We start from the raw sequence: 60,948 nt of genomic DNA, 5'->3' as shown, positions 1-60,948 counted from the left end.
GATAATCCTCAGTCCACTGTCCTACTAACCAGTGGGACAGCACTGTTAAGAATAAAAAATACTTCAGATATCGAAGCATTGCAAGTGTGGCATCCCCCCCTGTTTATTCTCTCTGACCCAATACATTCTCACTGTTACCTGCTCCAGCATGGAAGCACAAACTGGAGATGGCAAGCTTGTCCACTCACATTCAGTCTCTCAGCTGCAATATGTAATGGCCAACAAACAATAATTGGAATGGTAATCTTTAAGGAGACATAGGACCACCTTGGAAAAATTAACATAAATTTTTACCTACCTTTGAAATGATATAGAGCTGGAGTCACAGGCTCGGTAACGAGCCTCTTCCAGTAACACGACTGCAAGACACTAAGAAACAGGCAAATGTTGCTCACACAACCTCCATATATGAATGAGCACATAGTATCAACTGCCTACTTGCTTAGCTTTCAACACACGACAGGGATTATATGAATACATATGACTTAAGGTACATTTAGTGGTACCCATACCTGAATGCAAACCAACTTAAACAGAATACTGTAAGTTAAGGTGCAGGCTATGGTTGTGCAAAACTGGAGATACTTGGATTAGGCTACCCTATTTTACAGAATGCAGTGTAAACATATGAACTCGAGAACACTACCAATAATTCTATAATATCTTTAAATGTGTGAAACTGCAGATTTACCTGTTGTTACCGATGATAAGTTGACTATAAATAGCTAGTTTATTTCCGCGTCCGACTCTGACTCAACCCAGGAAAATAAATGTAAACACTCCATGCGCTTCCCGATTATATTTTGTTTGAGACCGAAGGAAGTCTGATATAATTAATTCGATATATTAAAAATAATGGGACATATGTTCACAGATTTGTTTATAAACGGTGTTCTAAATTACAGGTATTATATACTTTTGAATATTACATTAATTTACATGCATGACCACTAGCAACTATGCAGACGACAAAGTACAGCATATCAGTGACGAGAAAATCGGCAATCTCTCTGTGAACATGTGTGTACACTTGTCAGCAGGTATCTATATCACTATGTTCATCTGTAGTTCTTGCAAATAGCATAATATCTTCTTGATATGTGTGTGCGTCGTGGATACGTGTACATCCATTTATTCAGACTTGCATTGATTGGCTTGCCGTAAGTCACGGCTTTAAAATTATTAATATTAAGCCACGTAAATTAAGAACTGACGTTTGGATGTAGGAGGAAACCGTAATTCAAAAGCAGGATGTTGTAAAAAGTGAATTTTAAAATGCAGATGTGCTTTCACTTCAGATTTTCTATGAGTCACTATTTGGATGTCATTTGAGAATTGTATGTTTATACAAGACGTATCGGTGTACTTGCATTAAAGTCCATATTTCAGAAAGAAGTGTGAAAGGACATGCTCGACTTGGAGCAAGCCATGATTAGTTTTTGCTGTGTTATTGTATATATGACAAGCTTAGCTATGGAGAAAGTTTGAGCAAAATCAGTAAAGAGGTACCGGTACCAATGGCAAGGGTATGGTACGGTACATAAAAAAGTACCAGAAGTCATGTGCCCTTAAATATTTGCCAAAAATAGTCGTTCATCCGTCCATATTCAGTGTTGAAACTAAAGAGGCTGAGAAAAAAGGGTGAGATAATGATTAATTATCCCTGGTTTATGTTGCTGATGTAGCTGGGGGCTGTAGAAACTTTTTTTTCCCATCTTAGCACTCTCCACTATTTGGTGTTATTAATGTGAGACGTTACATATGGGTGATACTGTCCACTGTTTGGTACTACTAATGTGAAGTTAGCAACATGTTAACCAACAATGTCACAGGAATAGGTTTGGCTACCTTACAAGAGCTCTATGTCATTGGATTCATGTTGGGTACCAACCTTAACAAATACAGAGGAGTTTATGTGAATAACATGGAGGAGGAGTGAAGTTAGCAGGGGAGTGAAAGATAAAAATGGTAGATTACTAGTGGAGAAGGGAGAAAAAGTGAGCAGATGGAGAGAACACTTTAAGGAATTGTTGAACGTGGAGGATGGAAGTAATGCGAGTATAAGTGGCTGGGGAATGGCTGGGAGAAGGAGGGAGGTGAGAAGACAGGAAGAAATCAGTAGGATAGAAGTTGTGGAAGCAATGAAGAAAGTTAAATCAGGGAAAGCCCCAGGAATTGATGGAGTGTGTGGTGAAATGCTGAAGCATGGGGGAGAGATAGTAGTAGAATGGATGTGGAAGATGTGCAGATTGGCCTGGGAGGAAGGTAGAGTCCCGGAGGATTGGAAGTCAGGTATAATTATTCCCTTGTACAAAGGAAAAGGGGAAAAAGAAGTGTGTGGTAATCATAGGGGCATTTGTCTTCTTAGTATAATAGGAAAAGTGTATGGTAGGATACTTATAGACAGAGTTAGAGAAAGAACAGAGGAATTAGTTGGAGAAGAACAGGGAGGCTTTAGGAAGGGAAGAGGTTGTGTAGATCAGATATTCATTCTCAGATCTTTAGTGGAAAAGTTTCTAGAGAAGGGAAAGAAGTTGTATGTGGCTTTCATGGATTTGGAGAAAGCATATGACAGGGTGGATAGACTAGGATTGTGGAAAGTGTTAAGAATATATGGAGTAGATGGGAAGTTGTTGAATGCTGTGAAGAGTATGTACGATGGTGCGAAGGCTGCAGTGCGTGTGGATGGTGAACTAAGTGAATTTTTCTCTTTGAAAGTTGGGTTGAAACAGGGATGTGTCATGTCTCCATGGTTGTTCAATCTGTACATGGATGGGGTAATAAAAGAGGTACAAGGTAGGGTAGTGGATGTTGGAGTGGCCCTGGTGAGAGAGGATAGTGTTTGGAAACTCCCTGTGCTGTTGTTTGCAGATGATACTGTGTTGTTGAGTGAAGACGAAGGGGAGCTGCAAGGCTTGGTGGATGAGTTTGGGAGAGTATGTAAGAAACGGAATCTAAAGGTGAATGTAGGGAAGAGTAAAGTGATGGTCTTTGAGAGAGGTGAAGTCAGTGAATGTACAGCGAGGTTGGATGGTGAGGAATTGGAAAATGTGAGTACGTTTAAGTACTTGGGTAGTGTGATGAGTAAGGATGGAGGTTTGGAGGGTGAAGTGTTTGAAAGGGTACAGCAGGGAAGAAAGATTGCTGGTTCTTTGAAAGCAGTGATAAGAAACAGGGAAGTGAGCATGGAAGTGAAAAAGTTACTACATGACAGTATTGTGATACCAACTCTAATGTACGGAAGTGAAGCTTGGACGTTGTTGGAAGGACACAAGTCAAGAGTGAGAGCAGTGGAAATGAGTTATTTAAGAGGAGCCTGTGGAGTCACATGGAGAGACAGGCTGACGAATGAGGATATAAAGGAGCGTTGTGGTGTTGATGTGGATGTGATAGGAAGCGTTATGAGGAACATACTGAGGTGGTTTGGCCATGTGGAGAGGATGGAGGGTGAAAGACTGACGAAGAGAGTGTATGTGAGTGAGGTGGAGGGGGAAAGAGGGAGGGGGAGGCCGAGGATGAGATGGAGGGATGGGGTGGAGAGGTATATGAGAGAGGGGGGTGTGAGTTGGGAGCAGGGGAGTGAAATGGCGGGGGACAGGGCGACTTGGAGGCGATTTGTTTGTGGCCACCCCAAACGGGACTGAGGCGTCTGGCAATAGATAGATAGATAGGAGATGGGGAAGGGGAGACCAAGTAAGAGGTGGAGCATCTTTTTTTTTAATTCAAGGAAGAAGATGCCAGAGGCTAGGAACCCACAAGATTTTTCCCTCAAAAAAAAAAAAAAAAAAAAAAAAAAAAAAAAACAGAGCCAAATTCAAGATTCATTCATTTCAAAATGCCTGGACACATTACATTTAAAAGATGGGAGGTCTTAGGCAAAGAAGCAAGGAAATACAAAGACAGTTCCAGAGGCATATGATTAAGGTGGTGTGAGTTGTTTGGAGGGCAACATAATGGCAGGAGACAGGGTAACATGGAATCAATTTGTTCATGGCCATCTCCTCCAGGATTAAGACAGATGATGTTACAGTACTGTACAGTATATGCATTACAGTATACCTCAGCTTCATATGCTGGCATCCATAGCCAGGTGCCTTAATCTCAGAGGGAGTGGCCTTAAATAAATCACCTTCATATCAGCCTGTCCTCTGCCATCAGGTTGCCCTCCCTCCAACTCACACATCCCCTTATATAATTCTCCAACTTTTCCCACCACCTTGTCCTCACCTTCCCATTTTCTCTCTCCCCCTCTGCCTAATACACTCGTAATCAGTCTCTCATGTTCTATTCTTCACGTAGGTAAACCATCTCAGGACAGTACGGTACTCTTAACAGTTTCCAGCACATCCATATCACCAACAAACTGATCCTTAACTTCCTTGTTAGTCGTTGTCTGCACGTAACTCCTCATGCTTCTGTCTACATTGGAGCTATTAATGACAGAAAGTTTTGGAAAAACTTTTCTTTTATCAAACTATGATGAGATTCTTGAGTAATAGAAAATGTGAAACCCATCTTACCAAAAATCAAATATAATCCAATGATGCCTTGCATTCTCTTCAGAAATGCCCATAGATTGGTCAGGGTACAATAAAGCAGATGTTATCTATGGATTGGGAATTAAAGCAAGAGCCAGAGCATGCTAATTACATTCTGGCAGTTGCTGAAAACTGTTGAGAAGACAGCTACTTAAGATATTTGAGAATCTAGCGTGGGCTTTGACTCTTTACTTGTTGCTGAGTTTCCTGCCTATAAGCAATAAATGTGTGGTGAGGTACTGCATGAAACTTGTAGCCACATTTCACTCTTATGGTAGTACAGTAGTTAGCTACCTCCCATGGTTATAGTAACCATCAGTCTGTCTGAGAAGAGTGTGTAGACTTATATGGAGAGAGAGATAGTTGTGGAACTTTCTGAACATTTTGATATTGATTTGGATATTTTAGAAAGGGTTATGAGTACCGGTACCCAGAGACTACTGAACCATGAGGAATGCTCCAGTTGCATACCAGGCTTTGCAGACTTTTCTGCAACTTATTATAAGTGGAGGTACGGTACAGTAACTTCCCTGACTCTGGCTAGGAACCTCATTCAGTTAGGTACTGTAGGTAGCATATCAGTCTGCCATTTCTCCAGGCATGGGTTTAATCTAACTTAGGGGGCAGACAGACATTTAAGATGATTTAGTAGCTTATGTGTTCTGTCATGTGATTTCACATGTTCACACTGTTGAGGTTCCCACAGTGACATATATAGACTTTAACACTCAGAAACACAGCCACTACAGTACTGGTACAAAATCCTCTTGTACTTCTCACTCCACGCACCAAAAGGATGTCACATCTATATCCATGCATGAAGTACTGGGTAGGGACAGGTCACTTCTTCAGTGACACTGTAGCATACCCTATCTGTACAGATCAGTTGCCCATCATGACCTGTAAACATGGCTTGAATGTGCATTGTATAGTGCAGTTGGCAGTTAGTGTCAGACATGAGTAAACTTGCTGTTACAGTAGCCTATACAGAAAAGTCTATAAACATATATAGAAGAGTCTTCTGACCCTGCAAATGTCTGATGGATGGATTGAAGAACATTCCTTTTCTTGAATTCCTTCAGTCAAAGGATGTCTTTCCTAGGCTGGAAAAAATTATGAGTTGCAGATCATATTTGGCGTAAACCACAATGATGTTCTTACCCCTAAGGAGTTAATTGAGATTTTTATAATCACTTCAGCCAGAAGACATCAGTCTCAGACGAAATAAATCATTTACCATTAACTAAAATTAAGTAGTTAGGATATTCATGTATTGTAGAGGTATAGGTGCTGACAGTGACCCCAAGGAACAAAGAAATTTATACCATACCTGTGCTGTAGTGTTGTTCAGTATGGTAAAGTACTGATACCCTGTACTACAATGCTACGCTTCCTAGATTCTGTGATTTGTTGGTATTGCAGTGTTGTAGTGATTTAGGAGGTGACTGCGTGGCCGCTGCCTCTACCCCATGAATCAGTCCCTCACACCCCTCAGCTGCCCTCCTAGCCATGGCTGCCTATCGTAGGAGGCTTGAGGTAGGTAGTTTTCTCAGTTACTCTTTTTCCTTGCCAGTAATGCATTTTGCTGTTGACATTATGCCAATATGTGTAAGTTTTTGAAACCAAGCTGTAACCACTGTCATTTAGTAAATTGTTATCTGAGGTTACAGTTTTTGGTAATTTTTAAAAGTTAATCTCCTAATTCAGGGTGCCTCAATGGAAAGAGTGTAAAGTCAGTAATGTAATTTTTGCTGTGCTAAAATCTGTTCTTTTATTATCTATAACTCAGGATATAAACTGGCACCATCTAAAGAAGAAAGTACTGGTAAGCTTTTTTGCAGTTCACTGTTACAGGATGGGGGGATGTGGAGCCTATTATGGTGCCCCTGTTTACTGGATGGAGAGACACAAATGAAGTATCCATCCAGGAACCAAACCTTCACTCTCTTCCCCATGCCTCACTGTGGCGAGACACTAGCTACTATAAGGGAACATCAGTTCACCACATGGGATGGTGCTACAGAGGTGATTGATGGGTCTGCTCAACCAGACAGACTGGGGTTACAATTACTACGATGTTACAGGATGATGAAAGACTTGGAACTAAATGTCTGATATTAAAAAAAGATGAAGCAATGGATGGTACAGGACTCTAAAGTAACAGGAGATAACTAGAAACCAAATTCCAGGTAGTTTTATAAGATCATCCATAATCTATTGCAAACTACCTCAGTTGTGAGGAACCAACCAAGCTCATGCTTCCCAGTCAGTGATTATTAAATAGAGTACATGTACTGTAATTCTTTTTTTGTTCATGGAAACAGAAAGCTGTGTAATCACAAAAGATGACTAAGTGTAGGAAAGTGGAGATGCATAGAATCTCAGGTGGATGGAATAGCCATTTGGTTTTATAATATGGTACTGTATTTTTGTCTGAGTACTGAAACAGAAAGTCACTACCGTACATCATCATAGGTGACTGTAATTTATAGGAAGGTAGAGATGCTAAGAATCTCAATTGAATTGGATGGCTTCATTTCATTATGTATGACAGAAATGGAATTTTTTCGTAACAGTAAAAATATTGTTTATTTAATGTCTAAAAATCTTGTGTATATATATATATATATATATATATATATATGTATTATATATGGAGCCTTTGTGGTACAGTGGTAAAGTATGCGTTTTCGTACACTGAAGAACGAAGGTTCGCGCCCCGCCAGGGTAATAAACTTTGGGAGTGTTCTTCAGGCCACGTACTGCATTGGCAGACACAAGGGGTGCTGTGGTTGAACCAGTGTTGCATACTATAAAGAATGCTTGCGTCCAGTCGGCTTGCGTGGGCTGATTACACTTGGTTCACAGACTACACACACATCCAAAGCCACTCCAACACTACAGTTACACTTACAAACACTTCTCACCCTACATACAATCTCTGCTAGACACCCTAAGCCACTTAGTAGAGATGCATTGGCTGTATCATCCCCACTTCGGTTGGGATAGGCCGGTCCTGCAATGGACACTCAAATGGCTGATGAGATGAGATATATATATATATATATATATATATATATACAGTATATAGATGTATGTCTATATATATCTATATGCAGTGTAATTTCGAATTTCGATGGGCATAGGTACCTAAAAATCACCATAAAGTTCAAATCATCGAAATTTAAACTGAACTTCTTTTGGGAAAAATTAGTTTGGGTCCGGGGCCTCCAAACCTAACTGCATAAAATCATGATTTTTTGGCCACACCTTCTGTAAACTTTATGAACTATAATTATGGTTAAGTAACTGTAGTTCTGCATTGTATTGCCATACTGTTAGCAAGTGTATATCACCTTGTCAGCAAGTGTATACTTGGTGTATTTCTGCCTTTCCTATATTGCCATTTTCCCTTTGGCTGCGTCCATGTTTTGACGAATTATCTGACGGTGAATTGTCTTGGAACCATATCTTTGTATGCTTCACATATGAATGAATGATGTTGATTTTCATTCTCTTCTTGACACATGTCACATACTAGGGTAGGCTCACTTTTTCTTATAATTTTCCTTCGCTTCTAGCATTTTGGTTCGCATCAGAAATATTATCTTTGCTTGTTTTGGTTGGAGTCTGGCCCTGAGAGCATCGAAAAACATGAATTTGCATCAAAAAGTGAGGTAGGTGGACCACTCCAAAACGTATCGAATTCTAAACTGTTGATATTCGAAACTCCGCTGTACATACAGTATATATATATATATATATATATATATATATATATATATATATACACCGGTACTGTATATACATATACCAGTGGTAAAATGTGCGTTCTTGTACACTGAAGAATGAGGGTTCATGCCCTGCCAGGGTGATAAACTTTGAGAGCGTTCTTCAGGCCACATACCGTACTGCATTGGCGGACACAAGGGGTGCTGTGGTTGAACCAGTGTCGCATACTATAAAGTATGCTTGCACCCAGTTGGCATGCACAGGCTGATTACACTTGGTTCACAGACTACACACACATCCAAAGCCACTCCAACACTACAATTACACTCACAAGCACTTTTAACCCGACATACAATCTCTACTAGACAGCCTAAGCCACTTGGTAGAGATACATTGGCTGTATCGTCCCCACTTCGGGCGGGATAGGCTGGTCCTGCAGTGGACACTCAAACGGCTGATGAGATAATCGTTTCGTTTCGTTTCGTTTTTAAAGGCTCCAACATGCTTGCATGTGTCGGCCTTGGTCACCTAATGGCGGCTCTCCATGCTGCACAATCCATTGCAGCCTCCCTGTTCAATCCCTTAACCCTAAGGTCACACTTAATGACCTCGTCCCATGTCTTTCTCGGTCTACCCCTCATAACCCCACCCCCAATATTAACACTTCTTACCTTCCTCACCCAATTATCATCCCCCATCCTCTCCACATGTCCAAACCATCTCAATCTACCTCTCCTCATCACAACACCAATACACTCCAGTCCCATCCTACCTCTCAACTCTTCCATTGTAAACCCAGCCCCTCCAGGCCTTGGACGCAGGGACGCACTGCACATCCACCTAATCATTGTCATTTCTGTACGTCTGAGCTGGCGAATGTCTTCCTCCTTATATATATATATATATATATATATATATATACTGTATATATATATGTATGTATGTATATATATATATATATATATATATATATATACTGTATATATATATGTATGTATGTATGTATGTATAAACTGTACGTACAGTATACATATACCTGTATATACAACAGAAAGCCCTTTACAACACTGGGTGGTAACCATATAACCAAATTATGGCGCTTGGTGGTTTAGTGGGTAATTAAGGCACTCCAGTCAGATTGAGCCTGTGTAAGATTACATCCAAAGGGTGGCTGGGGTTTATTACTCACATCATGTCACTCAGGGATGAGTGAGACTTGTCACTCTTATCTTAAATGCCTAGCCCTGGGCTCCTATGCTTCTCATGGAGCAACACAGGATTAGATGATGAATGAATGAATATATGCATGTGGGATTTTGTCCCTTTTTGTCTTTGAGGTACAGTACATGTATATGTCTAAAACTTAAAAGTAGGTTTCGGTAGTGGTAGGTGGTGGTGACTATCATCCACTCACTTGATGTAGTGCTGCCTACTTCTTCCTTAGTCATTATCATTATTTTTCTGTGCCTGCCCTCCTCTCTTCCTATATCTCCCATCTTTCCTGTCAGTTCTTATTGCTTTTCTTTCCTTTACAGGTGGCTTTACATTGAGTGACAAGCCAGTTGGTTTCCTGTAAGCCAAGAAACCATTTACAACACTGAGTGGTAACCATATAACCAAACCATACTTGCTACCTACATGTCAACAAGTGGGTTGGTGGAGGATTAGTGTCCCTCCCTGTAAAACAAATAACTCAAAGTCAAATGGCCACCTCTTACAGGATTATGGAGTCTGGCAATAGATAAATAGATAGGTTTTGGTAGCTACTTAAGCTATATGGCCATGTGTAATGATTGGTGTAATTCTCATTGTATTTTTCATAGTATATATACAGGTGTTGCGAGAGCCTGCATGCAATTCAGTACTGTATATTTTTTGGTGCAGGTGCTGGTAGTACTGCTGCTGACACTTGTGCCTCGCCCAGGCCCCCTGCTGCCCCGCCCACCATGCATTCGAGAGAAGGCATCACTTGTCAGGAAGCTTGTCAACAAGGTCCTTACACTTCTTCTGAACTACTTAATAAGTTAAAGTTTTATAACACAAAGCCTTGCAAAATTTTTTTCTAGTAAAAACCATATTTTCATGTACCATTGTAGATTTCATATCACAGTTACTAAAAGCAGTAGACAAGGACTGAAACTATATAAAATTGTGTATTGGAGCTAATATGGGAGGTTCTGATTTACTCACATAGGTTTAATGGAAGACTGACTCACTGAATAATGGCCATGTTTGTAATTCATGCCATCCTCTAATGATGTGTGTGTATGTGGATACCAGCGATGGGTGCCAGTTTTGGAGCGTTATGGGGTCTCACTACCACTGGAGTGTCCACTACATGCTGCACGAGATGTTTTTGCACAGCAAGAAGCAGCCAAGATACATGCACCACCACAGTGGACATGTGGCTTGTGTGGCAAATCATTTTACCATGAAGCTCATCTGGACAGACATCTTGACAACCGCCATGAGAACTACCTCAATACTGTAAGATGGATAACAGTGTATTTTTCGATACTGTACACATTGTGGTACATTATGCAGCTAATGTTTGTGAACTTTAATTTTTGGAAATCTGTACAGTGATCCCATGGTTATTTATAATGCACTTGGTTTTAGCAGTTTCTGTTGTTACTGCAAGAAGAAAATATGCTCTCTTGCAATAATAGTGCATTATTTGGCTAAAAATAATGTTGTCATATGCATCAGCTGGTTTCTCCTGATGATGATTATTCAGTGTCTGTGGTTTCTGATGGCTTTCAGGGATTCAAAGATGAGACCCTACTCGAGGAGTTGATCCCTGGTGGCTGAGACCACTAACTCTTCACCCCCTATCCTTGGAATACCTTAACTCAAACCCATCTCAAGTTTCTGTATGATACAATTTTCTTTCTTATTGTGCCCTTTTCATCACTTTCCACAAACCTAACCATACCTGTGTGTGTTTCTGGTATTTGCCATAACTGTGCATTTATTTAGTGGGTCTAAATTGTCATAAAAGGGAAAATTTGGGCTTGCACTTAGTGTTCCTGGTACCAGTCAGGATTAATCACGTAGGTCTTCTGTATCCATTATTGCATAATTCCAGTATCATGTGCCGTGTTAGGTACTAATTATGTACAATAATCAAGGGATCAGTGTATTGTGTGCCTGTGGAGTTTATTCCATCCATCCATCCATCATCCAATCCTACATTGCCTCATGAGGAGTGTAGGAGCCTGGGGCTAGGCAGGTTGGTCTTGACATTTAAGATGAGAGTGACCAGCCTCACTCATCCCTGAATGACATTATGTGAGCAAGAAACCCCAACCACCCCTTGGATATAAATCTTCATTGGCTCAGTCCGAATGGAGTTAATTTATTAATGGGAAATAATTTCCCACAGAATTCCCCTGCTGGCACTATTTGTGAGAATCATAAAAGTGAATGTTCATGCATGTTGTCATGCCCACATTAGTCATTGTACTGTATTTCCTGTACACCTGTTCATAACCAGTATTACAGTAGCTGTCTGTTATTAAGCATGGCTGATAAATTCTTACATCTGAATTGACACAAGTAGTTAGGTGGTGATAAGAATACCTCAGCAAAGTGTCGGTCTTATTTCAGCTTTTTGAAGAACAGAGACAAGTACCGAGGCAAGTAGGGTAGCTATTTTTTTTTTAATTTTCGTTTTTATTTTTTTTATTTTAGGGAGAGGATGCTGTGTGCCTGGCTGACTTCTGTGATGTGATGCGGTGTGAAGTGCTGCTGGAACGCATGCGAGACTTTGATGATACTCCACCTTCACCAACTGCACTCGACCTCTGGCACCAGCCCCTACTCCTTACCTCACCTGCCCTTCATCATGCGCAGTCACACTCTGGTATGGTTGCTGTTGTATGATTGCTTCACATTACAAAATTTAATAAGATTATACTCAATACAAACACCAGAGTTTACACCAGAGATTGCTCACCTCTTAAAACAGCCTGACCTACTCAAACACACTCCCCTTCCCGGACACACAAGAAATGATCATAAGGTTCCAGCAGTTAAATATTGAAATTGACAGCAAAATTAGCCCAAAGGAAACAAAAGAGTAAACTTTTGTAGAACACTCAGTCACTCCATACACCCCTCTCAGCACCTGCAAGGCACTTAATCCTTGCTGAGCTGCAAATCTCATAAGTGGCACAGTAAAGATCTGTATAGGCCAAGGTTCAAGCCTCATAGGAGGTACACCTTACATTGGCTATTAAACAGTGGCCCAAGGGAGGTAAACTAGCTACCTTACAAAGAGTTAGCCAGGCAGGGTTTAATGGTATCACTAGATTACAGACAAGCTCTCCAACACCGACGCTGGCAAAGGCTAGTGGTATCACTAAATTATAAGCAAGTACTCCAAGACTGATGCTGCCATAACCTCCAACACCCAACTTATTCCATCATACAGAGAACAAGCTGACATACTCATACTTCACTGCTCAAAAAGTCACCTTACACTAACATGCACCGAGTCTGAAAAACAGTCTTGTCTGCATAGGCAGTCCTTTTTACCTGACCACAACCCCCTTCACACACATAGAACAAAACAGACCCTGCCATGCACTCATGCCTCCCCCACCCACACCAGCAGCCTAGGTATAATCAGTTGTATATGATAATTATGTAGTGTGGTATTTTAACTAATAACAGTAATAATAAATATTATAACAATAATAACAGTAAATAGGTTGCAGTGAAATTGCCCCATCAGGTAAGGTAATTTTGCCACGAGACACTTTAAAAAAAAAAGTCTGTGGCATAGGCCTTTTTTTTTTTTTTTTTTTTTTTTTTTTTTGAATACGATTATAGGTACAGTATCTGTACCAGAAGGGCTCAATGTATAGGTAAAGCAATAAAAATGTCAGTATTCTATATGTGGCAGTTAATATTTAGCAAAACCACCATTCAAGGTAAAATTACCCTGTTTTGGCCTATTAAAACAATTGAAAAATGGTTTAAGGAATTTGGGGAAAAAAAGATTCCTAGAAAAGTTAATACCCCAAGATTTCCATAAGAAATCCATGATTTCTTCCCTGTAACTCCAATCCACCTTTAGGTGGGAAAAAAGGGTGGGATGATGATGATGATGATGATGATGATGATGATGATTAGCCCTAAACAAGATACAGTTTTTGAGACTAGTACTGTATTATTCAGTTGTAGAGTTGAGAGCAAGGATGGAGTGTATTTGTGCTGTGATGAATAGGGGTAGATTGAGATGGTTTGAGCACATGAAGAGGATGGAGGATGACTGCTGGGTGTGTAAAGTGAGAAGTGTGAACATTGAGAGTAGGGATGTGAGAGACAGACTTAAAAAGCCCTGGGATGAGGTCATAGAATGTGACGTCAGGGACAAGGGACTGAATAGGAAGGTTCCCAGAGATCGAGCCATGTGGAGTCACCATTAGGTGACCAAGGCTGACGCGTGCAAGCATGTTGGAGCCTTTATAAACAATGCAGACAATAATGTAATATCATTATGATAAAGTATTTTTGGGGCATAGTCTTTATTCAACCAAGCAGCTGCATTCATGACCGTATAAAATTATTTTATGCTCATGTGCATTTACATTGAGTACTCATCTCGTCATAGTCATAGGCCCCTACACTGCTGTACTGATAGAACAATTATGGTAAAGTTTAGATGGGAGATGCAGTAAATAGCAATAGATAACAGTTTTGTTGCTGAAATGGCATTAGATCGTAAGTACTTGATTGTACTATAGATTCTGTTTTTCAGATCAAGCAGTGGAGCGAGCATTACCTCGGAGCCTGATGCGGTCATCTCATCCGTCCCAACCATGGTACCAGTGGACCCGCCAGCCACGCCTGCGCCATTCTAGTGCACCCCATTCCACCCCTCCTGCTCCTCCAACACCCATCTCATCTGCTGATTTGTCTGGGCATTCAGATGAAGGGGAAGGGAGAGGGGAGATGAATGACCAAGGGGGTACAGGAAACTGTGATGAAGAAGGCAACTGTTTACCAGTGCCTGAGGACCCTAACAGTAAGTAACATGATAAAGATCCTTACACACACAGGTTTTATTACAGACATAGTATCCATCCATCCATCATCCAATCCTACATTGCCCCAAGAGGAGCGTAGGAGCCCGGGGCTGGGCAGTTGGTCTCAACATTTAAGATGAGAGTGACCAGCCTCACTCATCCCTGAGTGGCATTACATGAGCAATCAACCCCAACCACCCCTTGGATATAAACCTTCACCAGCTCAATCCGACGAGTGCAATAATTACCCACTAAACCACCAGGTGCCAAAATTTGGTTATATGGTTACCACCCAGCATAGTAAATGGTTTCCTGGTGTACAGTATCATAAAAGAAATACAGATCATTACAGTGGATGTTGGAGTGTCCCTAGTGATAAAACAGAGTGTGGAAGTTGCCTGTACTATCGTCAAAAGTGAAATGGCTGTAAATTAATTGTCAGAAAGGAGCATGTGAATTTCATAAAAAAACAGAAAAACAAGGAAGTTTGGGAACATTGCCACATCTGCTTTCAAATTTCATTTAGCTTTTAAACAAACTTCCCTACTCATTCACCGAACCTTGTAACTCCCATGTGTCTTGTCTTAATATGAGAATATCATCAGCAAACAGTAATACATTAATTATAGACCATTTCTGTCCCTCACCTTTCTCACTAGGAACACTTCTACATCCACTGCCTTGTCTTATATTTGTTTTGTACAACCATGGAAACAATGTATTGTAGCTATTCTATCAAAATAAATGCAGGGCATGTGACATGATAATTTACACCTATGTACATGCTGATGTGGATGTATTAGAAAGCATTAAGAGAACTAATTTGAGATGGTTTGATCATGTGGCAAGGATGGTGAATGGGAGACTGACCAAAAGAGTGTGGCCTATGTGAGTGAGGTGGAGGTGAGGAAAGGAAAAGGGGAGTGGGAAGCTGAGGATGAAGTGGAAGGATGGGGCAGGGGGAAAGACTGACCAATAGAGTGTATGTGTGAGGTGGAGGTGAGGAGAGGGAAAGGGGAGGGGGAGGCTGAGACTGAGGTGGAAGGATGGGGTTGGGAGTTATATGAGAAAGCTGGGTTTTAGTTGGAGAGATGACAGCTTGATGATAGAGGACAGGGTGACATAGAGGCAATTCATTTGTGGCTACCTGCTACAGGTTTTAAAGCATCTGGCTTTAATACTGTAGATAGATATACTTGATGCAGGAGCGATTACTGTCACTTTGTTGACTTGATTTATTTATATATTTTTATTTTATTTTTTTATTTTTTTTCCTAGGCTATGAGGTCACACGCTAGAATTTGATTGTGAAGGGGAACATGAGATAGTTAAGAATTGGGACCACTGCTATATCTCTTAAGTAATTTTCTTTTTTTGAATAAGGATTATAGAGTTCATCACTTCTTTCTTGGATACAGTGACCATCTCAAGATGTACCCATAGTGCTACCATGGTTATGTGTCATGGTGGTTATCACCACTTTCTTTAGATGCCAGGTAGCTGACTGTTAGAGGGAAGAGTTGAAGTACCAGTAATGTTAAAGGTTGCCACTCGTATTTCGGTAACATTCTTGGTATGTGGTGACAGATGAGAGTGATCATGTGACGGGAGGGCCTCGAGAATTGCCTCTTCATCCACTACACTCTTGGCATGACACCTGTAATGAGGAGCACCTTGCTGAACTGAGAGTTAAGTGTCAGGTATGTGCTAAGCTGCTACAGTACTTAGCGACCGTACTTCCTTACTGTACTTCATAGTTCACTATACTGAATCTTCCTTATTTTCGGTATTAGCAACTAAAACAATTGTGAATTAGAATGCTTTAAAAATTAAGGGAACCATGATGCAGTCAGTTGATTCTTTAACTTTGCATTGACTTATATATCAGTGTTTATTAATTTTTTTTATAATGATTATGAATTATATATAAAAGGGTGGTATTTAAGATAAAATGAAGGATATGCCCTGAATATACTATTACTGGATATATCATAGAGGGATATTCAATGGCATACTGAACTTGTTTTTTTCAGCAACTGATTCAACAGTGTATTGGAGGTCTCCTGCTTAACCTTACACTGGAACAGTTCAAGGAGGTTGAGGGTAAGGCATCATAGACCTGCAAAGTTGCACACAAATATCCTTGTTATTGATACATTTAGGATATACATTTTTTCAGACATTTTCGGTCATAGCCCTACTGCAGGATAATATATTCCTGTAGCATAATATAGAAGCAAGTTTAACAGTGGAACTATGCACTAGTATGTTGCAGGTTTTTCATTAACAAGAGGTGGTGTCCAAGCACCTAAGGGAGTAGAGATGTGTGTAAAGTCTTTGCAGTGGTGTGGAGCTGCCCAAGGAATTGAATGTTGTTAAATACTTTTTGTTTTCCTCCCATAACACCAAGTATCATGTGGCAAAAATGCTATTGTCAGTGCCAATACACAGATCTAATGAGATACCACTAACATAACTTCATTTACATCACAATCCAACTTTATGTATTGCACACTGTCATTGACACCTCTGAGTACATATACATCCCACACCAAACAAGCTGCTCTCCCTTCTTCCCACACATCACCTGTTGTTCACCCACATTCAACCACTGCCTGGCAGATGGAACCAGAATTCTCTTCATATCACTTGCCCTTCTTTATCACCATTTGAATGCACTCCAAACCAGAATGGTCACACACCACATACACAATCTACACAAGAAGGCAAATGGGACAAAATGCACCAGAGAAACAACAATACAGTGTGTGAAAAACACACCCATAACCAGGCTTGACAAACATATTAAATTTAACACCCTCATAAGGTAGAAAAGCACCACATTCCACAAAACAATACACAACAGCCCAAATTTTACACAAGAGACAGCTTACCTTATCAAACACTGTGACTTTCTTACACACAACTCCCCTCCCCCCACACACACAAAACATTATCACAAGGCTTCAGTTTAAACAACAAAAGGGTCAAAAATTATCTCAAGGAAAACAAAATTGGAAGGCCATTGTGGCAACACTCATCTACTCTGCAGACCCATCTCACCTACATAAAACAATCGTATCACTAAATCACATCCAAGACACACTGCCATCACTTCCAACACCCAGTAGTACATCCCGTCTTACAAAGAGCAATCAGACACACTCATGCAACATTATGCAGATAAAAGTCACAGTATGCCAGTATGCTCTGAATCAGGAAAACAATCTCCTCTGCCTAGGCAGTCCCTTCCACTTGACCATAACATAATCTCTTTTGCTCCAGAACAGACATGTAAGATTATCTGTGTCAAGGAAACGAAGAACTCTACAAACTCAGAGTCAGATGTCATCAGCAACCTACACCTGCAACATGAAAGGCCATATGGCATCCAGGCCCTCACAAACAGCAGCAACCACTCATATGCACATTGTGGCCATGTAGCCTAGAACAGTCATCAATATTCTTAAGCTAGACAAGCTCCTAAGACACCCTTCTTTGTATAGACCCATAACACTACAGGTGTTTAGCATGCCATCCAGGAAAACTTACTGCCTAATTCTTAACAGTCACACATCATGTTCCCCTTGCCTCCTCAACATGGCTTTAGAGCACTACGCTCCACAAACGCCCTACTAACCAACCTCACACCACTTATCAGACAGCATCAGCTTTGTGCAATGAACACTTCTTACAGCAATAGAAGTAGAGCCTTTGATTCTATACCCAGAAAAACTGACCACCAGTATTTACGAAACAAATGTGGAGAACAAAACAAAATGCTGGCTTGCCAGCTACTTACCTGGTAGACAAGCTCATGTTACACAATCATTGCAAATCATGGTAAACACAAAACTTCTCTAACAGAGTTCTATGGGGCTTTGTTCTTTCACCCACAGTTTTCACTCCAGTACATGCATGATTCCTTCACTCTAACTGCCCACAAACATTGCATCGTACGAGCAGTCACAACAATAAATTTTTCACTCTCTCCTTCCTCCTCTTGGATTAAACTTAGGAAGTGACATTGCACTGGTTATAATAGCAGTCGAATCCCGGCTGGGACAGGGAACAGTTTGAGGATTTGAATTTCATTAAGGCATACATTTGAACGACCAGAAGACCTGCTGACATCGTAAAAATACCTCCCACTAATAACAATATGCCAGTCCTGTATGAGGCAGCCCTAGGATGTATTCAGTATGGATGGGGGGTGTTAATGCCAAGGTGGTAATATGTGGAAGGTACATAGTATATGGGAGGACTGCTGGGCCTTAGGAATGGACTGTGAAGTCTATGTTCAGAGTTGGAAAAAAAAAAAAAAAAAAAAATCAGGTCATCTTGATTCATGTTCTCAGTGTGATAAAAGAACTGTGCTCTATCTCTTAGCATATCATTTAAGTGTGGCAGATTAAGGCTAATGATGATTATAATGAAGTACCATTTAACATGCAGTCTGTAGTCATCAGAGCTAAAAAGAACTAATAACTACAATACTCCAAGTCTAAGCTTTGCAGAATAAAAGTCTTAGATCTGCATATCATGATTCCTCCTTATGCAGGAGCACTGAGTCGGGCAGTATGCTGGTATCTCACATGTGAGCGGTACTGGGAGGCTGGCACAATGGAACCTCCCGAATTCCCATGGGGCCTTCTTACTGCACTTGTTCTTCTCCTTACACTTGGCGTCTCGTTAGCCTACTACATCGTCTGGGTTCTCTGCGAGTAAGTACATTTTCACCCTTTTCTGGGTTTTCATGTGCAATTTTATGCATTTGTTTGATTATGTTTGTATATAGTTAAAGCACTGTGCACTAAGCAGTTTATCATATTATGCTTCACAACTCTCTTATGTTTACACTGGATTTCCACCTTTACTTTTGATATTTAAGGTCTCAGCAGAACTAGAAAAGGATGGGTGAGAAATCCAACGCCCTCAAGCCATCATTCATGTTTAATACTGGTGTAAAGGAGATTGAAGGCCATTATTTTTTTGATCCAGTTCATCACTGGTGTAAGGGAGATCAGAGGTTAATCCATCCATCCATCATCCAATTCTATGCTGCCCCGTAAGAGCCTGGGGCTAGACAAATTGATCCTGGCATTTAAGATGAGAGTGACCAGCCTCACTCATCCCTGAGTGGCATTGTGTGAGCAATAAACCGCAACCATCCCTTGGATATAAACTTACATAGGCTAAGTCCGATTGGGGCACCTTAATTACCCACTAAACCACCAATGCCATAATTTGGTTATAAGGTTACTAATTTTTGTTATCCAGTTCATAGCCATTGTTTATTAAGAAGGGGCACCATTTTAATTCCTCAACGCCTCTTTCCTCCACATTCTTTTATGAACCACAGGTTTAATTGTGTAGCTATGAAGAGCTATTGTAGAACAGTTGCAAGAAATAATAAAAGGAGGAGGAGAAGAGGGATGTGGAGGAAGAGGAAGTGAAGAAGGTTTAGGAGGAAGAGGAAGTAAGAGCTGAGAAGCAGAGCCAGAGGAAACGGAAGGGAAATGGAGGAAAAATTGCAGAGGGTTTCTAATTTACATCTTTGCAAGAAAGTTAAAGCTGTGAAAGTTTTAGACTTGTATAGTTCTGTCATTAGACTATATGTATATATATATATATATATATATATATATATATATATATATACCAGTATATAATACTGTATATATATGTAGAGAGAGAGAGAGAGAGAGAGATCATCATCATCATCATCATCATCATCATCATCATCATCATCGTCCTCCAAACCTTTTTTCCCATCCTGGGGCAAGGTGAGGAGTAGCAACATCCAAACAGCCTGAGTTTTCCCAATTCAATGGGACATGCTTCTATTCACTCATCATTCAAGCCCACAGAATCATGGCTCCATCAGATAGGCCAAAAAGAATTTCACCACATTCTGTAGCTTCACACATACCTATCTGACAGAGTCAATCCAAACGTTGTCACGTTAAAAGGGGAGCCAAATCCCTGGTTATGCACTTCTCCGCACAAAGTTCATCCAGCCAGCTCAGTCTGTTGTCAGTCCCCTAACCTCACCAACTTCCATACCTCTCTTCCTCACACACTCAATCACCATATCCCTCCACCTTCTTCTTGGCCTACCTTGCCTCCTCCCACCTTCAATTCGCTCAGATATACCTTTTTCACCACTATATTGTCATCCATTCTCTCCACATCACCAAACCATCTGTACACACTCTTTGATTCTGGTGTCCACAGACTTCCTTACTCTTTCATGAATCACATTATGCCATATCCTATCCTCTCTCTGTACTCCACATACATTCCTCAGCAGTCTCAGCTCCACTACTCTCCCTCTTGACTTTTCATTTTCATGCCACACCATAGTCTCACATCCGCATGTTAAAGTTGGCACTAACACTCCCTGTAAGCCTCACACAACTGCAACACTCAAGCCTTTGTGTCATATCAGGGCCCTCATAGCACCAGCTACTTTCCTTCCTTTTGTCACTCTACTTTCAAATTCCTTTGCACCTGTTCCTCTCTTTTCTCTCACTGTACCCAGGCATTTGAACTCTCTTACCAATTCCAGTCTCTCCTCATTCTCTCTGACATCACACTGGGAGTCACCTTCTCAGTAACCATCAATTTACTCCTTTCTACTTTTACTCTCAAGGCACAATTCTCACAGACATCTACAAAACTATGCACTAGTCTGCGAACCTCTTGTCCGTTATTTGCAAGTAGCACTACATCATCAGCATACAACAAATTTGAGATATTCAATCCATCACCATTCATTACCAGTGCTATCCCTCTCTCCATTACTCATGTTTTTACTTCTCTTATCAACCCATCCATATATATATATATATATATATATATATATATATTGAATAATCATGGGGACATCACACAACCTTTTTGCATGCCCACATTGATTGTGAACCAAATACTTAGATGCCCATATACCCTTTTATATGCTTTACTACATTTTCGTTTTCACTTTTGAAGGCTCCAACATGCTTGCATGCATCGGTCTTGGTCAGTCTTGGTCACCTAATGGCAGCTCTCCATGTTGCTCGATCTCTGGCAGCTTCCCTATTTAGTCCCTTAATCCTGAGATTACACTCAGTGACTTCGTCCCGTTTTTTTTCGGTCTACCTCTCACTACTCTACCCCCAATATTAACACTTCTTACTCTTTGCACGCAGTTTTTGTCTCCCATCCTTTTCACTTGCCCAAACCATCTCAATCCACATCTTATCACAACACCAATACACTCCAGTACCATCCTACTTCTCAACTCTTCCATCATAAACCTAGCCCGCCAAGGCTTGCACTCAAGGATGCACAGCACATCCTCCCATCATTGCCATTTCTGTATGTTTGAGCCTGCGATTATCCTCTTCCTTTACTGCCCAGGTCTCTTTACCATTCAGCATTACACTCCTAACACATGCCACATACAAAGATCCCATAGCACAGAGGGAGAGCCCTTTCCATGTCAGGAGAGGCAACAGCTCCCTGAATTTCTTCCAACCACTTCTCACTCTAGTGACAGACCTAGCTCCTGCCCCACCTCCAGCACATAACATGTCTCCCAAATAACAAAACTCTTCCACACACTGAAGATACTCACCACCAAGTTCAATCCTTTCACACAAAGCAATATCCACATGCTCTCTCTGACACACTGCACACATGAAATCAGCATTATCTTGCAGTCTACCTCTAATACCACTGTATCTCTTATGCACCCACTTTTCACAAACACTGCACAAGATGGAGTTACTTCCCATGCCCTTGTGACAAATCGCACATGGCCTCTCTCCCTCTTCTTTGACAGTACCGTTCCCAGCTCTAGATACGATCACTTTTGTTTTATCTGCATTTACTCTTAAGCCCTTGTGCCCCATACCATCTCTCCACTTCCTCAATCTTTCCTTCACCTCACTTTTATTCTCTGCAACCAACACCTCACTTTTATTTTCTGCAACCAACACCAAATCATCAGCATACATCTCCCACGGGGGTCCATTTCTGAACTCATGTGAAAGGGTTTCAAGTACCGTGATGAACAACAAGAGGCAGAAGACTGACCCCGGTTGCACACCAACATTCATGGGAAAATCATCACTTAAATCTCCATTCACCCCTGCTTGGGTGTGAGCACCCACATACATGGCTATAATGACCCTAACCAGCCACTCCTCGATCGCAAGCTTTCTCATTGCCCACCTCACCACCTCTCCAGGGACTCTGTCAAAGGCCATTTCCAAATCAACAAAAACAAAGTACAGTTCTTGTTTCTTTCCTATATATTTTTTGAAAAGCTGTCAAATAATGAATATGGCATCAGTGGTACCCTTGCCTGACATAAACCCAAACTGCATCTCATCAGTATTCACTCTTTCTCTAATCATACCTTCAAGAACTTTCTTCATTGCCTTCATTATCAGATCAAAAAGTTTTATGCCTCCTTAATTTCCTCTTTCCAGGGCATCACCCTTCCCCTTGTATACATTTACAATTACACTCTTCAACCAGTAATCTGAGACAACACACTCATATATAATTGTATTTATCAGGTCAGTGACTAACCTCACTCCTCCTGAGGCTTTCAGCATTTCAGCAGTCATCCCAGACACACCTGCTGCCTTCCCCACCTGCATCCTGCCTATTGCCCTGCTCCCAGTAATAGCGTCAATTAAATGCTAAGGGCCAAACACTGGATCTACTGGCTCTAAACCTTCCCTGTCCCAGTCAAACTCCTCATTCAACAACCGGCTGCATTGCTTTCTCCATATGTCTTTAATATCCCCACTGTTCACAACAACCCTTCCTTCATCATTCTTCACTCACTGCTCACCTATGATATCCCTATTGCCCCTCTTCTTCTGATCTGGCACCTTGAAAATCATATTCCTTCCTTCCACATGATTTAGGTTATCAAGTAAAAGTCTCTGTGACTCAGACTTCATCCTGTAAACCTCTTTTCCAGCCCTATGCTTGGCAGCCAAGTAGTCCTCTTTGTTACCACTCTTTTTCCATTCCTGGAAAAGCCTTTTTTATCCTTAGTGCAGCTTCTACACTCTTGTCCCACCACCGAGCCACTCTGTGTTATGGTCGGCCTTTTGTCCATCCACATACTGAATCAGTAACTTTCAAGAGGTTGGTCATGAGGGCTCTGTACTGTTCATTAACACTTCCCTCCAGGTCTCCCTGTTTCTCTCTGTTCACCCACCACTCCTCATCTCACTACCATTATAAAAACTCATGACAGTACCTAGCAGCTTACCATCTACACTGTACATATGCAAAACCTTCCACAATCCTTCTTTGTCTGCTTTGTCATATGCTTTTTTCCAGATCCATGAATACCATTAACACTTTATAGTCCTTCTCACATGCCTTCTCTACCATTGCAAATATTTGATTCACACATACTCTGCCACTCCTAAAGTCATCCTGTTTGTCACTCACTAGGACTTCTGATCTCTCTCTCGAACTTTCTCTATAATAATTCTTCCATATACCTTCCCTACCATACTCAGTAGACTTATGCCACAATAATTTTTGCACACATTTACTCACCTTTATTTTTGTACATGGGTATAATGACAGCCTTTTTCCACTCTGCTGGCAGTTTCACTCATCCCTGCCATCTTACATCTCTCCAACAAGCATTTCATTCTGCTTTCTCCACGACACTTAATCATCTCTGCATACACCTCATCAGCTCCAGCTGCATTCCCATTTTTCAGCTGCTTCACAGCTTTCTTCACCTCTGCGAGTGTCACGTTTCCTGGCAACGCGTTCTTTCTCTGTACTTCCCCAAAGCCAATCATTTTAACAGTTGCTTTGCTCTCTCCATTCCCAATCATCAGACTTTCAAAATATTCTTTCCATTTGGTCCTTACTTCATCCCCATGGGTTAATAATCTACCATTTGCATCCTTCACTTTTTCATGTTGCTTATATATATATATATATATATATATATATATATATATATACCAGTGTATATATTGTATATATACATAAGTATATATTTATATATATATATATATATATATATATATATATATATACCAGTAAATATACTGTATATATATATATATATATATATATATATTCATCCATCCATCCATCATCGAATCCTGTGTCGCCCCATAAGGAGTGTAGGAACCCAGGTCTAGGCAAGTTGGTCCTGACATTTAAAATGGGAGTGACCAGCCTCACTCATCCCTGAGTGGCATTACGTGAGCAATATACCCCAACCACCTCTTGGATATAAACTTACGTAGACTCAATCCGATTGGAGCACTTTAATTACCCACGAAATCACCAGGTGCCATAATTTGGTTGTATGGTTACTACCCAGCATACTAAATGGTTGCCTGGTGTACAGGAAACCATTTGGCTTGTCACTCAGTGTGGAGCCACCCATAGGCAGAAGGAAGAAGAAAGAATGAAGGAAAGAAAGACAGAAGAGGGAGTGTAAAGCCACCCAGAGGCAGAAAAAAGAGGAAAGTATATATATATATATCGTTTTCATTTTTAAAGGCTCCAACATGCTTGCATGTGTCGGCCTTGGTCACCTAATGGCGGCTCTCCATGCTGCACGATCCATTGCAGCCTCCCTGTTCAGTCCCTTAACCCTAAGGTCACACTTAATGACCTCGTCCCATGTCTTTCTCGGTCTACCCCTCATAACCCCACCCCCAATATTAACACTTCTCACCTTCCTCACCCAACTATCATCCCCCATCCTCTCCACATGTCCAAACCACCTCAATCTACCTCTCCTCATCACAACACCAATACACTCCAGTCCCATCCTACCTCTCAACTCTTCCATTGTAAACCCAGCCCCTCCAGGCCTTGGACGCAGGGACGCACTGCACATCCACCTAATCATTGTCATTTCTGTACGTCTGAGCCGGCGAATGTCTTCCTCCTTCACTGCCCAGGTCTCACTGCCATACAGCATTACACTCCTAACACACGCTGCATACAAAGACCCCTTAGCACATAGGGAGAGCCCCCTCAATGTCAGGAGAGGCAAGAGCTCCCTGAACTTCTTCCAACCACTTCTCACCCTAGCCACAGAGCTAGCTCCAGCCCCACCTCCAGCACACAACATGTCTCCTAAATAACAAAACTCTTCCACACACTCAAGAGATTCACCAGCAAGCTCAATTCTTTCACGTCTGACGATCTCCACCTGCTCACCCCGGCACGCCGTACACATAAAATCAGCATTATCTCGCAGTCTACCTCTGATACCACTACATCTCTTATGCACCCATTTATAACACACACCGCACAAGATGGAATTACTTCCCACGCCCTTGTGGCAAACTGCACATGGCCACTCTCCCTCGTCTTTGACAGTACCGCCACCAACCCTAGATATCATCACTTTTGTTTTATCTGCATTTACCCTTAAACCCTTTTGCCCCATACCATCTCTCCACTTCCTAAACCTTTCCTCCGCCTCCCTTTCATTCTCTGCAATCAACACCAAATCATCAGCATACAACAACTCCCACGGGAGTCCGTTTCTAAAGTCACGTGAAAGGGCTTCAAGTACCATGATAAACAACATGGGACTCAAGACTGACCCCTGATGCACACCAACATTCACGGAAAACTCATCACTCAAATCTCCATTCACTCTCACCTGGGTGTGAGCACCCACATACATGGCCATAACCACCCTAACCAGCCACTCCTCCAAGCCAAGCTTTCTCATTGCGCACTTCACCACCTGTCTAGGGACTCTGTCAAAGGCCTTTTCCAAATCAACAAAAACAAAATAAAGATCCCTTCTCCTACCAATATATTTTTCCTGAAGCTGTCGAACAATGAATATGGCATCAGTGGTCCCCCTACCTGGCATAAACCCAAACTGCATCTCATCAATATTCACTCTTTCTCTAATCATACCTTCTAAAACTCTCTCCATTACCTTCATTATCTGATCTAAAAGCTTTATACCTCTGTAATTCCCTCTTTCCAGGGCATCACCCTTCCCTTTATACACATTTACAATTACACTCTTCAGCCAATCATCTGGGACAACACACTCATAAATAATCCTATTTATCAGGTCAGTGACTAAACTCACCCCTATATCGCCTGAGGCCTTCAACATTTCGGCAGTCAACCCAGACACACCTGCTGCCTTCCCCACCCTCATCCTGCCTATTGCCTCACTCACAGTAGCAGTATCAATCAAAGGCCAAGGGCCAGACACTGGATCTGCTGGCTCCAAACCTTCCCTGTCCCAGTCAAACTCCTCATTCAACAACCGGTTATAATGCTCTCTCCATGCATCTTTAATATCCTCACTGTTCACCACTACCCTTCCTTCATCATTCTTCACACACTGCTCACCTATGATATCCCGATTATCCCTCTTCACCTGACCTGCCACCCTAAATATATTTTTCCTTTCCCCATGATTTAGGTTATCAAGTAATTGTCTCTGTGACTCAGACTTTGCCCTGTATACCTCTCTCCTAGCCCTACGCTTGGCAGCCAAATATTCCTCTTTGCTACCACCCTTCTTCCATTCCCGGAAAAGCCTTCTTTTCTCCTTAATTGCAGCTTCTACACCCTCATCCCACCACCAAGTTACTTTATGTCTTGGTGGTCCTCTTGTCCAGCCGCATGTTACATCAGTAACTCTCAAGAAATTGTTCTTGAGGGCTCTGTACTGTTCATTAACGCCTCTGTCTACAGCTCCCTGTTCAACCACCACTCTCCTCAACTCGCTATAGAAGGCATCCCTTACTACTTGGTTTTTCAGCTTCCATATTTTCCTCCTAGGTACATAAGTCCTCTTTTTCATCATTTGTTCTTTAAGCACCATATCACAAATCAATTGTTTGTGCTGCTGCACACACTCCTCACTTCCTATAACTTTAACATCCCTCACTAACCTCCTATCGGCCCTCCTAACCAGAAAATAATCTATCTGACTGCTATTTCCCCCAGACTCATACGTAATTAACCTACTGTCTCCTTTCCTAAAATATGTGTTGCACACAATCATGTCCGTTGCCTCCCCAAACTCGAGTATCCTTTCCCCTTCTGCATTCCTTAGACCATATGCACATCCCCCATGCACTCCTTCATAACCTTGGGCTGCTTCACCTACATGACCATTTAAGTCCCCTCCCAAAATCACTATCTCATCATCCCGCATACCACCCACTACACGTATTAAATCATCCCAAAATCTATCTTTCTCTGATTCATCCAATCCTGCCTGTGGAGCATATGCTGATATAATCACAGCTATCTTTCTTCCCAACAGAATTTTCACAACCAATATCCTATCGCTTACTCTCAAAACATTCATAACATATTCCACCCATTTCTCCGCAACCATCACACCAACACCTCCATATCCGTCTGTCCTCCCCTGCCAAAACAACTTATAGCAACAGTCCTTCCCAACAATCTTTCTGGCTGATCCACCCCTGTACCAGACTTCCTGCAAACACGCCACGTCCACCCACCTCCTACTGAATGCCTTAACGACTTCCCCTGCTCTTCCCCTCAAACTTCCCACATTCCATGAACCCACCCTCATCCCCATGGGTGATTTACTGTCCTCAGGCTTGCTTTGAAACCTTTTTTGTTTTGTCATCTTCAGTATTAATAAATGGGGACAGACACAGCACAGGTCCCACTCACCGCACAATCCCAGGTCCAGGCAATGGGATTGGGACCCCTAGCCCACCAGCTTACCAGTGGCTGTGGTAGTGGCCTCGGGGCACCCTGCCAGGACAGCTGCAGGGACACCCTCCAAGTGCGTCTTGGCACTGCAACTATCCCGCCATTATACACCCACTGATAGGGCAGCCTCCTGGGATGCTACTCCCAGGTTCGGGCCCCTCTCTATTGGGCGGAAGCGGCAGCCTGGGAACCGCAATGCCCTGTACCCTCTAGCACAGGCCCGAGCCCCATCTCGCCCTGGACCCATGATCTATGCCGGCAGAACCCCCACCACGCCTCCCCCCAGAAGTCCGCCACTAGGTAGCGGGGGCAAAGTTTTCTGGCCGCATGCCCTTGCTGGCGCCAACCCCTGTAACATAGTGGGATACGTTGTGTGAAATGTAAAGTGCATGTGGTGTAGTGCATAGATAGTTAGAGGAAATGTTTGGGAGAGTATGCTGGTCTACTCTCCATGTTACTGTCACACTGAAAAGGTCAGCAAAGGGGGATGGTTAGATAGCTAGTGAAACAGGAGCTCCAGCTCTCCCTATCACCAGCATTCCCATTCCCCTCGGGAGTACTACCCTGTTCGGCCCGTGCTATATATATAGATAGATATAGATATAAATATAGATAGATAAATAGAGATACTGTATATTTATATATATACTGTACATATATATTATATATAGATAGATAGATATAGATATAGAGAGATAGACAGATAGATAATTTATATATATATATATATAAATGGTTTCCTGTGCACCAGGAAACCATTTACTACGCTGGGTGGTAACCATATAACCAAATTTTGGCGCCTGGTGGTTTAGTGGGTAATTATTGTGCTCCAATCGAATTAAGCCGGTGAAGGTTTATATCCAAGGGGTTGTTGGGGCTGATTGCTCATGTAATGCCACTCAGGGATGAGTGAGGCTGGTCACTCTCATCTTAAATGCCGGGACCAACTGCCTAGCCCCGGGCTCCTACGCTCCTCATGGGGCAATGTAGGATTGGATGATGGATGGTTGGATGGATATATATATATATATATATATCCATCCATCCATCCATCATCCAATCCTATATATATATATATATATATATATATATATATATATATATATATATATATATATCCATCCATCCATCATCCAATCCTACATTGCCCCATGAGGAGCGTAGGAGCCCAGGGCTAGGCAATTGGTCCCGACATTTAAGATGAAATATATATATATATATATATACTATCTATCTATCTATCTATTTCCAGACGCCATAATCCCGTACGGGGTGGCCATTTGACTCTGAGTTACTTGTTTTACAGGGAGGGGCACTAACCCTCCACAAACCCACTTGACACGTAGGGAGCACGTATGGTTTGGTTATATGGTTACCACCCAGCGTTGTAAATGGTTTCTTGGCTTACAGGAAACCATTTGGCTTGTCACTCAATGTAAAGCCACCTGTAATGGAAAGAAAAGCATTAAGTAGTGACAGGAAAGATGGGAGAAATAGGAAGAGAGGATGGCAGGCACAGAAAAAGAATGATAAAGGCTAAGGAAGAAGTAGGCAGCACTACATCAAGTGAGTGGATGATGGTCGCCGCCACCTACCACTATATATATATACACATACAGTAAAACCTCGATTTAACGGACTTCAGTAGACCAGTATTCGCTTTTATTGGACTCGAGGAGCTACCGGACTAAATTCCTATGTATCGGAAAAAGTCTGATGAAGCCAGAAGCAGTCCGGACTGCCTGACCACTTTAGCTATGTTCACCACAATAAGGTAAATAAAAGACATGTTTATCAGTGTACAGTACAGTATTATTATATATATTATACCATTTGATTAATGTAGTGAAGTTATAACACAGTACAGTACCACAATGGTAGTCAAAACAGTTTAAAAACTATACATGTGATCTGGACTAATGTCTGATATATTGGAAAAAGTCCGGATTAGCAGGGGGAAGTCCGGATGTCGAGTTCATCGGAATTTCACATTTTTCGGAATGTTTTGAGCATCAATTAGTACGTTATAGTGAGGTGTTACCATATATATATATATATACAGTATATATATATATATAGTGGTAGGTGGGGGCGCTCACCATCCACTCACTCGATGTAGTGCTGCTGTCAGGTGTCTGCCCTTTCCTCTCCTCCATCCTTCTTTCCTTCCATCCTCTTCTGTCTTACATTCCTTCATTCTATCCTTGTCCTTCTGCCTACGGGTAACTTTACACTCCCTTTTCTGTCTTTCCTTCCTTCATTCTGTCCTCTTCCTTCTGCCTGTGGGTGACTCTGGACCGTGTGACAAGCCAAATGGTTTCCTGTACACCAGGAAACCATTTACTACGCTGGGTGGTAACCATATAAGCAAATTTTGGCATCTGGTGGTTTAGTGGGTAATTATTGCGTTCCAATCGGATTGAGCCGGTGAAGGTTTATATCCAAGGGGTGGTTGGGATTGATTGCTCATGCAATGCCACTCAGGGATGAGTGAGGCTGGTCATTCTCATCTTAAATGTCAGGACCAACTGCCAAGCCCCGGGCTCCTACGCTTCTCATGGGGCAATGTTTTTTTTCATTCATTCATTGCCAGACACCATGTATCCCAGACGGGGTGGGCAATGGCTTAGAGTTAATTGTTTTACAGGGAGGGGCACTAATCCTCCACCAACCCCACTTGACACGTAGGGATGCCAACAGCATCTGGTGTTCCCAGGCGGTCACCCATCCAAGTACTAACCAGACCCAACGTTGCTTAATAGATAGATAGATAGATAGATATGTACAGTATATACAGTATATATTAAACACTGAAATAAGTTGAACATAGTGGTGGGAGATTTTATATCTTGTTTTTGAGGAAAATGTAATAATCCAAATAGCATTTATTTTTCTGCACAATATAAATATTTTTCAGTATTTGAGATGGGATTCTGGTGGAAAAACAAAAAGAAGTCTGTGTAGGTATCTGTTTTTCAAATTAGGGTTTGTTTCATTGTACCATATTTGTTTACTGTGATGTCCAACACCACACCCTTGCCATCATGTGTGGTAGTGACATTGAGCCCTTGGGTACAGGTCACAGGATGGTGGAGGAAGTAGCCCAAGCAGTTCAGGTGAGGGTGGCATCATTGGAGGCTCAGCAAATGTGCCTCCCCAAGTCCGGACAACTAAGGTGAGACATGCACCAGCCAATGAGTCTGAGAGTGAGTGCAGGGATTCTGGCTTCAATGAGGGTCCACTCTATCCTGATGCGAGTGATGCCAGCCACGTGTACAGTGACTATGATGGGCAGTCCTACCGTTCTCGTCACTACTCTGAGGATTCTCGTCTTTCCTATGCCCCAGAGGATTACTCCAACCCTCACAAGTACTACATGACAGAAGAGCGCATGTTTAATTATGCCACCACTTTCATGCCCAACTATGAACAGAGACGTCTTCGCCGGAACCGCTATAATTACCTGGATGACTATGACAACTACTCAGACTTTCGTGAGCCTGACAAGTACTATGACACATCTAGTCTCAGTCGTGAGCACAGTGACAGCTTCATATATGTCTCTTACCCACCTGATGTTAAAAAAAGATTTAATGAAAATAGGTGATGAAAGACAACAGTTTGTTTTCATTTTAATATAGCCATTTGGGCTCATTATGGTATTGGATTTTGTCATTACTCTGCCATTTTGTAATGCAAATTTTAATCATGTAACAGATGGATTAAGAAACTTTAAGGGGCATGCATATGGCAAACTGAATAATTGTACTTTTTAAAGTATATATTCAGACATTTTAAAAATAATAATAATGAAATGTTTGTGTATCAAGTGAGTAGATCAGAGGTTCAATAAAAAATAGTGTAAGTTATGTATGCAAGTACAGTACACCCTCCAGTTCTCTTATATAACATATCGGCTGATAAATAGATTCAGTGGTATGAAGCACTGTACTGCACATCCATCTGAACTTCAGGTCATCAGATATTAGAGTGTTACAGTATTTGTCTCAAAGGTTTTAAAATTTTTTTTTTTTTTTTACAAAATTTATTACTGTACATGAATAACTTTTCTTGTACAGTATATGGAAAAGCTAAAAGGTGGAACTTAAGAGGGTTTGAAGCAAAAGCCATATCCTGTTTGAAGCTATATATATTAATTAAATTGATAGTCTCTAGGTCATAGTTCATCTCACCTCCAGAGACAACTTACTGACTGCTCAAAAAGCATGGGAACAGATGGTGTATTTTGTAGTACGGTTAGAATACATACTAGATGTTTTTGTCAGTTGGTAACGAAGGTTAGTGTTAGACAGTAATGTACAGAAACTACTGAAATGTAAATTAAACCTTGCACCACATATAAAATGGCGAGGATTAGAAATGGTACTATCACTCAGATACAGAAAACCTACTTCATAATACTATAACTTTTTTTGTAGCATACTTTTTATGTAATTTTAAAAGAAATGTATTTATGTTCTTTCATGAACCTTAACAGTCATATGGGTGGAGAAATATCATAATGTACTATCAAAGCATTGGGAAGCTTGGACAAATAGCGCTGTAATGATTTTTAGCCGATAAGTCAGTGTTTAAGACGCAGGTTTTTGTTAGGTCAAAGACAGATTTATCTTTCATAATGAGTGAACTCGGAGACATCCATACGACAAGGGCTGCTGCCATCTTGCACCATCACATTTGTAATTTTTGTGATGATGGGAGGAATTATCTCAGACCATGTGAGGGTGGGTTACAAATTGTCTCCTATTAAAATGTTGCATATGAACAGTGATTGGCTTAAAGCTAGTCATAAGACTTTTACTGCTGGTAACACTATACAGTAATTGGATATTAAATTTCTGAATAACTGTCTGGAGAATGGCTGTGGATTAACAAATTGCACATACATTAGGTCTGTTAAGACTTGACTGATCACATATGTTATATCTATTCCTATGGACCAAGCTTTTGTAGTGTTGTGACATAAATTAGCATTTTATAAAAGATAATGATCATACTACAAGCTTAGTACAGGATGTGCAAGATTAGACAAACAGTTGTACAGTACCACACACAGGTACAAGTGGGGAATTCTTCCTGGACATTCTGGAAATAAGGAGTGTTTGTTTAGTGCTAAGCCATATATGCATTAGTTTTTAATTGTTGCTTATACAGTATGTTGATTGTTGATAAAATATATGGTAATTAATGTGGCCAAGAAGGATTAAAGTTAGGTGTGTGGCTGTAAGTTGTCGACACTGAACGCTTACAGTCACATTTGTAAAGTTGTGCTGGTCATTCTCTAAGCCAATAATGAGGAGGAATTATGAAGGTTAATTGTAAGTATTTACTTGAGAGAACAATCCTATTGCTACATGGTGCAATTTGATGTACTGTATGGACATTAGTGCCATAGGCTATTCACTGATATATACAGTGATAGTTTTATTTACCTCTGCAGTGTCTCTATTATCCAGTGAATTAATTTACTTTTCATAGTTATTGAATAATAGAAACTTATTTTTGTAATGAGTGGTACTCATCACAGCATGTTGTACCGAGTACAAATGCATAATGGCTCATTTGTGATAAGTGTATTGGAGAAAGAAAATGCGAAATCATTTGCAGGTGCTGTATGAACATAATGAAGTGTCATGGATGGGTGTTATGGAAATGGTGAATGAGCCATGTTTTGTAGTTAGCATTCTGTCCTCATTACGGAAGCAATGATGTAAAGAGTGAAAGGATTTGTGTGGATTACAGTACAGTACTTAGTATTTCATGTGAGTGCAGGACTTTACAGTTGTATAGTATATGATGCCATTTCAGAGAAATGACAATATAGTGGTATTTACAGACATGTTGCTATAGTGAACATCATTACGATAAATCACTTTGTGTTGTACCTATTTCAAAGCTTCCAAACCATTATACAGTACATAACACATTACATTACAGTCAAAGGTTGTAGTGCCTTTACACGTTCTTCAAAAACTGACCATGAATGAGATGTTATGACTCAACATCAAGATCAAAGAAGATTCAGAGTTGAATTGTCTGAAGTTTTGAGCGTGTAAAGAAACTAAGATAATTACTTTGACTGTACATTACTTTTCCTATGTAAACTTAAGGCATATTGATAACTTTCCCCTCCAGGATGTGATGATAGTCTGATTGACTTGATTATGCTTGGAACATGTTATCAGTACATGAGGCCAAAGATTTTTTTTTTGTCTTTTACAAACTTACACCTATTAAGTAGTTATTCAACATGCTCTTGTTAGGTGATTCATATTTGACAGGAGTAAAGTGGCAAATATTTGAAGTTTAGTGGATGGGGCAATTATTCACAAATCTTAATGCGTAAAATCTTCTCTATGACCAGAGGAATGCAATTTTATTATACTGAAGTATTTAAGTTGGTTTCTTATGGTCCGTCCTCCCTCTTGGATTTGCCTTTATGGTATTCTTTCTGATAAGGAATAGGTAGGATGGGAACTCATGTTTAAAATGCTATACAATTAGGCTCTCAACAATTTGCTTTCTTAGAGAAACCATAAAACAGCTTGTAGTGGTTAAATATTGTAACTGGTATTGTCTGATCAGTACACAAGATTTTGTCATTGATATTTGTCCCACTTACAGTATGGTACTTGGCAGCCATATGTAGAAACTTAAAAGCTCAGAGTGTTATAATGTGCATCACATTTTGCAGTTCTGGAATATACTGTAGCTGCTGCTTTACACTTAATACTGTCTTTATGAAAATAAATAAAATATAAATCTTAATGGAGAGTGGAATGAAGGTTTTCACCAAATGAACAGTTTTACAATGGTCTGCTGTATCTTGTGACTTGTGTATTTCTATAGCTGCAGTTTCTGATTCAGGCTTTTTTTTTTCACATAGTTTTCGTACTTTACTGTATAAAAGTACTCTGTTATAAAATGATATATATGTTGCTGTACCTACATACCATCATACAATATTAGAAACAAAGAATCAAACTGTGATCTGGTGAATACAGTAACTCCACATCAAAGCTTCACTCATCTGAGATCAGCATAAATAAAACCAATTGTATAGAATTTCTGTGAGTTGGAACAGTAATGTAATGCACAATGCATGAGTAAATATCAGCAATAAATAGATAATTTTAGTGAGTAGGTTAGCTGCCAGTAGGCTGTGAAGGCAGATCGATGAGCTGTAGTAAATTTCTTCTTCCTTGCTAACCTGTTGCTCCATGTTTCATCAAGGCTTCATGTGAATCTGTTGCCTCAGGGGAATAATTTTTGATGGCAAAAATTGGTAGTGGAATTTATCATACATTTACTATAGATAATAATGTGTCTTACCGTATGAGACTGTTGAGAGGAAAACATTTGCTGGTATCTAAACTTCCTTTAAAGTTTTGAATGGCCTCTGGTAAGCCTGAAATGTTGATCATGTTAAAATTACATGATGTGTATATATATATATATATATATATATATATATATATATATATATATATATATATATATATATGTATATATATATATATATATATATATATATATATATATATATATATATATATATATATATGTACAGTATATATATATATATATATATATATATATAATTCTAAATTCAGGGCACAATCACCTTCCCAGATGAAATAATGCCAGTAATATTTATGTCTATAGTCTAAATTAGCATGATTCGAAGTTCATTTTATATGCATGCTTTTGTGTTGCACTGATGAGCATTAAGAATAAATGTAAGTTATAAAGCATATTCATTAAGTTGTTTTGGGTTTTAAACATGGTGAGACATTAATCTAAAGTTCTGTAAATGTCATTTGTTGGTGCACTGATTCTGTGTTATACCTCACTCTGAATTAGTATACAGTTCCATCATGACTTCATAAAAGTAACATTTTTTGAAATATGCAGAAAGGTACATTAGACAAGCAGTGTTTGCAAGTGCTTTGCAACAGTTTACTGATAAGTTAGTGATATTTGCTAGTGTGATGATATCCTACTAATGCACAAATTTGTGTTGAGTTGGCATCACACAGTGTTTATTGTTTTGTGCTTACTGTACAAAGTGTGGTGCAACACCGACAAGATTATCTGTTATCGACAGTATTTGAGTTTTGTTATCAAAGATTTTAAGGCAATAGGTGAAACAAGGCCAAGTGTTGTAGTGATACTTATTAGCACTTTACTGTATATATTTAGGCTATCTGCTACATATTTGGTATCATACTACAATGCCAGCTAACCCTTAAGACTGATGCAGTGCCCATACGTGAAATACAGATTATACAGAAATGCTTTACATTAAGATGTAAATACTGTACAGCCTGTAACTTACTGCCAATTTGTAGGTTCATACTTCAAAATTTCTCTTATATTTTTTTTTCCGAGCCTGGGTTCCTGCATGTAAAATATGTGTTCACAGCACACAGCCTTTTCCCAGTTACTCTCAATTAAATTATTGCAGTTTCATCTGCCAGTCTCACACTAGCCCTGTGACATTATCACAGGTGAGAATGCATTGACTGCTATCACAAAGTTAGATTAATAGTGACTGTAAGAGACAGAGCATTATTTGCTACTGACATTTGTTATGAATGAAATGCTTTTATTTATTTTTTATTATTTTTTTTTGCTAGCATGATGATTACTGAATTACTGTATTATAATTAGCAGATGTACTGTATTATCTTGTAATTGTGTTGAGGGGAGAACTGGATATTGTTCTTGCTCATTTATTTTTTGAAAATAGCAGTGTGATGAATTTGTTACATTGGAGTATAAAGACAGTGGGAAAATTAAATTGCTATTAGTGCTTTAACATTGATTATACAGTACTTTGTCATACAGTCTGATTTCATACCAATCGGTAATTATTGTGTAATGTACAGCATGTATCATGCAGATGTTTAAATACATTTATTTATCATTATAATCTAAGTTTCATTATGGTTAATATAAATACAGTATAACTGGTATGAAATATAAGTTAAGTATACAGTAGATTAGGTACTCATTACAAATGTGATATTAAAGTTCTAACATACTGACAATAATTTAGTTTAAAGTACTGAACAGTGCTGTATTTCAGCAGAAGTTTTAATTGCAAAAACAAGGACTTGAAAACAACCTATTTTTCTTTTTGCATTCATTCAATGGATCCATTTAAAAGAAATAGAAGTTTACCCCATCTTATGACAACTGATAGTTTTTAGCAAGTTCTTCGAGTTTAATCTCAGACCCCAAACTACTGAGTCTAAAGTGTTCATGACTGTCAAATGCCTAAATGGCAGAGAAACTTTAACAAAGGTAAAAAGTGAAATTTAGTCAGTTTGAACTTCCTGCTGTCCTTTTGGTTCCAGCTGTACAGCATCATCCCTGACCTTGTGTAGAACCAGTTATACCAAAAAGTACTGTACCTTAGACACAATGTTACAAATATCTACTGTACACACACACACACACACACACACACACACACACACACACACACACACACACAGAATGGAAGAGGGCAAATGTGGTACCAATTTATAAGGGAGGAAAGAGGGAAGAACCCTGAATTATAGACCAGTGTCTCTAACCAGCATGGTCGCAAAATTGTGCGAGAGAATTTTGAAAGATAGATGGGTAAAATATCTGGAAGAGATGAATATTATGGCTGATAGTTTGGATTCAGAAGTGGAAGGTCATGTGTTTCCAACTTGTTGAGTTTTTACTAAAGAGCGATTGACTTGCTTCAGGAGAGAGATGGTTGGGTGGATTGTGTGTATTTAGATTTGGAGAAGGCCTTTGACAAGGTACCCCATAAGAGACTAATGTGGAAACTAGAGCATATTGTAGGACTGAAGGGGAACCTCCTGGAATGGATGAGAGACTTCTTAAGAGACAGACAAATGAGGACAGTAATAAAGGATAGGATGTCTGGATGGAGGGAAGTAACAAGTGGAGTCCCACAGGGCTCGGAGTTGGTGCCAGTAATGTTCCTGATTTACGTAAATGATATGGTAGATGGGGTGAACAGGTATGCAAGGCTGTTTGCTGATGATGCAAAGATCTTGAGGAATGTAGAGGTCAAGGAAGAGTGTAAAATGCTGCAGGAGGATCTGGATAGGATACATGAATGGAGCCAGGTGTGGGAAATGAAATCAATGCAAAAAAATGTAAAATTTTGGAAATGGGAAAAAGTACCAAGAGGCCATCACTGAATTATTTGATGGGTAATGAACCAGTCACAAAAGCGAGAGAAGAGAAATATTTGGGAGTGCTGGTCCAGGACAGTTTGTCACCTGAAAAACACATTAATGGGACAGTAAGAGAGACATATAAACTTCTGACAAATATAATGGTAGCTTTTCATTATATGGATAAGGAGATGATGAAGAAATTGATAGTGGCCATGCTTTGCCCCAGGTTAGAGTATGCAGCCGTAGTGTGGTCCCCACACAAAAAGAAAGATATAAACAAGAGTGAGAGAAAACAAAGAACAGCAACCAAAATGGTCCCCAGTCTGCCAGATGTCGTACAGAGAGAGGCTGAAAAAGCTGCCTTTGCCTTCCTTAGAAGAATGGAGAAAGAGAGGCGACATGATTGCAGTGTTCAGGACCATGATGGGAGTAGATAAAACTGACAAAGAAGATCTGTTTTTATGGGATAAGAGAGTAACAAGAGGACACAGAATGAAATTGAAGAAGCCAAGCTGCTTGAAAGGTATCAAGAAATATAGTTTTCCTTATAGATGTATAGACCTGTGGAATAGCCTGGACAAAGAGATCGTCCAGTCTAAAAACTTAAACGAGTTCAAAGCTAAATTTGACTTATTGAGAAACAGAGACGGGACCCCATGAGTGTAGCTCATTTCCTGCATATCACAATTAGGTAAATACACACACACACACACACACACACACTCTAGGATTGAGAAAATTTTTCGAAAATGCGGATTGGAGAAAATTCAGAGAAACGAGATACAGAGGAAGTGGGCTATCTTTCTAGACCTTTATAATATGGGAGTGGAAAAATTTGTGCCAAGAGTATGAGGGAAAGAAAACAGGAATAAGGAGTGGTTTAATAGAAGGTGTATGATAGCAGAAAAAGAGAAACACTGCATGGAACAACTGGAGAAAGAGAGGTAATAACAGAACAAAGGAAGAATATAAAAGAACTAGAAATGAAAACACAAGAATGTATAGAGAGGAAGAAAGGAATTTTGAAAAAGGTATAATAGACAAATGTAAGGATGAACCCAAACTGTTTTATGGATTTGTCAATGGCAAACTGTAACAAAAGGAAGGAATCACCAAACTGAAAGTAGGAGAGGTCTATAAAAATGCGGCAGTGCAAGCTGAAATAATGTACATATGTTTCCAATTGGTTTTCACAAATGAAAAGGAGTTTGTGGAAGGGGAGGGAGTGACTAGAAATGTTGTGATAAAAGACATAAAAGTGGAAGTACAGGAAGTGTATAAATTGCTGGAAACTCAAGATGTAAGGAAAGCCCCAGGACCAGATGGAATCTCTAATTGAGTACTGAAGGAATGCAGAGAACAACTGGCAGATAAGTTTCACAGTTTAATTGTGTTCTCTTGAAGAGGGGAAAGTGCCTCAAGAATGGAAGAGGGCAAGTGTGGTACCAATTTATATGGGAGGAAACAGGGAAGAACCCCTAAATTATAAACCAGTGTCCCTAACCAACATGGTCGTAAAATTGTGCAAGAGAATCCTGAAAGATAGATGGATAAAATATCTGGAAGAGATGACTATTTTGGCTGAAAGTCAGTTTGGATTCAGAAGTGGAAGGTAATGTGTTTCCAACTCGTTGAGCTTTTACTCAAGAGCGATTGATGTGCTACAGGTGTGAGACGGTTGAGTGGATTTAGATTTGGAGACGGCCTTCGACAAGGTACCCCATAAGAGGCTAATGTGAAAACTAGAGCCTATAGGAGGACTGAAGGGAAACCTTCTGGAATGGATGAGAGACCTTTTGAGAGACAGACAAATGAGGACAGTAATAAAGGACAGCATGTCTGGATGGAGGGAAGTAACAAGTGGAGTCCCACAGGGCTTGGTGTTGGCACCGGTAATGTTCCTGATTTATGTAAATGATATGGTAGATGGAGTGAACAGTTATGCAAGTCTGTTTGCTGATGATGCAAAGACCTTGAGGAAGGTAGAGGTTGAGGAGGATTGTACAATGCTGCAAGAGGATCTGGATGGGATACATGATTGGAGCCAGATGTGGGAAATGAACTGTAAAATGCTGCAAGAGGATCTGGATAGGATACATGATTGGAGCCAATGTGGGAAATGAAATTCAACATAAAGAAATGTAAAATATTGGAAATGGGTAAAAGTACCAAGAGGCCATCACCGAACTATTTGATGGGTAATGAACCAATCACAAAAGCGAGAGAAGAGAAACGTTTGGGAGTGCTGGTCCAGGATAGTTTGTCACCTGAAAAACGTATTAACAAGACAGTTAGAGAGACGTATAAACTCTTGACTGACATAAGAGTAGCATTTCATTATATGGATGAGGAGATGATGAAGAAATTGTTAGTGGCCATGATCCACCCCAGGTTAGAATATGCAGCAGTAGTGTGGTCCCCACACAAAAAGAAAGATATAAACAAGATTGAGAGAATACAAAGAACAGCAACCAAGATGGTCCCCAGTCTGGCAGATCTATTGTACAGTGAGAGACTGGAAATGCTGGATTTGCCTTCCCTAGAGGAAAGGAGAAAGAGGGGTGACATGATTGCAGTGTTCAGGACCATGATGGAAATAGATAAAATTGACAGAGAAGATCTGTTTTTATGGGATAAGAGAGTAACAAGAGGACACAGAATGAAATTGAAGAAGCCAAGCTGCTTGAAGGATATCAAGAAATATAGTTTTCCTTATAGATGTATAGACCTGTCGAGTAGCCTGGACAAAGAGATCATCCAGTCTAAAAGCTTAAACGAGTTTACAGCTATATTTGACTTACTGAGAAACAGACACAGGACCTCACGAGTGTAACTAATTTCCTGTAGGCCTATATCATAATTAGGTAAATACACACACACACACACACACCAGTTGGTAACGCTCTCGCTTGCCAACTGGTGGACGGGAGTTCGCGCCTCGCTCAGGTTGCGAAAAGTTTCACTGACGAAGTGGGTGCTTACTGTCCCCCTTGAGCAAGGGGACGGGTGTGTGCATGTGTGAAGGTCACAGCCTTGCCCTTAGATCGGACTATATGAGCTCTCAGCTCCCTTCCGGGAGGGTAAAAGCTGACCATCACGACCATCAAGTGATCCTGACCGACCCGTTGAATTACACCCACACATACACACACACACAGTGGATCTAAAAACACCAGACTGACAGTGTTCTCTGATTGAGCTAATTATGACTGCAACCCCAAGGAAATCAACTGTGTCAGTGACAAGAGGAGTCACAGGTTTTCTTACCATATCTTCTCACACTCTTGCAGTAAAGTGATGTATTTCATGAGGGACCAATGTGTGAAGTGTTCTTACAGCATAGGTGTCATAAGAAAAATGTCTGGCTTTGTAAAGCATTTGAAGAGGTAACTGAGACAATTTGCCTTGGTAGCAACATTACAGTACAGTGTGAGAATTCTACTGCAGTATTGCAGTGACTGAATTGTGATTAATAGGAAAGCAGTTTCTGGATGACAAATACAGCAATATGACTTACACTGTTGAAGTTAGAATAACAATATGATACATGACTTAGTTTTACGCATTACAGTTGCTGTACCCTCACAGAGATGATGTGCAAGTGCGGCTGGAAGGAAAATGTCTTCACAACCCATCCACTTCATGTCCTGCAGTATTCGTGCACTCACCATCTGCCACCCACCCAGTTCCAGTATACACATACCACCCGAATGACAGAGGAGAGATCGTAGATATCTGGCTAGCATCTGAAATCTTAAGAAATAATTCTTCAACAGTAGCTTAGGAGCCACCCTGCACAAATTCAATCAGTTAAGTGAAATGAAACAGGAATGACAGCAAGTAGCAGCCATCCCTCAGCAATGAAAAGTTTGTCATAAATCACTTGATAATTTGTGTCTGTTTTCTTCATTATTTCCTTGTAACCCCCTCTCTGATCCCTGGTTAATGAGATGAAGCATCATTAACATTCGCTTTAGGTTCCTTTCCATCTGTTGAATACAGTACTTAAAATGGCATACACTGTCACTTCATGTGGCAGAATAAAATTAACACAGTAAATTCTTTTCCAGTATAATGGGTACCAGCCATAATGACAAGGAGAACTACATAAGACTTCACTGTATTTGTAATAATGTAGTGGGGCCTCTGACTTCTTAAGATACAAAGATACAAATACCATCACTACAAATTTAAGCTATTACTCTTAAAGATATAAACTTACAAACTCACAACTTAGCCTAAAAAACAAAGAACATGCCTGCCTTGGTACAGTACCTCCATCATGCATGTGTGGGCTACAAATCCATGGGGACCTGACTTCCACTTCCGTTCCACATACCTAAGATAGTCCAGGGATGCAGTGTCAAGACCAATTAGGTTCCTGGTAGGGGTACAGGAAACACTGGGATAAGTGGTGTGTATGTGTGTGCACACACACACACACACACACACACACACACACACACACACACACACACACACACACACACTTGTATGCCCATGGAGCCAGTCCCTCCTACCAGTGCACTCACACACATAAAGGAGCACTTGTAAAGCATAGGGAAAAAAAAAATTTGATCTTTCAATTGCCTTATTTTGACTCTTCCTTTCCTTTTTCCATCTGGCTCCCAGTGCTTTGCTTGTGTGTTCCTCTTACACATCCAATCTCTTATGTCTAATAGTCACTCATTCTGGCCCTCTTTTCACCATGCCATACCCAATCTAACTGCAGGTATAGAACCTGTGCCTTTGTACTATATCACAAAAGACTTGTTCATTCCTCTATGCTTCCTTATGTGCATATATACCTTCACCTTTCACTCTAGCAATTTCACCACTTTACAGCATCCATCATCATTTTCCCTGTCTCCGTCTAAGTAAAGCTTCAGACCAGGTGATTATATTTCAGTGCTTTGCAACATTTGATTTATCCTCATACTACCTAGCAACAAATTGGTGACCCTGCTGGCGTCAGGAAAATTTAGGTGGTCAGATGCAAATCTTCCTTTCTCGGGCATTTATTATCCTCTCATTCTTCACTCATGCATCATACACCATTCTGATATAGCATAGGACAAACAGCTTCTTCACACCTGTGGTTCATTGTTATGATAAGATGTCCTATTGATTGGCCAAATCATGGAGCAGGTAGGCAAGCATACACCTCAGTCCCCTATTCTGTATTAAATTTCTCACACCTACCAACTCTGTGCTTTACACCTGTAGCTAGGAACTAGGTTTTTCATCCACTCAACATCACAGTTTGCTCTTGTAGCAGGTGTATTGGCCCCAGTCTTTAAAAAATGGATGCTTCTTCTCTCCTTTTCCTTCATCTCATCTAGCTGTTGATAATGCATAATGTCATGACTCAGACAGATCCTTGTGCAACAGTGCTCCTTGCAGCTAACCTGGTCATGCTGGACTATGGAAAATACATTTCACTTCACACAGTTAAAACATAGATGGATGACCTGTGAGACCAAAATGAGTGTGCAGTTGTAGATAAATGTTAGAAAATATGCACTCTGTGTTTCAGGAAACCTGGCAAAAGCCATCCTCTCATATCTTCATGGCTTACAGGGATGAAAGGCTGTATAAAGAGTCAATATTTGCATCAGAAAGGGTCTCTCCTACTCAGAGGCAGTCTACTTTTATCTTTGTGCCATCATCTGCACATAAAATTGGCTTGACTTATGGGGGCAGGTGAAACAGTTCAACAGGGAGGCTTTTCCTTGCCAACTGGTGGGGAACACATGAACCTTTCTTTTAACATCTTTCTCAGTACCAACAAGCCAGCAATGAACAACTACTTTGCTGTACAAGGTCACATAGAAAATGAAGCTAATTTCAGAAAATCTCCCCACTCTTACAGTTAACTATTACAGTACCACATTTGCCCTGGGCTCTTGTTCCTGAGGTGCTATTCCTTGCCCTTTGTATGAAGTTTTCCCCATTTTCTAATCCCCCAACCAACCCTTTTTTGAAAACTGTTTATTCTGTAGTAGGTGTGATGTCCTCAGTTTAGTCTTCTGCTGGTACCAGCACTTCCTCTAAGCTTTTGGACGTGAGGTGTTCCTCTGGGGAACCTGGCACCCCCCATGCAGGAGCATGTCAATATCTACTAACCATACCCCACCTTCATTGCTTTTGCAGTCAGGGTAGGGGCATGATGCTTATTCTGTAGCAGGTGTGTGGTCCTCAGTTTGGTCTTCTGCCAGGACCAGCACTTCCACTAAGCTTTTGGATGAGAGGTGTCCTAGGGAACCTGGCACTCCCTCTGCAGGACCATGTCAATATCTACCAACCATACCCCTCCGTACAATGCTTTTGCTCTCAGGATAGGGGCATGTTGCTTAATAATGTGCCATGCATTGTTCTTTCTAGACTCATCACCAGCTGTTGGTTTCAGTTCTGCTTTTAAGTGTCCTTTCGCAATGGAAACAAGAAGGAACTGACCATATTCTAGCACTCATTCTTCAACCAAAATGCGGGGTAGGAAATAATTCACATGCTGAGGGATATTAAACTTTTTGGGATGTTGTGAAGAAGTAGTCTTTTTCAGTCATAGAGATGCTCCCTGGTAAACCTACAGGAGATGACTTAGACCAGGATATGCTACAACACTGAGGGGTTTAAGTCCACTGTGGCACTGGGCACCTAGGCATGGCAGGGCAGCCACTCCTACAGCCCATAGGCCTATCTTGTGTCCTAGAGCACTCAGAACTTCCCCACCATTCAGTGGTGAGATATGCTCTAGCAGTAGGCGTAATTCCCAACATAGGAGTCAGGGGGTCAAGTCAGTTCATACACCTATAATATTTTGTGCCTGACCCACTTCATAGACTTGACAGTCCATTCCCTGAGGCCCAGCAGTTTTACTACGTGCCAAACACCACATGTCACCTCTTCTGCACTAATACACTGTTCGTTTTTAATACATACTAGGTCTGTCGCTCTTAGAGTTGGTGTAATGGTTTTAGTGAAATAAACAGTACTTGTGAAAAGTTGGTGGATCTTATGTAAGGTCAATAAAAACTGTCTCATCAAAATCCAATATGTCAAATTAGTCTTTGCCTTAGCCCACGATGGATCTTGCTTTCCCTCAGACAGCAGACCACTTCCCTAAGCATTCTGCAACCACTATGCTCTTATAATTTCAACTGGTTCATTTCTGAACAACTTATTCTGGTCCACACTATGTGTGAGTAATACATGAATGATGTATTAAAGAAGAAACAGAAAGAAAAATCAATCACTTGTACAGTACAGCTGTAATATGATTTTGCCTATTCCCTACCATATGTGTAGCCTATGATGTCCAAATGTTTTTCTGAATAATTGACGTTATGTCACAGCAGCCCAGTAGCCACCATAAGTCTGAGGAAGATGACCAGTTTGCTGAAAAATGATGGAGCTACATAAAGTCCACTGACCATTGTTATGCTAGGTGTTTAAGGGTCAGCTTCCCGTCCCTTAAACGCCTAATATGCAGCTGGGTTCTCTTTCTGGACCGGAGCTTAGACAAATAAGAGAGAGGCAGGACACAAAAACTCAAGGCAACAACCTTACACGTGTATTGACTAATTCTATTTGTGGAACAGGTAGATGTCACAACAACAGGAATCTGGGTAATTATAAATCATATACTGGTATCATAGTATTGCGCAGGATACTATTTGGTCAATGGTTCAGGATAGCAGGTGAATGGCACAATGAATAGTGTTCATAGTATTCCGGGCAGGTGGAATAGCTCGCTGTCACTTGCAGGTAAATAGAAGTTGTACATAGGCTGGGCTCGTATTACACTGGTCTTGTAGAGCAGAGGAATTACACCATAAAGGGCAAGTCTCAGGCGAGTCTGATGTTTACTGAAATCACTGCACTCCTATTAAATCTCTCTTCTTACTTTCACTGTGTCACTGTTTGTCCGGATCTTGATTAGCACATATTACTAGGCCTTGGACTTATACTCTATTGGATATCACCTGCCCGATATTCTAGTCACTGTCACACTGTCACTCACTGTCGGTGGGGCAGCGCGTAGTGGGTGTGGGCCCGCGGTGGGAGCACTCACAGCCCGACTCCTGATGGGGGTTGAGTCCTGCCTGTGGCCTCTGTATCCTGCGGCCATGGAATCACTCGTAGGGGCGTCCTCTCTCGTCCGGGGCTAGGGGCTGGGGGCTGGAGTGTGGCTCTCAGGGCTGGGGCCGAACAGCTCCCTGAAACGCGCACTCAGGCATCTGATGGAGGACGAGGGACGTCGGCGTCGGGGTGGGGAGAGGCCTCGCCCGGGGGTCCTGGGGGCGGCCTCGGGGGCCCGATGACTGCAGCCTCCTGCCGTTGGGGACACCGTCAGGAGTGAGCCGCGGCATCTGTTGTCATCGGAGTCCGTCAGATAGGGTCCCTCTGGAGCCGGCTGGGCGGAGTACAACCCTGGGGATAGCACAGGGCCTCTCCACAAGTCCTTGGGACTGGGACCCTCCTCCTGGAGGATATCACGTCGTGGGGGTGTGGCAGCCCCTGACGGAGGAGCGGCTGCTGGCCGCCTCCTGCCGTAGGGCCTGGCTACTGGCCGTGGCCTGTGTGGGGGAGCGGCTACTGGCCGTCTCCTGAAGGAGGGGTGAGCGGCTACTGGCCGTCTCAAGGGCACCTTCGGAGCGGCTACCAGCCATCTCAAGATGAAGGTGAGAGTGGCTACTGGCCTTCTCCTGAAGGAGGGAAGAGTGGCTACTGGCCATCTCAAGGGCACCTTCAGAGTGGCTACCAGCCGTCTCAAGATGAAGGCGGGAGCAGCTACCAGCCGTCTGCTGAAGAAGGGATGAGCGGCTGCAGGCCGTCTCAAGAAGGGCACAGCTTCCGGACGTTGCTGGGGTGTTGCCCGGAGCTAGAATAATAGCTCCACCCCGATCCTGTCGAGGGTCAGCTCACCTGCAAGGTAGTCTCCTTTTCCTGCTATGGAGGCAGCAGGCGAGTTCCGGATCATAGGGGTGCATGGCCCGGGAGGACTTATGTCCCTGTCGCCCGGGGTTGGGTCGCACTTTGTCTGTCCCTCTGTAGGCTCCTCCTGGGGGTGTTGTTTTGCCCTCAGTTGCTATTCCCGGCATTTTAACCATAGATCTGCACTGCCACAGCAAATTTACTTGTGTCTAGTCCACACAGTAAAATAAAGGAAAAAAAATGAAAGGAAGCTAATCATAACAGTACTGTTGTAGCTGTACCAGGTTCACCTGCATGTGAATCCAATAGACTGCAGGATGAAATCCATCCCCCCATCAGTCCCCCATCCTCCTTTCATGGGATAGGAGTGTGAGCTGAGGGTTATTTGTATAACCAGGTAGAAGAGCCTTGCAGCTGTCAGTGCTACTGCACGTAGGCACCCTGCACCAGCAACGCCAGTCTTAAAAGGTAAAGGTAAATGCGGGGGCAGATGCCATGAGGAGCTTAACCGCAGTGCTTTAACTTTAAATACAGTATAATACAGTTGAAAAGAAGTTGATGCAGTATATTAGTAAAATGCAAGCACAGTGTTTTGTGTTCTTATGTGCTATCTTGAACTTTCCCAATAAAACTACTGCCAAAACAGATTCTTGTCTTATAATAATACAATAAATTGTGTAAGTTAACAGTACAGTATTTACTTCGTTTTCAGACGTGAATTGTGTGGAGCACGGTTAGATGAACCCACACTAGTTTCCTTTTTTTTTTTTTTTTTTTTTTTTTTTCGATACAGGTTCGGTGATTAACGTATAACACCTCTCATTTGATAAAAGATGTGCCCGCTCTTGGGCGGGAGGGAACGGATGATGCTCTGATCGGCCACCCGACTCGGTAACTTCAGCTTGATTGGTTTAGTGCTGGTTCAGCATTTAGAGGGTGCTCTGAGTGGTGGGTTCAACCCACATCGAGTGTCACTGAGTTTGTGCGGTGGACATTGGCAATGTAACATCTGTCCACAACAAATGTATAACCTAACCTGCATCATAGCCTACCACACTCATCTTCAACTGTCTTGTGTCATCGTTTGTGCCTTGTCTCAGTCCTGCCCTCATCCTAACCCCCAGTGATTTTAGCCTTTTTTACCCTGGCCTCTTTTGACTTGGGTTTGTTGTGGATGGCCATTTTGATCTGCCCATTTCTTTAATTTACTTATTCCCGGTGTTGTTGGTGATTGTAAGTGGGCCCCTAAGGGCAGGGCAACCGCGCGTTTTGCCCCTGGACAAGACGGCCCTGCAGATATTAGAGAGAAGTGAAGAAGTAGAATTGTGCGAATGTGAGAGCGGTGGTGTTTGAATGTGACAGAATAACATATGCTACAAGGATCAAACTTATCTCCACCAAAAAAGAAATCAAATGTTGCCAAACTGTCCACATTATGAGAATACTGAGTAACCCAGGATTATCCAAGATTTTTGATATCTGTTGGATGGAGTTTAAGGTCTAGAACCCAATGAAAACGAGGCAGTAGCTGTAGATGGGAAGATGTAATAAGACTGTCGCTTTGCACTAGTTAGGCTACCCTTATAACTTGCTTCTTTTTTTTTCTGATAGGTCACAGGGACATAAAAGCATAATTTACGGTTCACTACAAATGTCCTTTCTACAACAACGGTATAACGCAGTGTGTGAAGGAATTAATAACTTTATATTTGGAGTAATTACATTGCATCTTGGGAAGTCATGAGTTTTTATCTTTTGAGTAGGCTATTGGAGAGGATGGAGAGTGAGAGACTGGCGAGAAGAGTGCATGTGAGTGTGGTGGAGGGTGGGAGAGGGAGGGGGAGGCTAAGGATGAGATGGAGAGATGGAGTGGAGAGGTATATGAGAGAGGGGGCTGTGAGCTGGGAGCAGGGCAGTGGAATGAAAGGAGACAGGGCGACATGGAGGCGATTTGTTTGTGGTCACCCCTTACGGGATTAGGGCGTCTGGCAATAGATAGATAGATAGAGTAGGTACGCGTAAACTACATGGTCTAGAATTCTCGTTTTCTTTTGACGCCTGGCAGAAGTATTGGTTTGACGTTTTGAAATATTTAGTGCGGTGTTGTGTCTAAAAACCCAGACGGGTATGTGAATATGGTTTCGTGGTTTTTCAGTGCTGACCATGCTTTCACGGAAGGGGTGGGTTTGAGGCTGCCTCTCTGCCGGCTGTTTCTTCATTTAAGGCATTACTTTATACTTTAGTATACCCAAATTGCGACCATGCTGATATTCATTTTGGCAATAAATGGAATGAATGCTATAACAAGGGTAGGCCTGTTAGAAGGAGGGTTACATAATTTTCAGATAGATGAAGAAATTAACAACTTACCTAATTCTGTGAGCCCTGGTAAAGATATACCCATTGAATTAAACTGCTCAGTAATGTTTTCTGAAGATAATTTTTTTTGAAAACAAGTGATTATAATACACTAATTGAAGTATTTATGATGTTAAAGTAAACTTGTGATGTATGTGATGGTGGAAGGGAGTGGAAGGGTGGCATAAGAGACCGGCAAGTATTCTCGCTGGTTAAGAGACTCCCCCAAAGCTCTTCCTTTGCGATTTATTTTTGGATATGGGTGACTACTATCCCCTTGTCCCCTGTTTATGCAGAGTATGGCGATAATGGAAGGATTTATGTAGCACGGAAGAGGACAGTAAGGGACAATAATAAATCGCTCAGGAAAAGGTCTTAAGGAGCTTCCTCAACCGACGAGAATACGGCCTTCGTGGGATCTCTGCCTTAGCGATATACCGTATAAGTCGCCTATCACATCTTAATATTCTCTTGAATGCTACTTTTGTCGTCTCAGTATCGATCTGTGTGCATCAGCAGCATACGCGAGATATTGGGGTGAACTGTGCAAATCACTTAGGATGAGGCGGTACGATATCTCTAAATCCACAAAAAAAGCAGAGTCCGAAAGTTAGAAGGGGTTAGGTGCATGATTTATGGTTCCTACATTGCGATGGGTCTTTCCTAAGCTGAATGAAGTTGTTTGGTAAAAGCATAGAATAAGTAATGCACAAAAATGCTAGATGCGAGAACTAGGCCCATCAGTTAATGTCCTTGGTATGGTGTGATGTGGTGTGCGGGGTTGATTTTGTGATGTGGTTGTTTTTGTGTGCTGTGGTGTGGTAGGTTGATTTTGTGTGGTGTGGTGTGGTGTGGAAGGTTGATTTTGTGTGGTGTGGTGTGGTGTGGAAGGTTGATTTTGTGTGGTGTGGTGTGGTGTGGAAGGTTGATTTTGTGTGGTGTGGTGTGGTGTGGAAGGTTGATTTTGTGTGGTGTGGTGTGGTGTGGAAGGTTGACTTTGTGTGGTGTGGTGTGGGAGGTTGATTTTGTTTGGTGTAATGTGAGAGGTTGATTTTGTGCAGCATGATGTTAAATTGATTTTGTTTTGTGGTGTGGTGTGGGAGGTTGATTTTGTGTGGTGTGGTGTGGGAGGTTGATTTTGTGTGGTGTGGTGTGGGAGGTTGATTTTGTGTGGTGTGGTGTGGGAGGTTGATTTTGTGTGGTGTGGTGCGGGAGGTTGATATTGTGTGCTGTGGTTTGCTGGGTTGATTTTGTACGGCATGGTGTTGTGTGGGAGGTTGATTTAGTGTGGTTTGGGACGTTGAATAAATGTGGTGTGGTGTCGTGTTGAGGAGGTTGATTTTATGTGATGTGGTGCGGTGTGCAAGGTCAATGTTGTGTGGTGTGTATTGGTGTGGTTTGGTGATTTGACTTCGCTAAAGTCGCTAAAGTGTACCTGAGTGTAGAATACCTCCCGTTCGTAAATAATTAGTGAGAAATAGACGGACAGTGTCGCTCCCAGAGATGTAGCCGCGTTGAAAATAGCCATCGTACTGAAGGGGTTAAATGGAAATTATTTTTAACCCCTTCAGTGCAAGAGGCTGAAGAAAATCGTCTGGTGGTAGCATGACTATTGGGATCATCTTCCAAGCGGCATTGTAGGCTTCGTAGCACTTCTTCCGTCGTGATTCATTTTTCTATAGGCTTAATGTGGTGCTGGATAGGGACGCCCTGACGTAGTGGCACCCATACGACTGGGCGACTCCAATGTCCCAGTTATACAAATGACCCTCAGCTCCCTTCCTATCCCCACAACGAGAGATGGTGGATTGCAGGACGACAACTTCAACCAGCAATCCACTAGGTTCACATGTCAGATGAGCTTAGGGCTATAACTTCTGCTGTTGCTACTATACTACAACAACAACAACAACAACTACTACTACTATTACTACTACTACTACTACTACTGGGTTTAATATCAATACAGTTTGCTTCACTAACATACAAGATGGTAATGAAGCGCATTTCGCAGAATAAATTGATAAAGAAGAGGCGCTACGACACCTCCAAAGCCCCTAACCTAACACCAGACGATTTTACTCAAGGGAGAGAAATCCTACGTATTCAGGGGGTTAATTTCTTCAATCTGATGATGTATTACTTTCTTCCTTCTATTTCCAGACGATTTTCTACGGCTTGGGAGAGGCTATAAGAACTGGAGGGGTTGTCTTCAGCCTTCATTATCCCCTTCACTGCTAGGGATCTTCAGCTGAGTGAAATCGTCTGGAGAGAGAGAGAGAGAGAGAGAGAGTTCATTAGTTTACCCGAATTCAAGGTCCTTCACCTCTGTTGTACGGCTGCTTTCTCTCTCTCTCTCTCTCTCTCTCTCTCTCTCTCTCTCTCTCTCTCTCTCTCTCTCTCTCATTATTATCTCCTTAAATGCATATTTTTTCAAGCTTACAATATTCTTATCTCTACATTATCTCACACCAAGTTGTTCTTCCCCATACAAACTTTCAAAAGATAAGTATGACGCAAAAAATAATTAAATAATTAAATTAATAAAATAAAAATAAGAACATCACGTACAGGCCTAAAAGTTTACCCGTAAATCTGTGCCGATATTTTAACGTTAATAATCCCTCTTGTGCGCACGTTGAACTAAAATGGGGACCTAGATTGTATAGTCGACGGTTGCAAAGTGTGTCTTCTTGTCAGCTAAAATTGCCCATACTGTTACTTTTAACTCTCTCATGGTCGGGGCAACTCTAGTATTGAAATCCAGCTCACTGCAGGACCGGTATTCTCGTTGGTTGAGGCAGCTCCCTAACACCTTTTCCTGAGCAGTTTGTTTTGTTCATTACACCGTACTATGTTCTTTTGTGTTACATAAATCCGTCGAATATCACCATACCCTGCCTGAATAAAGTACAAAAACATATTAACCACCCAAACTTAAAAAAAAAAAAAAATAGTCGCTAAGAAGGAGGTGTTAGGGGACTTCCTCACTCGAAGAGAATACGAGTCCAGTTTCATTCAGCTGAGAGCGAGTCATGATTGTACACGATGGTCCACATAAGCGCTAGCCCTCTCATGCGAACGATTTGCTGTGTGTGACGGGAACACCTCTGACAACCTTATCTTATCCGCGTCTACCCGGCATGACTTATTTTTGCTCCCACTGCCACACGCACGTGCACACCAGCAGACTGAGCCGCTCCCAGAACACAAAAGATAACGCCAGGTGGGTTTCTAAGGGAGAACTATTTACCTGTGACCATAGTATCAAAAAGGTCACTGAAGGCTGTATCTAACCCCTCCGGTATAAAAAAAAAAAAAAAAAAGTAAATAAATAAGGCAAACAAAACTTCAGAGCTGAATAAAATCGTCTGGCAGAAACATGAAACAGAAAATGCGTTACCAAATTGATTAGGCTAGGGTTATGGAGCTGAAAAGCAATTGGGGTTTCGATAGTACAACATATTTTTCAGGATCACAGTATCCTCCCATCTCCAATTTCCTATTTAAAAAAAAAAAAAAAGAACAAGCAAAGGAGAAGAAAAACACACCATTAGGTGAAGTAGGATAGGAAAGAAGGAAGCAAAACTGAAAGGAGAAAATAAGACGGAGTAACTTGAAAGAAGAAACGGAAGAAGAGGCAGGGTTAAGAGAGGGAGAGCGAAGGGAGGGAGAGGAGCTGGAAAATAAAGGAAAAACGAGAAAAGGAAAAGTAGGAAATGAGACTGCACTAAAATAAGCACGTTGTAAATGGAAATTCGGCCATAAAGCACTGTACTATTTCCTGTACTCAAGGGCCAGTAGATAGGAATGATAAAAGACTTTGGAGAAAATTTCTGTAACTAAATATTTCGACTGGTGCAGCGTCGTCCTCTTGTACCCCTTCAGGAAGATGACGCCTTTTGCATTACAGTATATCCATGTTTCCTTTAGACGATCTGGTTCAATTGAAGAGAAGACCTTTCATGGCGAAAGGGTTAATGGTAACTACTTCTAACCCCGTTTTACTAGGATGGTCCCTTTAGGCTGTATGAAACACACACACACACACACACACACACAGAAGACGTCACCGTAGGGCAAGAGTTAAATAACATGATGTTAAATTTTTGTGCTTTAGCTGCTTAAAAGTTGTGGCTAAGATTAATTAAGTATATGGGATACTGCAGATAAGAGCACAAAAGATGGCTATAAGGACAGATGGAGCTGTACGTAATCTATCATTTTATCATTTAAGGGCAGATGGAATTTTATATACCCTCTCATCATATAATCATTTCAGGAGAGATGAACTGTACGTAAACTATTATCCTATCGTCATCCTAAACCAAAATTAATCCCCGTAGTTTAATAAGAAGGGTAGGTCCGTGAAACATGGAAAAAGGACAGTAGAAGACTGCTCATGTTGTGTGTCGTAGGAGGCTTCGCATCACCTCATTCATAGCGATTTAATTTGTATTTTACATAATACCATGCTCTTGTATGTTTGTTTATGTAGATTTATTATTGGCATTGTTTGCATCAGTGACTTACAAAAGAACACTGAGTTTAAAATGGAGAATAAATCGCCAAGGAAGAAGTGTTGCGAAATCTCTTGTCATCTAGAAGTGTGAGTACTGCAATCGAATGGGACTGCTCTTAAATTTCTGAACAGTTTTTCATTTCAAGTTCAATTTATGATGCAGTATAAACTATGCTGAATTTTCACTGGTCCAGGATTAGTTACACCTCTTCTGTCGGGACTTGTTTTTGTAATATGTAAGATGAATTGCCGAGGTCCATTTATAACAGAACACGGCCCAGTGTTATTCAATAAAGGTAAGTTGTTTCCAGACTTTTTTTGTTTTGTTTTGTTTTAGTATATTCGTGGTTTGTATCTCCACATGGTTGTAATTTTATTTATTTACTTATTTTTTGAACTGGTGGAATTAGAGACAGCCGTCATTAATCCATCCAGCACTATGATACTCTTAAGCTGAGTAAAATGCTGGTAATAGCAAGAAATTAATGTACAGTGTGGCTCATTCATAACGCTCCTCATCCACTCTGCCGGGCGATTTCTTATGTGTTGTGGGGGCGACTCAGTCAGCTTTATCAATGTCTTATTATGCATTATTTATTTATTTCCTACTCCCATTGCCACACCCACACCCACACCCACAACAGCAGACTGAGCCTAGTGGAGTGCTATTTATAGGCCACAAGACGTAAATATAACCAAGGATTTAACAGATACATTGTGAGTCATATTCCCTCTGGTTTATTTTCCATATATAGAATACAACCCAGTGTTATTTGGAAAAGGGCAATGTAGAACAGCCTCTTGTTCAAAGTCACAGACTTAATTTTTTACTCTAACTACTACATTACATAACTATAAAAGCTATATTACATAACTAATGCTGTACAGACTGTACTACCATGAACGCGGGGACTAAATATTTCTGAAAGACTCATTAACCCCTTCAGTACGAGCATGTTCCCTCTCTGTGTAGTGAGTGGGAAGGAAACACAGGACAAAACAGTATAACCCCTTCGCCACAGTGATGCATTTTTAACTTATTCTCGCTGCCTCCGGACGATTTAATTCAGATTTGAATAACCTTGTTGGATGAGTTTGATGCAGCCTTTATCAACTCTTTTAGCACAAGAGCTCCTTCCACATTTGACCATAATCATTTGCAGGGAAGGAGAATGAACTAGAAATATATGTTGCCGCATTGAAGCAAGAAGACGACATATTATACTTTTGTCACTGCCATATTAATTCATTCAGCCTAGGAGAGCCCTCTAACAGAAAATAATAATGATAATAATAAAGGCTACGTTCAACTTATGCATTTCAAGAAATCTACCCCAGAGTGAAGGATAATCTTTTAATGAGGGCAATGTTCAACCCCCGGTAATTCGAAAAATCTACCCAGAAGTGAATTATAACCATCTAAAAACCGTTTAACAAGAAAAACAGTTAATGGAGGCTATGTTCAACCACCGTAGCTCAAATGGTCTACCCAAAGATGAATTATAATCGTCTAAATGTTGTTAGAGAGAAGTAAAAACAAGGTCATCATGGAATTAGTCTTCTGTGTTTCCCTCCCACATATTTTACCCGTTAGTCATTACTGTTGGGTAAAGACTCCCGAGCATCTCACCCTTTCTAGTTTATTTATTTATTTTTTTTATGCACATGGTTAATACCAGCTTTTACATTATTTATGCTGACTGCAGCGATATTTCAGGGATGTAATTAACACGAAAGAGGGTGCTAAGCAAAATAAGTAAATTATATCGCTTAGGAAGGTGTTTGGGAGCCGTCTCAGAGCTCGAGATTAACAAAGTTTGAGTGTCACTTTTTATTTATTTATTTATTTATAGTTATATATATATATATATATATATATATATATATATATATATATATATATATATATATATATATTCTGGTGATTCTTAGCACTGAGGCAGCAATCGGACAACATAATTATGCTGGCGAAAACTGTGTAGGTTGGAGTGAAAGCTGGAAGAGGAGCACCCCGTTTCATAAACTTAAGTTCATGGTATTCAGTTTCCCTGCTCCAGATCGCCCCGTCTCAAGATCCGAACATTCAGTTTTCCGGCGCCAGAACACCTCGTCTCATGCACTAGGTCACGTTCAGGACATTCAGTTCTCAGCACTAGACATGGTGCAGTTGACAGCGAGGAACTGAACAGGGAGAGTGAAACGAGATTTTAGTTTTAACTTTTTTCTCGAGTCAGGATCGGACAGTTTGCATCAGTTCTCCAGTTCCGACCTTAACCCCTTCAATCCCATGGCGTACTTTTTACTTCCGTTCTTGCTATTTCCACACAGTTTCATTCAGTTCAGGGGAGACGTCTTGCAGTGGAGTTAATGATCAAGTTGAATAAAATCATCACGAGATAGCAAGAATAAATTTAAAGACATCGTCGGAGTCAAGGAGTTAATGTGAACAAACTCTTTCTCTTTGCCGCGACTGGTGATATCATTTAGCGTAGGGATCACATCTTTACTCTTTTTAGCCTTAATTGGCCCAGATTTTCGTCCTTTTCCAACATGTGTCACGTAGCTGTGTGGCAGAAAGAGATAATGCTACGGCTCTACATCCTTTCCATAGCATTTCTTCGTGACAAAGCATCATATTCTTGTATTAGTGTATTTTTATAAATCTTTATTCATAATGGAAAGACGGCGATTTTAGGCCAAGTTAGTGTAAAAAAAAGTATAGTCATAAAGGGGTGAGAATCAGTATCAAATAACTCCATTGTGCGATGGCGTTTTTTTTTTTTTTTTTTTAATGTCATCCTTGCTATTGTCAGACGTATTGTTGTAGCGTAGGGGAGAGCTGGTAATGAAGGAGTTAAAGGAAAATTAAGGTCGTAGCATAAGTAATATGGAAGGCTTCGTACTACCTTTTCTGCACCATTTATTTTGCATAGTGCACCCTTTCATTCTCCCGTATGTTACTTATTTCGTTTAAATATCGACAGGGTTTGTATTAGCAGCATGTAAGAGGATTTAGAGATGTAATATGCAGAATAAATCTCCAAGTCACTTAGAATACGACGCTTAATGATGAGTTTCGTAAATGATGCTACGTTTTACTTCTCCACTCTCTCTATCACAATGTTATTTAGTACATATATACTATATCACTAAATGTAAGCCTTTATACAGAAGGGTTCCTATACACTGCGGATCCCTATACACTATACACAGTTAAGAATATTACCACACTATACAGACACCTCGCCTATGTTAATGGTTTGAAAATATGACAAGTGTACATGAAGTAATTTAATGTAACCTTTCTACATATTGGAGAGAAAGCTAAGCATATAAATATCTCCACCAAGGATGTTATCTTTTGTTTTGTTTCTGTCTGTTTGCTGATTTGTTTGTTTATCAGTGAAATTAAATTATAACTCTTTGATGGTACTGCACCAAATTTGATATAAAGAATGAGGACCATGAGAGAAGCAGATGCTCAAACTATAGGTCAGAAAGGTCAAAGGTCCAGGTCAGGACCTTGGTGGAGGTATCCGCTTTCTGTGTGATCTTAATCTTTTTAGAGGACGGGAACCAACTTTCATAGCTTAGTTTGACCATACCCAGGAGATATTATTTTAGCTATTGGTAAACAGTTTCATCCGGCCCAGGGAAAATCCCGACCTCTAAAATGTTAAGCTATTTTTTTTTCAGTAAAATTGTATTTTCACAGTAGTGATTACGTAAGTTTTCCCCTAAAGCATCATAATCTCTAACCTAATACAAAATGATCATAAGTGAAAGCCACTGCCATGTCTTTGTGCTTCAATGAGGTATATAAGAATGCTTGCCTACTGTATGTATTAGATGTTATATCATTCTAAAGGCATATGGTTTTCTGTAAGCTGAATGAATACTCCAAGACAGTTATGTGGATGAACTGGATGTGGAAAATTAAGAGGGAGTTACTTTTGCACTGATGTTACTGAAAAAGGAGTGATTAAGCACTATTTTTGAGGGAACGCCCTCCCTGGACAAGCGTTGTAGATAAAGGAGCATCAGACAGTTAAAAGTAGGAAATCCTTAAAATTATGATTCAGGGCTAAGCTTACGATAAATTTTCACCCATAACTAATACCAATTTTTACAGAAAGATCAGGAGGCATGGAGATTCTAGCTTCTCTTTCCCTCGTTCTTCCTGCAAAATGAATCTTTCGTTACAAGAGGAAGTACATCACGAGTTATTTCACCTTACAGAAAGGACGAGTAAGAGAGAATGCCGACTTTATCCATGTTCCGTCTCCCTACAAACACATTTCCTAGTTACGAGAAAGATTCAATCGTTAATGTACTTGTGAAAGAAGATCCAGAGCGTCACTCGAGTGTCTGTGGACGGGTTGCTCTGATGGGCTGCACTTCTTGATAAGGGTCTGGTTGGTTCACCGTAGGTTCACACCAAAAGCTTGCTGATGTGGCCGAGAGTTCTACTTCACCGTAGCCCACAAAAGTTCTCACTCGCACCCGCCAGCGTCCAGCGAAGCTACTTGCGCGGGTTACAGTGATGCAAAACTCCAGCTGGAACCAGCCAGCATTTAGTGTGGCCGTGACCTTGCTTTCACCAAATCTCTGAACACATACACCATACACTGTACTCATGCCATTCTTCTTTCTATCCACATCATACACTACAGCTTATACCATACCTCCCAACACCTACACCATGCAATGCTACTTACATCATACACTGCTATTTACACCATACCACATGCAGCTTACACCATACGTTGCCACCGACACCATGCCAACTAACACCCATATCGCACGCCATACCGTACATCTTATCTCCTAACACCCATACCATACACTATCATTATTTGATTAATATGTTTGTTTATTTGCATATTTTACAGACTTTCAAACCAGTTTTCAGCAAATGCATCCCAAGCAAACCTGACTATCCATTGGTACATCTCCATAGCCAGCACACCTCCATTTCATCTCTCAGTTAACCAGCACATCTCTGACACACCTCTGTATCCCCAATACACCTCTATTGCACCTTTCCATCCCTAGTACACCTCTAATACACTCCTTTTTCCCCAGTAAACATTTAATATATCCCTCTGTCCCCAGTACACCTCTAATGCACCTCTCCGTCCACAGTACTCTGCTCTCACATGACAATATTCTTCGTTAAGTGGAGGCTCCCCAGCACATATTTCTTTAACATATTATTTTTGCATTATGGCACGGTAATACACTGTATGTATATACAGCATATAATTTACATACTCAAACTTTAGCGACAGTAAAATAGTATGGATAATATATAAGGGACTATTAGTACTTTCAGTCCTAGAAAGACCTTTAATACTGTTTTTTTTTTTTTTCCATGGACGGACGACTTTATTCAATGACGAGAGTGGTTCCCCGTCCCGAGAGGGTTAGGATCTGATAAGCAAAAGCAATTGACAAACGGGAGGTGCTAAGGAGCCTTCTACACACAAGCAAATCACAGCGTCCTCTAGTGTCTAATGAGTAAACAAAGTGATGAAGCTACGACTACGATATGAAACGGTGGGATGATGGAGATAGTGAAGATTTCAGTAATGATGGTGATGACGGTGATGGAGGTGACACTATCGCCGCTGTTGCTGCTGCTGTTGCTTCTGTTGTGGATGGTGCTGTTGCTGCTGAGACTGGTGCTGAGGTTGCTTTTGGGGTTGGTGCGGTTGTTGCTTCTGGAGGGTATGTTGCGGTTGCTGTTGTTGCTGCTTCTGATGGGACTGTTGCTGTTGTAGTTGAGGGTGGTGTTGTTGAGGTTGCTTTTGGGGTTGTTGCTGCTGGGGTTGGTACTGGGGAAGATGACCTGGGGCGTAGGGTGGAGGAAGATCAGCCAATGTGTGTGGGTTGGGTAGGGATGAGATTCTCCTGCTAGCTGAATGAACCCCATCTCTTTCCCTTCTCTCTCCACTACTTCTCCTCCCGGCTCTGGCTCCCCCGGCGGGATAACTGGGGGCGGAGTAGCTTGGAGGAGGGTCTGGGGGGTAGTTGGGGTTTCTGGGGAAGACTGGGCTTTGTGTGTACCCTTGAGAAGGCGGCGGGTAGACCTTGGTGGTGATGTGCGAGGTGGTCAGGGAGTGTTGGCCATGGAGTTGCTGGTGTGGTCCAGTGGGTTCAGACTCTGGGGCAGAGGGTTGAGGGGACAACTGAGGGTGAGATGCCACACCAGTAAGGGTGAAGACGGAGCCTCCTGAGCCCCGTGGGAGTTGTCTGGGGGTGTTGGGAGAAGCTAAAAGGCAGCCTCCTGAAGCCACCAAACCCGCCATGCCTGTGGGAGGAAGGGGGAAACTGGTTAGTTTCAGAGTTTTTACCATACCTCTTCCGCCTGAACTTGGAGAAGGTTTTCGTCAATGTGCAGCCTATACTAGATATCATTGGCAAAAGAAGACAGCACTATAGCTCTATATCCTTTCCGTAACACTTTTTCTTGGGTAACACTACTACAAAAATACTGTAGCTATGTAAAATACATCTAAAAATTAAAATAATCTGCTTGTCAATATTTTATAAATCTAAATTAAAATAATATGCATGTCAATATTTTATAAATCTGTCTTTGCATATCTATGCATCTGCCCAATACCAAACTCATACACTCTCCTCTCCTCCTACCTGTACCTTTGCTCTTTCCCCATAAAAAAAACTTCGTTGTTCAGTCGGTTTGTCGCTCCTTGTTGAAACATCTGCCTGTTTGTCTATCCGTCCGTTATTTATCTATCTGTGTATTTATATATGTCTGTATATATGTTTGTATGTATGTATGTATATATGTATATTGTACGTATATTTCAAGTATGTATATTGTATGTATGTATGTATGCATATATGTATCATATCAA

The 60,948-nt window shown here is 41.1% G+C and overlaps 2 protein-coding genes across 2 annotated transcripts in view; one reads left to right on the top strand and one right to left on the bottom strand.

Annotated features, from left to right (window-relative positions):
* Positions 1-6,047: 6,047 nt before the first annotated feature.
* Positions 6,048-31,646, top strand: LOC145409199 (uncharacterized). The gene is made up of 9 exons (XM_080279690.1): positions 6,048-6,074; positions 10,155-10,262; positions 10,551-10,757; positions 11,964-12,135; positions 14,038-14,304; positions 15,893-16,005; positions 16,339-16,408; positions 18,867-19,029; positions 31,118-31,646. The coding sequence occupies exons 1-9, from the start codon at positions 6,048-6,050 to the stop codon at positions 31,644-31,646; spliced, it is 1,656 nt and encodes a 551-aa protein (XP_080135816.1).
* A 27,889-nt stretch (positions 31,647-59,535) lies between these two features.
* LOC145409235 (uncharacterized) overlaps positions 59,536-60,948 on the bottom strand; it is a 54,644-nt gene continuing 53,231 nt past the window's right edge. The window contains exon 4 of the mRNA XM_080279717.1: positions 59,536-60,377. Within this exon, the coding sequence (XP_080135843.1) occupies positions 59,686-60,377 (692 nt within the window). The 3' untranslated portion in view covers positions 59,536-59,685. The remainder of the gene's footprint in view (positions 60,378-60,948) is intronic.

This window comes from Coenobita brevimanus, chromosome 80 (genome assembly GCF_032717465.1).
Source record: "Coenobita brevimanus isolate Jiangsu-jjx chromosome 80, ASM3271746v2, whole genome shotgun sequence".
Lineage (NCBI taxonomy): Eukaryota > Metazoa > Arthropoda > Malacostraca > Decapoda > Coenobitidae > Coenobita > Coenobita brevimanus.
The sequence above is the reverse complement of the archived record's forward strand: the minus strand, read 5'-3'. Positions and strand labels throughout refer to the sequence as shown.

Coding starts and splice junctions, on each gene's coding strand:
- LOC145409199 (XM_080279690.1), top strand. CDS start 6,048: ATGGCTGCCTATCGTAGGAGGCTTGAG. Junction 14,305..15,892: donor AGTGCCTGAGGACCCTAACA/GTAAGTAACATG, acceptor ATGTGGTGACAG/ATGAGAGTGATCATGTGACG. Junction 19,030..31,117: donor ATCGTCTGGGTTCTCTGCGA/GTAAGTACATTT, acceptor CCTTGGGTACAG/GTCACAGGATGGTGGAGGAA.